This window comes from Athene cunicularia (genome assembly GCF_003259725.1).
Source record: "Athene cunicularia isolate RWA chromosome 18 unlocalized genomic scaffold, athCun1 chr18_part1, whole genome shotgun sequence".
NCBI lineage: Eukaryota > Metazoa > Chordata > Aves > Strigiformes > Strigidae > Athene > Athene cunicularia.
The window spans coordinates 223,369-295,135 of NW_020799123.1; the positions used below are offsets into that span (position 1 = coordinate 223,369).

Sequence of the window (71,767 nt, forward strand, 5' to 3'; positions counted from 1 at the left end):
AGTCACCGCGCCCGGGACGTCCGTGTGTGTCTGTGAAAGGCCCCACGTGAGACACCAGGTGTGTCTGAAGCGTGTGACGGTGTGTGTCTGACAGCCGTGTGTGTGTACCACACCTGTGTGTCTGTGACTGACCGTGGGCAAGACCCGTCCACGCCTGCAGCACCCACCCGTGACCCTGCGCGTGGGGACACTGCGTGTGTGTCTGGAGACACTTGTGCGAATGTGAGACATCTCTGTATGTCTGAGACACCATGTGTACATTTGTGACAACGCGCCTAAGTGTGTGAAATCTGTTTTGCCTAAAAGACATGATGTGACACACCCAAGCATGTATGAACCACATATGTGTGTGTGACACATCCCCATCTCCACAGCCCTCTGTGTGCATGTGTCTGACTGCAGCTGTATGGGACTTGCACGTGTGATACACCTCTCTGCATGTGACACCCTGGTCTGTGTGACACCTGTGTGTATGTGAGATGTACCATGTGTGTGTGACACCCTCATCTGTGTGACACTCATGCATGTGTATGCATGAGACACCACAGGGTGTGTGTTTTGTTTATGAACACACACTCCCGTGTTCACAGCCTGCTCTGGGTGTATGTGCCTGACTCCGCAGCACGTGTGGCTTCTGTGTCTGTGTGTAGGACACATCTGTCTGTGTGCATGCAGGTGTGTATGAATGGGTGGGTGTGTCTCTGTCCAGGTATGCACACCTGACTCACTGCACAGATGTAAAATGCACCTGCCTGTAGGTGTACAGGCACTGGTGGTGGGGGGGGTGTATGAAGCCCAGGCATACCCGTATGTGTGACTTGCTGCAGAGCGGGTTGCCTGACCCACTCGTCGTGCGAGTGTGTGTGTGTGAGCATGTGCATGTATGAGACTCACCCACACAGTGCCTGAGATCTCCGTGTATGCGGGGGTGTACCTGAAAGGTAGGGCACACATACCTGAGTGACTCTCTACTTCGTCTTGGTGTTGTCTGTGGGATACGTACGTCTGTATTTCTGTGTGAGACTCCCACGCTGTGTGTGAGAAATTCGATCTTGTATGAAACTCAACCTTGTGTGAAGATGTATGCATGTTTGCTTGTGCAGGAGACACCTGTGCTCATGTGAAAGACCCACCTGTGAGTGTGACTTGCTGGGGTGCGTGTGAGCACACACCCTGAGGCTGAGCTGTGTGAGCTATGCCCGTGCATTTGCGTATCTGGCTTCCCTGGGATGGGAGAGACTCGCACAGGAGACTGACCTGTATGTGTGCTTATGGGACAACCACGTGGGACCCAGCTGCATGTGTGTGACTGTGTGTTCGTGTGTCAGCTGACTGTGTGCGTGCCTGCATACATCTGTGCACGAGAGACTCACTCCAGAGTGCCTGGAAGAATCGGTGACTGGTGTGATTCACTGCACCACAGGCTCGTATGAGGGTCTCATCCATGTTTGTGCAACCTGGTGCATGGTGATCTGCCCATGTGGGACCTATCAGCAGTACATGAGGCACATGGAGGAGAGGGGCTCACTTCTGTGGGTGCAAGATTCGTGCCAGCATGTGTGTGGAAGGAATGAGGCAAAAGGATCTGCCTGTCAAGTGCCTCGCAGCTGTATCCAAGCCTGCCACCCAGCATCCTTTTGTAGTCAGTCAGCAGAGAAGGGGAGGAAGGGCACAAACCTGCTGCTGTATTCGTGCCCCAGTGAGATGCGTGGGTCATCCTCCCCGCTGCCTGACGGGAGCCAGACGTGCCCAGTGGACCTGTCCACATCTCCTCTGGTGCTCACTCCGTTGATTGCTACGCAGGCACTGTGTGTCTGTGGTGAGCAGGAAAACACGTCTCCTCCCTGTGCATTTGTGAGACCCTTAGGCATGTGCGAGTACTGAACTCAGCGTGCATGTGTTTGAGAACCTTGCTGGTCCGCAGGAGAGGCCTGCTGCAGTATGGAGGTGCATGACTGATTCCAAAATACACAGGCACACATGTCCAACTGCACTTGTCTGTGTGCGTACACATCCTTCGTTTCAACGTATATGTGATAGTCCACTGTAAATGTGTCAAAACCTCACAAAAGTTGAGATCTGTGGCTTGACTCAGCCCAGTGTCTGTATGTCTCTGCAGCAGCAGGCACACAATGCATTTCTCTGCGGTGTGGTGAGACTGTCCACTCGGAGAGGTTTGAAACCAGGGTGCACCTATATAAGGCTCAGTGTATTCATGCATGCTACTGCAGAGAGCCTGAGATTTGTGTCATTGTGTGATTCCCCCTGTGTGCACTGCAAAGTTACCTCCATATTCCAGTCATTAACTCCATTTGGCATATGATTATCGTTATGTGCATGAATTGTGTGTCCCATTCTGCTGTATGGGAGTGCCTGCTTGTATGCTGCACACTTGGGCATGCAGGTGTTCGTGTGGCTGTGACCGGTGCGTGGTGCTCCCTGCCCCTTTGTCACTCCCCCCACTTACGTGTGTACGTGACGGTACCACAGTGCGTGTGCCAGGCGTTCCCCTGTCCATGGCCCTGTGTGTGTGCCCTGCCCCGCGCTTGTGCAACTCATTTCAGAGAGCAGGTACTGGTGTGGGTCCTGTGCTTCAAGGCACATGCATCAAGTTCTGTTCCAGTGGAAAAGAAGCAGGTGCTTCTGCGAGTGACTCCCAAGACTTGCACATTGGTCATGTTTTGCTGTGAGCTCGGTCATTTTCACAGACCGCATCTGATCACTAAATCCTGTATGACCTGTCCTGTTTCTAAGATTCAGACTCCTTTTTCTTCCTTTTTTTTTTTTTTAATGGAGGAAAAGCCACCCATTTTTCCTTTTGATTTGTTCTTGCTTTGCAGTCAGTAGCAGGGAGAAGTTTAGAACAGCTACCACTTTTGTGCTCGTGGTGTATCATCACGTGTGTGTCTCCTGGCCTGGGGCTGCACAGGAGACACGTGGGCTGCCATTTATGTGATACTTTATTATTTTACTCTATTTTTCCTGGAGTTTTACGAATTTGCAATACCTTTTTATTTGAAGTGAGTAATCAGGTAGCCTGACCATAGCCATTCTGAACAATTCAGAGGATGACTTTCAATGTAGCTGCCCTTCGTTTAGACAGGCTAAGCAGCAATCTGAGCTGAGCTCTTTAGGGTTTTTTCTTAGGATTCTTTCAACAACTTTCAGACTACTTTCCACCGTTCTATTTTTGATTCTCTGAATTTGTGGTAAATTGCTTAAAATCATCCCCTTTTAATAAGCATTTAAGCCGATAACTATTGAACTATAATCCATTATGTGCTATTATCACACTAGCTCTGCCTTGCTTGGCAAAAAGCAACAGGTCTGATACCACGGCACACATCCAGGGGCATCTATCAGCAGTATTCTCTAATAATGCTGTTTATAGGTGGAAAGAACTGAAATCAAGACAAAAACCCCTTATTTTTCTTCAGCATATAGAAACCCAGATTTGCCCGTGTTGGAACAGAGATCCATATAGCTTAGAGCCTTCAAGTACAACAATGAATTTTAGTCTAAATTTTACTTTTCTTACTTTTAATGTTGCCAGAGTACTTAAATATTTTTGTTTAGTTTATTCTCTGATATTTATTTCCTCTGTTATTGTTTTGCTTCCAACTTCTACTTTATCTTTATATTTATCTCCCTTTCTGATATTTTTGCAGGCTTCTGTCCTTCTTTGCCTGAACTTTCTTGATGAGAAAGCCTCTAGCAGGGGTTTGTCTTAGGGTAGTCTACTTCTTGAAACAATTACAAACTTCAGCTTTTCATCAGGCAAGCCCAAATGTAAACACTAACTTCACTCTTATTTTGCATTTTCTTTCTGAACTTGTTACTACAACTTCACTTGGGCTGTGTATGAATGTCCAGTCTGTAAACAGAAGGGCTCTGTTCATGTCAGAGGATCCCTTTCAATCACTGGAGGTGCATAACTCTTGAACATTTCCCATAAGTAACCCTCCTTTCATTGTGCAGATAATTACATGGTTGGTTTCTCTTGAGATACATCTGGTCCTTCTCTTCAGCTTTCAAAATGACTTTACTTCCTGCAGAGGGAGCAGCTCTTAGCAAAGGCGTAGACCTATGTTTGCTTCTGCATCATGTATCACCTTTACCATGAAGGATGCTAAATGGTGACATATTTACTATCTACGAGGAAAGCTATCTCTGAGCATAGAACACTTTTTTATCTATCATAGAAATCAGGGCCAGAGTCACTAGATGGAAGAGTGTCCTGGTTCAGCTAGGATAGGGTTAAGTTTCCCCAGCAGAGATGGGGAAGGGATATCCAGCCAGGTTATTCATACCATGCTGGTGTCAGGTCTGGCAGCGCAGAGGAAGCTTTTTCCTTTGTGGCTTTGGTGACGGGGAGCGCACAGCGGGCTGTCAGTATCCATTGTGGTATCTCTCTGTATATCTTTTCTCTTGTTCACTGTTATTGCTGTTTACTGTTGTTATCATTGCTACTGTTGTTGTTCAGATTGTTTATCACACTGCTGTATTAAATTTCTTCTTATTTTAACCCGGGTTTGTGCCCTTGCCCAAGGGTGGGGGAGGGACAATGGCAACGTGGTCTCCGGTCCCAGCAGGGTCTAAACCAACACAAAGAGATAGAAGCCATCCTAGAAACGTGCAGATTTGCAACTTCAAGGGTACCAGGCATTGGAAAGAATTGGTCAGCTTTCAGCCTCAGCCTTGTTTTCTATCATCTGTTCCAGCTCAGCTAAAGCATCTTGGCTGGATGCAGGTGTTCTCTGTCCAGGTCTCAGCAGGTCTGACTGAATGGTCAAAACAATCCCTCTGGCTGTAAGTTCTCTCTGAATTTATTTCCTGAGCCACCACAACTGTCATACTCACTCTGTCATCTGTTCTAGGAGGGTATTCTGAGAAACCAATTTTAAAATTAGTGGAACATGACCATATTCTGTGTTAGGGTAAGACAAATCTCACTTTGAAAGGACCTTTTTCTCCCTGTGTGGTACCAAAGAGTCTAGGGTGAAGACCCCAGTCTTAGACATCTAACTTTTTAACACACCTTAGTGTCACTGAAATGCTATCTGTGAATAAGAACAAAATTCATATAACACTGCAGAGAGCCTCAGTTATGGTTATCCAGTCAGAGAGAATTTAGTCAATGATTATACAGATTGTACCTGGAGCTTCAGATAACACCACTAAAACAACCCCTATACAGATGTGCAGATTACTTGAAGAGGGACCTAACAACATTTTGAGAGTAATAGAAGAAAGTTCACATCTGACAGCTGCAGAAGCAGCACAGTCAATGTTTTGTTTGTTTAAAGCAACATCTGACAATTTGTCTAGCCCATGAAAAAAGCTAAATTATTCCTGTTGTCTTTACTGAAATGATCCTGCAGAGCTCAAAATGAGAAGGGGTTGGCAGAGGTGCATGGGAGAGTTATTTTGTCATGATAGACTGGAGATTCACATGAATATTTGATTTGCCATACCTGTTTGCACAGCAACACCAGGAGATCTCCTGAGGACAGAGTCTAAGAGGAAACCACATGTAGCACTGAATCTTTAAATGACCTTTGAAGTCTAAATGACTCGCATAAATTAGCTCTGTTGTTGGAGAGGAAATGTTCTGAGCCTGTACACAAAAGATGCTTCCAGTTGTTAAAATGCTGTAGCTTTTGATGGAGGGGACCGTTCTCAATGCTTTGAACAGCCAAGACATAAGAACAGATACAGGAGCTCAGAACAAAACTTCACCTAGTCTAAAGTCTTCTTTCTGGCAGCAACTCAAAGAGAATGCATAGGATGGAGTTAAAGAGCAGGATAAGATAGCAGTGCTTCCCTTGAATACTCTCCCATTGTCCACCAAACTGCAGTTTAAGGATTTCCTAAACCAGACATTCTTGAGTATCACACTTGGAAATTTAGACATCCAGGACCTCAGACATTCCAAGGAGAGAACTCAGAGTTATGAGTCATGTTCATATGACCCAATACATGATTCAAACACAAATAAAAACATGCACTTAATGATCAGAAAGGCTTTACCTTTGATTTCTGCCCTTAGCAGTGTTTCCTGTGGCTCTGCTGACCTTAGAACTCCCCTTGTACAAGGTCAGTTCTGAAAATAAGATCAGACATGCAGTGCCTTGCCTGGCTGTGGCCATTGTAAAACTTAGTGATGTTCCAGGGCAGTAAGTTCCAGGTAGTTGTATTTGTTGTAACAGTGCCCAGAGCTGTACCTACTATTTTAGAGTCAGACATAAACAAACGTAGTCTCAGTCTATACATGGACAGTGATACTACATGAACAAACAGCTTGTGATGATTCACCTGGTACTAAACTGGATTTGCCTGCCAGGATAATTCACCTGGAGAGCTGGCTGCTTCCCTTCACTTCCTTTCTTGGAAGCAGGCTGAGAATAACAAACTGTTCCGATAACATCAGCCTACTTCTAGTCGACATATTTCCTATTGAGAGGCAGGGCAGGCCCCACCCTATTACGTGACAGGCACATATTTGGTCATATAAACGTGACTCATAACTCCTGTGCTCCAGCAGCTGGGTACAGAGTTTCAGGAGAGACCTTCCCTCACTCCACCCTGCTGCTGTTCATCTTGGTGCAAACTAAATACACAGGGTATTTCATGGTGGTCAGGATGCTCACAAAGAAAAGGTTAGGTCTGACTGTAGACCACCTCAATGATTCCTAAGCATTTATATTCATTAGAGCAGACACTGTAGCCTTGTCCTCTCTTCTTCCAGCTCTGTAAACATTAGGTCACACAACTGTATTTATTGAATGTTTAACTATTTCATGCTAAACGGAAAAACCATTGAAAGGAAGAAAGGCATTATCTATAAATCATATCATTTCAGTGTCAGTAACAAGCAAGCTGTGACCATTTGGGTCTCAACTTCTAAGTGTTAAACAACAACATAAGACAAATATTTCTTGATCAGACCACAGGTCTGTCTGGTTTATTATCCTGTCTCCAGCAATATACAATAGCAGAAGTCTAGGGAAAAGGACAGGTGCAGAGACATATTTCTGCAGAATATCCTCTTGATTTCCAGCAAATGATAGCTCAGGTCTTCCCCAGCTAGAAGTGGTATCTCGTATTTAATAGTTCATTTCCATTATTTAGGGAAGTGATTTTTTGAACCCATGCAAACTTTCGGCATCCATAACATTCTGTAATAAGGGTTTCCAGTGCAGGCACTGTATTTTGGAACCTGTCCTTTGCCTGTTTCATCTGAGGCAGTGGTGGCCTGCAATCACACGCACAACCCACTGACAGTGACCTTTATACTGTTAGCAGTTGCACTGATGCCCAAACCTGAACCATTGAACTGAAAGTTTCCTGCATGTGGAAATGTGGGCATGAACCTACATGAATCTCCTGCTTTAAGGGTCTTAAGGGACTTGCCCAAGATTGCATGGAAGGGCACTGGAAAAGCAGGAGAACATCCCAAGAGGACTCTGATGAAAGCACCTAATCCTTCCTTCAGACCTCCTTCTCTCTGGATTAGTATCAAGTTTAGTGGTGTGATCTGGAGTTGCCAGATCATCTACAACAGCTTGCTGGGTCCCAGAGCATCTGATCTTTTCTTTTGATCCCATGAAGAACTGGGCTTCTGGCCAGCTAAGAAGAGCAATCCAGCTAGGCAGTCCTCCAGCCAAACTCCCTCTGGGTGTGCTAGTTTGGACATTGATATTTCGCTGACAGCAAGCTTCCCTCTTCAGCATGAATTGCTCATTACTTGAATTCCATCAGGGATTTCTTATGTCATGAAAGAGCAGAGATTCTGCCTGAACACACTGAGCAGGACTGACTGCTTTCTGTGGATAAAGTTGTTGATCTGTGTATATGTGTGTGCCTGTATCTGCAGGACATAGATGTCTCAGTGTTTTCCTCTCAATGGTGTCTCTGTTCTGCAACCATCTGTGTATAAAGCTGCTATTCTCTCGTGAACAATGACTCATACAGGAAAGTCTCTAAGAATTAGGCAAGAGCTATGTTCATCCTGAGTAGTATTGAAGATGAGGATTCAATTCCATAAACTCTTGGAAACTCAGCGTTAGTTTTCCCTTGACAGCTTTAATCTTTAAAATCTGCTGTTACTGACACACATTTACAAACAGGTTGGCAGTGAACTGTCTCTGCAAATGGGCGCTTCAAGTCCACCACTTACTTCTGACAAAGACCCAGCACAGCACTGCCAACCTTGTCCCCACTCCATTTTCCAATGAGGATCCACCTCGTGACTCTTCCACCTCCCACATTCTCCTCAGCCCCCACAGGTGACTCTCTCCAGCACTTTCCTTTTTATTTCCAGGCTACTTTTCATCTCTGCAAACTGCACTGGGTGAGTGGGAAAAAATGGGGTCACTGTTCCTAGCACCCTGCAAGCTACACCTAGACTTGGAGCTGCCCAAAAGACTGTGAAGTTGGCTTAGGGACTATCTGGGGCAGTGACCCACACCGGTATCAAAAAAACATGACAATCTACATATATCTAGCAAGGGTACTTAGGAAATAGCTGAAAGAAAGGAAATATCCAGAATATATTATTAGAAAGTTTCCTGTGGCCAGAATGAGTGCAGAAAGAAAAGTTTCTAAGAATCACTGAGCTTCTCTGACTAGTGGGGAAGGTTCTGCTTGTGGTGCCTTGTCCAACACTGGAGAGAAAAGGTTACAGGGTTCTCATGTTCTTCACTGCCCCAGAGGTAACAGTCTGTGGGGATGCAGATTAAGATGATCAAGAAAGTTAAAAACAAATGGTGACACATCCTAATAATGTAATTGGAAGACAACTCCAGATATGTAGAGCATACCCAGAAAAGACGCACACAACAAATACAATTTTTCAATTGGATTAGAATTTGAATTAGAAATTTTATTTTCAGGTTTTAAAATTTCTCTAGGATGTTAGGTGACAAGCAAGGGTCAGAGATGCTAACACATGAAAGGAAACATGCTTCTGTGAGTTTGAGTGAAGCTGAGTGGCTGGAGTGGAACAGAATCAACAGATAAAATCAGAATCACAGAATCACAGAGTGGTTGAGGTTGGAAGGGAATCCTGGAGTTGATCTCATCCAAAACCCCTGTTCAAGCAGAACCACCTAGAGCAGGTTCCCCAGGACCATGTCGGACTGCTTTCAAATATCTCCAAGGACAGAGATTACAAATCTATTCTGCAAAAATATCATAGGAAAAAGAAGTTGCCACTTCATCCCCGAAATCATCACTTTGAGGACTCACAGGCTGAAGGAGGTGATTCGATGGCTCACTGGGATGGTGCCCGAGACAGAGTCTCATTCCCTTGCTGTCCTTTACAAACCACCACCCTTCCTGCTTGCTGCATGGTCCTGACCTTCCTGTGCCTGGTACCAGTTTTGTGTTCCTCAGCCTTTTCAGTGAATTGATTAGTTTTCAAACAGCACAATGCAACTTTCTTCCTGCTGGATTAGTGAGTTCAACTGAACCAGTGAAAAATGTAGACGGGAAGGCATATCAGAGTTCTTCAGTCCAATCTCCTACTCAAAGTGGGGCTCACTTCAAAGCTAGGTGAAGTTGCTCATGTCCATGTGTATCCCGGAAGTCCCTGAGGATGGAGATTCCACAAACTGTCTAGGCAGGGCTGCAGCACACTCACGGTAAATAATGTATTCCTTTCATTGGAAAATAATTTTCCTGGTTTGCAACATGAGACCACTGCATCTTGTCATTTCACTGTGCACTTGCAGAAAAAGCTTGGATAGATCTTGATTTCCAACCCCCTTTTCATCAGTGTTAGTCTGCTGAACTAGATCCTCCACCCACCTTCGCCAGGCCAAACGCACGTAATTCCCCTCACACCTCCTCATGGCCCACGCTCCAGCTGACCCATACTGGGGAGGGCAGTTCCCCAGACTGAGCCCAGTATTGCAGATGCAGCCTCACCAGTGCCAGGCAGAGGGGAATACCCACACCCCTCCACTGCTGACTGCTTACTGGCTACTTACTAATGCAGTCCCATGACCTGTTAGTGTTATCACTGCAGGGGAGCACTGCTGACACAGGTCCGACTCGTTTTCCATCAGAATCCCAAGGCCTTTTGTGCAGGGCTGCACCCTAGCAGTCAATCCTGTCTGCACTAGTGCATGGAGTTGTTTTGTTCCAGGTTGAAAATATAAAGAGGATTTATGATTTCACAGCATTAGAACAAATGTATGAGGTGAATTAGACTAAATTTATCATGTGATTAGAAACGATCAAACCCTGAGTCCTATTGTGCTTTGTCTGCTAATACAAGCAAGGAGCACCAGTGGGACATGGAGGCCCAGTGTGGTACCTGAGAAACCTTACTTTTCTGCAAAAAGTTTTTAGAGCTGTACAAGGTCTGATGTTGGTCACAGACATAAGCAAAGAGACTGTAATTCTCAGCACAATTTACACTTTTCCTAGCAAAAAGCCCTGCAGGCTTGAAAGAGAATCTTGTAGGCCACTGGAATGAATCCCACTTCCATCCATTCCCCCAGGACCTCAAAGGAGGAGCAGGCACCATGCCTAGAAGGGATGAGCTTTGTGTGTGCATGGTGTGGTTTTAAATCAGCATTTTAATCCTCCTTCTGACTTCACAGATAGGCAAACTAGCAGGAGCTATTCTTAGTATACACTGAGTTATAACACAGCTCCAGCTCTCTTAATAACTGTTTTTACTGTTCTAAAATATGTCCTTTTTTATTTCCTAAGTATATCTCATGCTACCTCTGGTTCAACTAAATGAAAAATAGTACATTTCTTGTTCTTAAAGAAACAAATCTTCTCTTTTGCCCCTCTCCCAGAGCTGTCTTGAGTGAGCAAGGTGACATGTTCTGTGTTTACAAAAGGAAGCCAGTGATGCTAATGTATGGCCTAAATACCTAACAGGCTGCTTTACAGAAATACTCCTGCAGAGATGGGTGATCACACAAAATGATCCTTCCTGCTGCTGGCCAGCATGCCAAGAAAAAGCCAGTGCTGGCTCATGGGTAATGCACATGCATCTGGTCATTCCATTACCTCTCCCTTCCTGGTATACTGGGACAAGCAAAGGACTCAGAGGGCTCTACAGATCTCATGACAACTACAGAGTACATCTAGAAGCTTCTAGGAGTGCAAAGAAAATTTCAGACTAAGGCTTTTCTTTCAGCTTTATAAATATGCTTGCAGCCATCATCTTATTAAAGAAAAAATAGCCTTAAAAACCACTCCTGCAGAACAAAACTCCCATGCAGGAGCTGTTTATCATTATTTCAATTTTTCTTCCTTTATGTGCAGATAAGAGTATTGAGAACAGGTTTGTCCTTAACAAAAGGATAAACCCTGCTAATCTATGGGTTTGTCTGCTTGTATTGTGCTTATCACAGCGCTGTTTGCCGGCTGGGGCAGCCAGGGTCCTAATGTGCACAGCTGTGCAATGAGAACTGCATCGTGGCATGTGAGAGTGTGGGCAGGACTAGCCGGCCTGGGGGGTTGGATGGGATGGCAGCTTAAGTCACAGACTGTGTGTTGGTGACCAGGCCGTCCACATCCATCTTGGACAACAGACAATGCCGTGCTGGAGAACAGGCCAGCTGGAGCCAATGGTGGCAGGTAGCCATGGAGCAGGGGAAAAGAAACGGTGAGATGATCTTTGTCAGGTTGTCAGGCAGTGATGGCAGATCACACCTGATGGGCCAGGAGCAGACAAAACACCAGAGAGCCGTGACCGTCACAAAGGACCCTCAGTGTAAATGGATGGCCAGTCTACTGCCAGCCGTGATGACAGGGTACAAACCACAGGAGAATGCTGACGGAACCGCAAACAGAGCCCAAGTAGAGTTGATGAATGCACAAGAGGAGAAAGGACTGACATGGAAGGAGCATTGAGGGGGTGTAAGCAGCAGGTCCTTGGGTCCTGAGGGGAAGCGGGAGGAGGCAGGAACCTTGGCAGTGGTGGCCACCTGATGCACGGCGATGGCATCTGCGCCTGCAGGCAAATACAGACCGAGGAAAACGGCCGGAGCCCCTGGCTGGCGCTGGGACCACCGGCAAGGCGTGCGTGTCCTACTGACAGCGAACATTTAGACATTTTGCAATGAAAAATCTGCAGCTGTTTACGCGCTCCAGAACATTTTTGCTTTTCAGAAACGGTCCCGTTTTTCATGTAGACAATGACGAGCAGCTCCGGCCAGATCCCGCGCTAAGAGCGGCCCGTCCCGCCGCACACCGGGAGCGCTCTGGGACGGGGGATCTGGGACGATGGCGGCGGCTCCGGATAGGTGCCAGTTTCTGGCCTTCCTTTATGAGAATACTCCAGTGCAAGAGTGGGAAGAGTACAGCTGTGGCTGCCAGGTGTTTGGGCAGAGATCTTTGTGGCACTTGCTGCACAGGAACTTCTCCACAGCCCTTCAACTCACCTGTCCTCCAATATCACGACTTCTGGCTCTCAACTTGTTAACCTGACATTCAGCAATATCAGCTCGTTCTTCAGCCTCTTCCAGCTCATGTTGGGTCTTGCGGCACCGTGAGAGATTAGTGTTTGCCTGTTCTTCCTGAAAGTCGTGCAGTGCCATCAGTGACATGGACTCAAACTGACATTGCCCTGTTAGCATTAACCAGACACCCCTATGGCTGTGCCATGGTAACAGCACCTACTTGTTAGCCTCACAGCTACAGCCCTGTCTTGCCAACGCTGTGCATTTCTATCTACTACTGTCAACAACATGAGCACTCAGCTGGGGACAGAACAATTAGTCCTGCTCAATTCCAGCTGGGAAAATTGGCTATTGTGGCTTCAGAAGTGCAGTAACTCTGGGATAATTACAGCTGTGTCTGCTCTGTTTTGAGCCAAAAGTCTACGAGGTTAGAAATATTCAAAGGCAGTGGCCATAGCTGCCCTATCAAACTGGGCATTCAATTATTTTAGTGAACTTGGGAACCCAGACCTTTTGGAAATCTCCACCCAGGGCCCACAAAGATTTAAGAAGAGTCCCGCACTCACAGCTTCCTCAGCCTGTTTCTTATATGCTTTCACTTTTAACTGTAGCTTGTCCACCAGGTCCTGGAGCCGGAGAATATTTTTCTTATCCTCTTCAGACTGTGGGAAGTGAAGATCAAGTCAGCCTCGAAAGATGGAGTGAGGTGGTGCACATAAGAGGGCAGAGGATTTGAAATACCTGGTAAGTGAGCTCCTTCAGCCTTTGCTCATACTTGCGAGCACCTTTCAGTGACTCTATTCCTCGCTTCTGCTCGGCATCAAGCTCATTTTCTAACTCATTAATCTGAAACACAGTATCATGGTGAAGACAGCAAACTTCCAGGAATGGCTGCTGATCCTGCTGTAGGATACTAGGAACCAGGGCTCTGTGGACTAAGGCTGCAGGGAGAAAGTGGCAGTGCAAGGCAGCTTCCTTCAGCTGCTTGAGCAAGACTAGCAAAAAACTGCTCACCATAGTATATTAATAGTGACATAGTGTGTGAATTCATAGTTATTTATAGAAGGAACTTAGCTGTGCATACCTGGGGCATATATAATCAAAATTAGACTTAAATCTGTCAAAGAGGAAATTGAAACGGGGAAGGGAGGGTTCTGTCAATGTTCACCAGGTAAATGGGGAAAATCTGTCCAGCTCATCATCTGAATAGTCCTTAACAACCTCCCATAGCTCCATACCTCTTCTGCAGTGTATATAAGTCAAACCTGGGCACCAAAGCTTTTATTTCTGTGTGGATATTTCCTTGAAAAGCCAAGAGCATCTAATTCCTCATCAGTTGTGCTGTATTTTGGAAAAGTAACATTTGAAGAGCATAGGAAGTGGGTCAGGCAAATGGTCCATCTAGCTTGCCTCTGGGAGTGGCAGCAGCATATACTATTTAGGGACAGCATGGAAACCTGGCACTATCTACTGCCCTCACACTTGTCCAGGCTCCACAGTCATTAGATTAGAGGTATAAAGTGGCATATCTATGCCTGTTCCCTTAAGTATGTCTGTAAACCTGCCGATTTCTAATCTCGTTTTGAACCTTCTAACAGCTGCATCTACAGCCTCCCATGGCAACAGGGTCCAGATTTTCACTGCCCACTCCGTTAAGTACTTCCTTTTATTTATTTTAAACTGATCTCCAGGTGAAGATGTCCCGATCTGCACCATGTGTCCTTACTTCTCATATTGTGCATTTTGATGAATAACCATTCAGAATACATCTTGGTCTCTGCTATCATGATTCTGTAAACTCTGACAGCATCCTCCTCATCCATCTCCTCTCCAAACAGAAAAGTCTATTTGTCTCTCCTCATAGAACCCCCACCCAGTCAGCTGCCATTCCGTCTATGCATCTTTGTCAGGTCCATCTTCAGTTGCACTGACCAGAACTGCACTTGGTACATTTAATATAGTGACAAGTGATGGTCTGTCTTGTTCTCAGTGGCTTTTCTAACGAAGCCCCAAATTTTTTCTCTTCTCAATTTTTGCTTCTACTGTGCATTGAACAAACCATTTCTGAGGTCTGTCGTGGATGAGACACAGATGTCTGTGCTCAGCCATGATTTCCAGTTCCAAGTTCATCCCCAGATAAGTATGTTTTAAATTATTTTTCCCTAGATAAGTTACCATATGTTTCTACCCTGATGTTCATCGGTCACCATTTTTGCTCACTCAGCTTTTATGAGGTCATTCTCAAGTTCCTCACCCACAGTGCAACATTTGACCGCTTAGTGTAATTCTCATCAAACCTGCTGGAGATACCTGGGGTTGTCCCTGTTGTAACCTTCCCAAGAGGTTCCAGCAACCAAGGGCCCACTCAGGAACATGACCTTAGCCTACCCTAGTCTTCACCATACCCTCGCCTCCAGCTTCTGGAGTTGCTTCTTTCCTCCCTTCAGTGCCAACTGCTCGGCCTCATCCAGACGGTGCTGCAGGTCCTTCACCATCTGTTCCAGATTCCTCTTCATCCTCTCCAGGTGGGCACTGGTGTCCTGCTCCTTCTTCAGCTCTTCGGCCATCATGGCTGCCTGGTTGTAGTGCACAGGTATGTTACAAATATGCCTCCCCATCCCTGGCAGTTCTGTGCTCTCCCTGGGAGCAAGGCCCAGCTTCACGTTGGTGTATGGCTCTCCACTCAGCGCCCGTGGCTGTGCTAAGAGTATGTCATGTAAAGAGGATCACTGTTTCTCATTGTCTGTATTTCTAAAACTGCTCTGCCTCGGAGAACCAGCAGGGTTGATGACAAGAAAAAAATAATTAGGGCATGCAAATAACTCAGTACCAGAGTTTCATTTTTTTAAGAGTCAGTGGAAATTAGGGGCATCTTGAAGTACCACCAGCTAGCACTCTGCATCTCTGGCTCTCAAATGATTTTGAATATTTGGCCATTTGGTGCCTAAGCAGTTTTTGCCAATGAAATGACCCCAAGTATTTCAAACTACAGTGAAAAGCTTGTCCTTGCAGAGAACCCAGGATGGATAGCTGTCACCAATGTGACAGGGCAGAGAGGGCAGAGGGGAACCTGCAGCCCTGCCACTGCCATGCAACCAGAACTAGACACAGCACTTCAGACCCAAGTGTGCCATGACTGGATGCAATAGTGTAACCATTTTCTGTTTCATTTTCATACACCTTTCCTAAGTAGTCCTAAGATTTGTTTCTTCTGATGCTGTGAAACTAGCCTTGTTTAAATGAAACATTTCTATTCCCTCTTTTTATTTCTTACATGTCTAGAATTTATATAGAAGCATGTCTGATTTTAATCTTAATTTCTGCTTTTCTGTGCTTTGTCTAAGCAGGACTTGGTTCAGACTACTCTTTTTCTATTACAATTTTGCCACCATCTGTTCTATCCTGACTATTACATTTATCCTGGAAGCAAAAATGAATGTGGGTATGGGGTAGAGGAGAGAGGATGCCTCTTCAGTACAGACTGCTAGCAGAACATGAGTAGAGGACCTAGACTTGAAGGGATCTTCTGTGACAAGCAGTAGGGCAGAGGTTGTGTGAGACCCATGTGGGAGGGATCGTGTGTCACTGATACGTGCTGTTCCTGTGTTGAAGAATTGGCTCTTCTCCACCTGCTGCTGTTCTAAAGTATAAAAGTGACTGTGGTAGTATAACACAGAAGAAAGGCAGCAAGAGGACTCACATCTGTGATTGCTTTCTTTGCTTTCTCCTCTGCATTTCTGGCTTCCTGAATGCTGTCTTCGACTTCATTCTGTAACTGAGTAATATCCACTTCAAGTCTCTTCTTGGTGTTGAGGAGGCTTGTGTTCTGTTGGGACAGTCCGAAGACAGGTCATTCCTACCCCATTTCATGCCCTCACATGTCTATTGTAAAGGAGATACCAAATACCTGCGAGTGGAGAAGCTGCACTCGCTCACTGGCATCCATCAGCTCCTGCTCAGAAACTTTCCGGGCTCGCTCTGTCTGCTCCATGGCAGCTCGCATCTCCTCCATTTCTGTGGTCATCAGATTGTTCCTACGCTCTGCCGTAGCAAGCTGCTCCTTCAGGTCATCATTCTCTCTCAAAGCGTCATCCAAATGGAGCTGGGAATCCTTTGAAGGTGAAAGCACCATGAGATTCAGAGGCAAGCAGAGGGAGTGGCAAAGGCCTGTAGGACAGTAGCTTTTGTGGTCCCTACCTTGAGTTGCCCTTGCACGGCTTTGAGGTGATTCTGTGTCTCTGCTACCTGACAGTTGGCACGGCTCAGCTGTATTTCCACATCATTTAGATCTCCCTCCATCTTCTTTTTCAGCCTCAAAGCATCATTTCTGCTTCTGATCTCAGCATCCAGCATGGTCTGCATAGACTCTAATACCCTCTGGTGATTCCTCTTCAGCTGCTGAATTTCCTCATCTTTCTCTGCACTTGTTCTATCAACATCTGACTTCAGTTGGTTTAGCTCCAGCTGAACACGTAAGATTTTTCCCTCTTCATGTTCTAAAGAGCCCTGTCAGGATTGAAAAATATCAGTGTCCATTACTGGGAAATACCCGTGCAGAACTTTGACCCTTTATGGCCAGTAAGGCAGATATGTTTGCCTTACTATGGACCTTTAGAAAAGTCCTAGCACTGAAATAGCTGACTTCTGTTCCCACACAAGAATTATTATACCTCAGCTGGATAATAATCAGTAATTTAGGAATAAGGCTCCTTAGGAAAATGCCTCTAATATCACAAGGTCTGGGCACTGAGGGCTATGTTGACACTGTAGAGATAACAAAACAGTGAAAACATAAAATAGGACAGCCAAGGCTCATGCTCAGAAGCAGCTTGCCTTCTTTTGTATCTCTGTGCTGAATTTTGCTTAAGGGCTCTGTATTTAGTCCTACCCCAGTGACTGTGAAGGCATGTTGCCCTTCCATACAACCTTTTTCCTCTGATAGTCATATCATCTAGCTTCAGATGTCTAGGAGTTAAAAGCCTGAGACTGGACCTTTACAATCAGTGGACAAAAATAAACACATCCAGAGAATGAAACGGTTGATGTAACCTTGGCATGCTTTTTAAGAACAGCCCTTCCAGAGATGCCTATTTCTCCATTTTGATTCTAGAATAAGCCTATGGTGACTAATTCAGGATTAGACTGTTGACGTTTAGATGCGTAAATTAGAGCAGATGGATTTGCATGGCCACTATAACTCTTGCTCCTACTGCCCACCCTTCTAGTGAAATCTAAAGATTAGAGATGTGTCAGCTGTTTTTTACTTCTTTTTCTACCTAATGGGAGTTACAGAGAAAATAAGGTGAGGCTATTCTTGGTGGTGGACAGCAATAAGACAAAAGCCAAGAGTCAAGAGTTGATACGAGGGAAATCCTGACTGCGTATAAGAATAAAAATGTTTTCCCGTGAGAATGATGCCACACTGGAAAAGGTTGTCCAGCAATACTATAAAATCTACATCCCTGAAAATTATAACGACTAATTAGACAAGGCTTTGAGCAACCTAACATAACTCTGAAGTTAAGCCTGCTTTGAGCAGACAGTTGGACTAAGGACCTCCAGAGAGCCTTTCCAAACTAAGTTAATTCTGTGTCTCTGTGTTTGAGCTATGCCCTAGGTATACCATGGGCAGCTCTGTGAAATGGCCTCAGAGATATTTTGTGGAGAATCAGATATGGTTATACAGAAGTAATAAATGCTTTTCCAAGTGACAATCAGGGCAGATAGGAAAAAAAAGGCAAGAACCCAGACAAGAGGGAACTGAAGGAGCTGCAATCTGGCATGGACTGGGCAAAGAGTAAGTAAGATTTAAAGTTATGAAGAGCTAAGGAATAGCCAAAGAAAGTAAGACAGAGAAATCCTGGAATTGTGGGACCTGGTATGCAGCTTGCATCAGCAAAGCACGTCAGTGTACCGGTGGCACCTCAAGATTCAGCTGATTCACAGCAACCTCTCTATCTTCATCAGAATTCATGTCCTGTGGACTGACTCCTCTTTGAATGTCTTACTAACTCCCAGTCATTGGAAGTGGAGGAACTGAAAAAATATTATTTTAATTCTCATCAGCATTCAGCTTTCTTTGAACAGGTGGTGACATCAAGAGGGCTTTTAAGTATGGATTAGACATGCTCTGAAAACATCCTTGATGAATTTGACTAGAAAACAAAAATTGTCAGAGTTTTGAAATACAAAATACCTTTCTTCAGCCTTCCACAGGAGAAAATTCAAACAAGTGGTGCAAAATGAGCTCAATTTTAGTCTGAGACTGAGGTTTTTTGTGCATGATCCCACAATAAGGAATGCCACACTGGTATGGGAGAGGAGCAGTCCCTAGGCTATTCGGTCTGTTTGTGCTCTCATAGTGCACCTTTGTGACAGTATCAGGATAAGCAGAAATATATAATTTCAAATTTTCTCCATTCATGATCTCTCTAAAAACAAGCCCCCTTACTGAGGACACTTGCCTCTGCTTCTTCTAATGATGCTTGTAGGTCATACTTTTCTCTCTCAATTTGCTTCTTTGCTTTCTCCAGTCCATGATTAACTTTTCCAGATTCAGCAATCTGTTCAGTCAGATCAGAAATTTCCTCTGCAACACAGAGAACACAAAACTCATTTTAGATGATGTTGTCAATGGCACCTACAATTGCTGTTTAGCAGTGGGAGTGACAAAAGACATAATAATGTAACGTGATGCATCAGTTAGGAGAAATAGTAGGCCGTGTCTCATGTGCAGTCTTTATTTCTGACTACCTGCTATTTCCAGTTCAGTGTGCAGTTTGAAAATGAGAGGGACCAAATGAAGTGAGCTCAGAGAATGATGTCAAATTCCGCTGGATAGTAAAATTATGTCTCCAGAGAGAGTCCTGTTTGATTTCTCTCTTTATCCTCAGATACTCCCCAGGGATCATTCTGCTCACAAAATGGAACTGAGTTGTGATTATACAGTTAGTTTGCTTATTAAATGCCAATCTGTTGTACCACAGCTGCATGGTCCTTCAATAGTCAGGAGATAGACAACAGCACTCCAGATTTTTTCTAATGGTAATGACTGAAGTAATCTGAAAAAAAAAATAGTATCTGGTTTCATCATCATTTCTGTCCATTCAGTTAATTGGATCCCTATACATGAGTGGGATTATGATGGTGTGAAGAAGTAGAAGGTGGGAATACCATGAGGAAATAGCATTCTGTAAAGAGCAGTTAGGCATATGCTTACAGGTGACTTTGTGATCAGCTGAAGAGGAAAGAAAGTTGCCTAACCTGAGCTTTGTGGGAAAGTCATAGAGAACAAAACTCTGGGAAGAAGCAGAGCTCTGGTAGCCCAGAAACATGGAAGTATTTTAGGAGTCATGGTGGATCCCTGCTGATAGAGATCTGAACTTACGCCGGAGGTTCTTGTTCTCCCGTCTGACAGTCTCAGCCTGGTCAAGCATTTCTTCATAGGCATTCTTCATCCGGAAGATTTCAGTGCTAAGAGAACGAGACTCCTTCTGGGCAGCTTCTAGTTCAGCCTGACTCTCCTGGTACTTCTGTTTCCATTCAACCAGGAGCTGGAATGACAGGAGCATAAGAATGACCCATTCTGCAACACTCTTGTCTCTGCACATTTACAGGACAAGAACCCGAGAGGTATGGCCTGCCTTAAAATCTTTTGCTCTGGGCTATTCTCTGCCTGTGACAATCGATTCAATGTGATACATTGGGTGGAAGCCCCAAACTCTCAGGCAATAGTTTGGTTTGACACCAGCCCGGACACAACGTGGTTAGTCCAAATGAGACTGTGTGAGCCTTTTTATCATTGCAGGAGACAGTGGTCTTGCATTCAGCCCACCAAGAAAGATCACGTTTTACCGATTGTCTTCTGAGTTTGATACCAGTGACCCACAGGGCATCTTTTTTAGTACATTCACCTATTTCAGTCACACAAGGCTGGGCCAAGGCACAGGGCTATGCAACGCGATTTGGTCAAATGGTGTTGATTCTTTTAAGTGTTACTAAAGGCAGTGGAAGCTGAGGCTCTGACTAACCCAAATGCAGGGCTGGCAGACTAGCACCAGGTGAAAGTCAGAGCTTGTTAGCTTCCATGTGAGTACTTACTCAGTCTGCTTGATCAAAGACTACATATGGATCCTTTCAGTCACCCTTGCAAAGACTTCATGCTTTTTGAAGCTATCAGAAATCTGTTATTTGCTGTGGTCATTTGGGGTCACTCCCACTGTGACATTATCATTACTATATGTTCTGTTACGTGCTCCTTACCATCGATTTGCTTTGGATAAAAATTAATTTATCTTACTGTGAGTGCAGAACTTTCATGATTTCAGAATTTGGCCTGGCCTATCTAATGGTGTTCAGATCTGGCAGGCTCTTTGAATGAACCTTGTCGAAATTCTTCTGCTTTTTATCAAATGCTGCACAGGCTGCGTTTGACCTTTCCATGTCAATCATGAGGTCATCCACTTCCCCCTGCAGCCTCTGCTTTGTCTTCTCCAGTGAAGCACACTTTGAGTTGACAGCCTCAATCTGCTCCTCCGACTCATGCAGGTGCTGAGCAAGCTTCTTTCTGTAAGATGAGACAATCATTGCTGAGAGAAGGAAAATTCTGACTTTCTCAGAAAAAGGACAGGAAGGGAATTTGTAATGGGAGAGGTGGTCAGAGAGAGCAATGTTGTGAACAGAGAACATCAGTAGGAGCCTGGGATGACACAGCATGCTGGAGTGGTGCATAGGCAAGGAGAATACTTACCCAAGGGGTAGACTGTACCAATGTGAAGAGGAACCAGAAACACGCTTTCAATATTGCCAGTGTTAAGAATAAGATTTTTCAACTACTATGATTAACTGCATCGTTAATGCACTGGAATTCTCATTTCTGTAGACACTCCCAAGCCTCTACTCCTTCTCCTCCTTCAGACCTCTATTCACTCCCCTTTTCACTCCTAACACATTACAAAACACATTGCTCTGCATATTCCCACTACAAGCATATTCTGTTTTCCTCCAGTTCCTTCTTACATTTATACTTAAATATCCTTCTACTTGCTCCAGACCATCCTTCCACGTACTTGGCCTCCTCCAGCTCCTCTGTGCGCTGGATAGCATCCGTCTCGTATTTGGTTCTCCACTGGGCCACCTCGCTGTTGGCCTTGGACAGGGCACGCTGCAGCTCCCCCTTGGCTTCCTGCTCCTCCTCGTATTGTTCCCGCAGCAAGTCACAGTCATGGCGAGCTGACTGCAAGGCGTGGGCCAGGGCGTTCTTGGCCTGGGTAGTTAAATTTATAAAATTAGCAAAATATTAATAATTTGTGACTGGATTTTTTTACTGTATTTTGATAAAACCTCCACATCTCACAGCCCATGTGCAACAGTTGCTAGAGTAAGAGAAGGAGCAAAGTGAATAACATTAGGTACTCTGAGTTTCAGACATGATGTTGTTAAACAAGATCAGGCACTTGTCCAGTCTGTCTGGCATGCTGCCTCTCAAACACATCTGCACCAAGTGCTTCAGGCACAGACACAAGAAATCCAGCAACAGACAAGGTGGGAATTATCTGTCAAGAAGTTTCCCTGTAAGATTTTCAGGCAGAGTTTGGTGTTTATCTGAAGGTGGAAGAGTCTTTAAACTGTTTTGTCATATCTAACCCTGGGTACACTCCTGCTCTCTGTCCTTTTTTTTTTGGCTGCTACTGTTTTCTTTGCCCCAGTGATTTCCTGTAGCAGTAATGTATGCACAGAAAGCTATTTTCATTCATTTCTCTCATGTTTTTGAACTTCAGAAAGCATGATGAGAAGGACTTAAACTGTCTTCCTTATTTAATTTCTAATCTCTCTTCTCTGTGTTATACTCCAAGGAAAAGTTCAAAAGTTTCACTTTTCTGATGTCTCCACATTTCTCTCAGAAATCTTACTGGTTTAGCCCATTGGTTTATTTTACAATTTGTTGGTCCAAATTAAAACATCACCTTATTTTCTTCCTCTAGTTGCCTCTTCAGCTCTTCAGTCTGCTGAGTGAAAGCATATTTGCCTCGAGTCAATTGAGAAATCAAGGACTCCTTCTCCTCCAGTTGCCCAGTAAGTTCATCTAATGAGAAAATGTTTATTTTTTTAGACAGGGATGCAAGACATAAAACATATGAATGGAAAGTGGTTACAAGATAAAATGTGGTAAAATGAAGGGAGAGTAGCCATTTCATTCCCACCAGTAGGAAAAGGGTATCAAAGAGAAATGTTCTGGTAACATCAAAGGAATGTGCATGAACTGACCACAAACTCATACCTTCATTTTGATTGACAGTACTTCTTTTAGTTTGGTTTTATGTTTCCTTGGGTGGAGTTTCTATGACTGCCACCAGAAGGAAATTGTACAGTCTGAGTTTTGTTCAGATCACCCAGTGATTAATATATTACAAAATACACAGGCATTCAGAAAACATATTTTAGTACTTGTCACAGGGCTATTGCATTTCATCTAAGGACACACCATTCTCAGTCTGTAGACGTGCTTTATGTGTGTTCAGATCATTAATTAGTCGAATATGTTCATCGTCTTTGGTTCTGACTTCACTGTACTGGTCTTCAAGAGCTCGGCACATCTTTTCCAGGTTGCTCTGTTAAGAGATAGAAAGCATATCCTTCAGCATTGTTCAGAACAGTGGTAGCAATGATATGATGATTTGTGTTTCTTCCTGGACAACAACCTTGGCTTTGGAGACAGACTCCATGTTACTGGCCAAGTCGTCAATCTCCATCTTCAGCTCACTCTTCTCCTTCTCCAGCTTCTGCTTCACGCGTTGCAGGTTGTCGATCTGCTCCCCAAGTTCAGCTGTGCTGTCCGCGTGCTTCTTCCGCAGGGCGGCAGCCGTGGCTTCGTGCTGCAGCGTGGCCTCTTCGAGGTCACGGCGCATCTTCTGAAATTCTGCCTCACGCTTCTTGTTCATCTCGATCTGAGCTGCTGTAGCCCCTCCTGCTTCTTCCAGGTGCTTGCTGATCTCCTCTAGCTCCCTCGAGAGGTCAACTAGCTGCTTTTCAGTTTTTGCACGACTTGCACGTTCAGCTTCAATTTCTTCCTCCAGTTCCTCTATTCGAGCCTGTGAAAGTTAATCGGTTAAATGAGGACTTCTGAATAGAGAGATTTGAAATTATCATGAAGGAATAAAGACCATTCACATCCATTTATGTCAGCATAGAAAGTGAAGCACCACTAGAACCTTCACTGAATTGTGTTTTAGGATGTACAGTATTCAGTTTTTGAACAGCACTGAATGTAAAATCTGGTATTTAATTTTATGTTAGCACTCAGAATGGTTTTCTTGTCTTACAAACAATATAGTATTGCACTTTTCTGAAGAAATATGGTCGTGTCACTGGCACATGTAAAGGGATGTGAGTTTCTTTTAGAAATTTTCCAAATGTCAGGCCAAAAGAAAGCAGTGTCTTCTCTCCATCAGCAAATAAGTTGGAAGGAACTTTGAGATGAGCAACCACAGGATAATAGCACTTGAAGAGAACTGTCTTCCTGGTGCTGCATTTAGAAGGTGATCCCTGACCTGATCATGACAGATTATGTCACATTCTATTGTTTTCTTAGAAAAGTCATTCTCAGTGGCTTCAACTACTGTCTTAACTCAGTACCCAATGCATTTTCAAAGCCTGCCACAAGCTCCACTTAAGAAATTTCTTACACAGTTATGTATAATTAGAGGCCAGAGTTTCTCTAAATGTGCCCTGAGATGGGAACAGAGCCCAGAGTCCATGTTAATTGTTTTATTCATGTGTAGCAAAATATTTTTATAGAACAGGCTAAAAATAAATATCAATTAATTCTAAGGAACTCATACTTGGCTATTAAAAATATCAGTAACTCTTAGACTTTACCTGAAGCTCCTTAATTTTCTTTTGCAGCTGAGAAATTTGAGCTAACTCATCTTCACTTTTACTTTGCAACTGGCTGATTTCAAAATCCTTTCTGTTAAAGAACAGGAATGCAAATTCAATATGGTTAAGATAAAATCTGAATTTTAGAATTCAGAGCATAAGAAGTCAGTGCAATACTTTTTTAGTCTGTCATCCATCTGTTGCTTATCTTTTTCCAGATCCATGATGGAATCCTGAGACATTTTCAGGTCTCCCTCCAGTTTTCTCTTTGCTCTCTCAAGGTCCATTCGTAGTTTCTTCTCTTGTTCCAGAGATCCTTCAAGCTAAAACACATAAAACATACTTAAACACATATATTGTACTTTGGAAGTAACTATTCTTGATATAAAAATATAACTAGAGATGGAAATTGATGGATAGAGAAGACAATCAGATCCTCTATATACACCTGTGCTACAATCTCACTGCAGTCAGAGCTGCCATTTTATTTTGGTTTAGATATTAAACTGTCCACAGCTTGGCTATGCATAATTGAAATTCAAGTTTTTGAAAAATACAGAAATTAAATTTCTCCAGTGGCTGCAGTTCCTAGCATATGGACTTTTAAGTGTTGACAAATTCCTGGTGTTCATATCTTCCTGGAGTATGTCCACACTGCACAGTAAGAGACCACGAATAACTCTGCAGCAAACTTGAAACTGCCAGATATCCTACTCTAGCTAATTAAAATGGGGCACAAAAGTCTATAATGCTGAAATACCCAATGGTGAACATAGTTTAAATAGACAGGGAAAGATGAAAGATATACTGGATTCCACAGTACCCTGACAACTGGCAATAATTTATTAGCTGAAAGCTGGCTTGGCTGCTTTAAGTGTTGCTTATACTCCCAACTACAGATTTCTAGTCTCTTCTAATCTGTCACAGCATACACCTACACAACGCAAAAACCTTTTCTTACATCATCTACTTCCTGCTCCAGTTTGGTCTTGGTTTTGGTGAGTGTGCTGACTTTGTCCTCCTCAACTTGCAAGTCATCCAGTGTCTGCTGGTGGGCTTCCTGGAGGGTCTTTTTCTCCTTAGTCAGTTTAGAAATATTTTCATCCAGAGCTGCCATCTCATCAGTAAGATTCTTAACCTGTTAGACAGCCAGCATCCATACTGTGAGGAAGTGCCCTGAAAAATGACAGGCTGAGAACACAGTGAGTTCATCCTTGCAAAGTCTTATATGGATGTAGCCAAAATTCTCTCCACAGAAGGTCTATATTGTTCATGATGAGGGTAGCAACAAGTGTTATGCCTGACAGTCACACCGCTTTGGTCCTGCAATGGTAGGAATTCTTGCTTCAGTTATTTTTGACTACCAGCCCTATCCTGCTGAATTCTGTAGTGGAACATGTGTAGATCTTCTCTTGCCTCTCCAAGATTTTCCCACTGGGATTTACAAAAGGCCTCTGAGTTGCTTTTGCTCAAAAAATTTATTTCCTGCATGTGATACATGTGCTAGGCAAACAGCTATAGATTCTCAGCAAGTGAGGTTCTTTAAAAAGATATTATTAAGTGCCAAGCATCGTCAAAGATATGTTTTCTGTAAAAGTGAAAGGAACACAATAACATGACAAAGACCCTTATGCCCTTGGAACAGGTGATTATGAGTTTAGGGCAGGAGCTTCTAACTGGGCTGCTGGACATCCCAGCTCTGCTAGCTTTATCTTGGGAACTTACTCCTTGTACTTCAGTGAAAACCAGAAACCTTATCTCAAAGACATCAGGCGCTGTGCATTAACCTCCCTGATCCTTGCTTCTCATTTGTCTCATTGGGATGGGAAAGTCTGACAGTAGGGATAAGGAAAGTCCACTCTGCTAAGTGCTTTAGCTATATGGCTCTGATATCTTGACAAGATAGTCCCTCATCCTAATATGCAGCACCAGCTAGATTTCCTCTAAGCATTAGTATGGAAATGTCCAACATAACTGCAATTGCAGACTTAGGATCCAGTATTGTTCTCGGTGATGGCCATGAAGAGAACCTCAAGTTTGTAATTATATCTCTGCTAATATTGTTTCCACAGCAAGACAGAACACTGTCATCACAGATGTGGGCTTTTAAATTCTAACACATATATCTCAGTTCTGTCTCTGATAGTTGAGATGATGTACATGAAGAGACCTGTGCTTTTACTGGGATCCAAATGAGTTAATGACCACACCATATAGACCCTCCTTGCTACACCGACAGTCTGAACCTAAGAAGTCAAGAACTCTCATTGTATTGTCAAGTCTCCTAGCTGAGACCTGGGTTTCTTAAATCTAAGACAACTATAAGAAAACATTAGACATCTGCAAAATCAGTTCCCAATGCATATGAGAAAGGACCAGAATAGCCATTTGTGCTGAGCTACTCACAAGCATACATAATCCTCCATTATCCACAGGACACACAAATATACTGGTTCCTTATGACTGCAAATAGCCAAATATGATAATTCTCTATCAAGAAACATACAACCTCTTAACTCCTTTTGAAGTGTCACAGAAAATATATTTTTCCTAAGAGAAAATTATATTTTTAACAAAAAATGGCAATACTTCTCCCCTATGCCTTGGTCATATATCACTTTCATTCAGAGCACTTAAGAATGACCACAGCTTTCCACAAAATGGAAAAATGTCTGGGGAAGAATAATTCCCTGATTTCTCTGTTACCTTATTCTCTGTTGCATGCTTTTCCTTTTCCACTTTGACCAGAGTCAGTTCAAGATCATCAATATCTTTCTTCAGCTCAAAGCATTCATCTTCAAGTTTCCTCTTCTTTGCTGTCAGTTCAGCATTTGTCTCCTCTTCATCCTCTATTCTTTCACTGAGTTCTTTAATTTTAGCTTCCAGCTGGATTTTGCTTTTGATGAGTCCTTCACATCTCTCTTCAGCATCAGCTAGACTTTCACTCTCCTGTCAAAACATATTGAAGGCACATTATATTTATTGTAAAAATTACAAAAGGCAACATATGTTGTTCAAGCGCCATCTCCAGGAAATTGATTACATTAGTCAGGGAAGAATTTCCTATGCAAATCACAGTAATGCACACGATTCAATCGTGAGGGAATTGTCCTGCTCAGTCATGGCTAGGAAAGTAGACCATAATCCCGTGGTAGAGACCCTTCATTTCAGCTGGTCAGATGGTTTGACTGCCATACCATGCAACAGACTCACAGGGTTCATCATAACAAGGAGCCTTCAAAGAATCAGTGAGATAAATAGGTGGGTAGCAAACTGGATTTCATGGATGCATGATTTTAGATGTGGATTTGTAGAACACACAGCATTTAAAAGTTATCTTTCATAGATTGTTGGATAATTCTATCTTTAATAAACTCTTTCAACTCTAATGACACAGGTCAGACCATCTCTCCCCAAACTTCTCTCACGTTATTCACATGAGGCTACCCTTGCTCCCATCATTCTCTAACCTATCCCTCAGCCAAGGTAGGGTCAAACTCGACCTGGATTGTAGCCTGTAACTTTTACTGTAACTAACATTTTGTGACACATGGTTAACAGATAAAATTTTGTCTAAAATAATGCTACTATGATAAATTCTAGGCAGAATACTAGAAAAGGTATCTCTTGCCTCCCAGAAGAGCTATGGCTGAAAGCCATCACTGCAGTAACAGAAGATAGTATGATTAATTCTCTCAGATTCTGACTGAAACCCATAGCACACTGAAAATCATAGAATCATAGAACAATTTAGGTTGGAAGAGACCTTAAAGATCACCCGGTTCCAACCCCTCTGCCTGGGCAGGGCCACCTTCCACTAGAGCAGGCTGCTCAAAGCCCTGTCCAACCTGGCCTTGAACCCTTCCAGGGAGGGGGCAGCCACAGCTTCTATGGACCTCCTTCCAGTGCCTCACCACCCTCACAGGGAAGAATTTCTTCCTGACATCTAATCTAAATCTCCCCTCTTTCAGTTTAAAACCATTACCCCTCATTCTATCCCTGCACTTCCTCATCAGGAGTCCCTCCCCAATTTTTTGTAGCCCCCTTTAAGTCTGGGACCTCCACTCTAAGGTCTCCCCGGAGCCTTCTCTTCTCCAGAGGAACACCTTGAACTCTCTCAGCCGGTCTTCACAGGGTGGTGCTTCAGCCCCCCGAGCATCTTCGCGGACCTCCTCTGGACCTGCTTGAGCAGGTCTATGTCCTTCTGATACTGGTGCCTCCAGAGCTGGACCCAGCACTGCAGGGGAAGTCTCATGAGAGCGGAGCAGAGGGGGAGAATCCCCCCCCCCCCCCCCCCCCTTGGTTTTCTGGGCTGTGAGTGCACATTGCTGGTTCACAGTTTTCCATCCACTAATACCCCCAAGTCCTTCTCCTTGGGGCTGCTCTCCAGCTACTCCTCGCCCAGCCTGGATTTGTGCTTGGGGTTTCCCCAACCCATGTGCAGGACCTTGCACTTGGCCTTCTTGAACTTCATGAGGTTTGCACGTCCCACCTCTCCAGCCTGTCCAGGTCCCTCTGGTTGACACACCTCCAGCGTGTCAACCGCACCACACAGCTTGGTGTTGGCAAACTCGCTGAGTGTGCACTCAATCCCCCTGCTCATGTCACCAACAAAGATGTTGAACAGCACTTATCCCAATATCAACCGCTGAGTAAGAGCACTAGTTACTGGTCTCCACTTGGACATTGAGCTGTTGACCTCAACTCTTTGAATGTGACTGTTGAGCCAATCTCTTGGCATCAAGTGGCGAATCCGTCAAATCCATGTCTCTCCAATTGAGACACAAAGATGTTGTGTGGGACAGTGCCAAAAGCTTTGCACAAGTCCAGGTAGATGATGTCAGTTGTTCTTCCCTTATCTACCAATGCTGTGACCCCGTTGTAGAAGGCCACCAGATTTGTCAGTCACAATTTGCCCTTAGTGAAGCCAGGTTGTCTTCACTAATCACATCCTTCTTTCCTATGTGCCCTGGCATAATTTCCAGGAGGTTCCACTCCTTGCCAGGAACAGAGGTGAGACTGACTAGCCTGTAGTTCCCCAGGTCTTCCTCTTTTCAGTTTTTAAAAATGGGGGTTATATTTCACCTTTTCCAGTCAGTGGGAACTTTGCCAGACTGCCACGACTTCTCAAATGTGATGGATAGTGGCTGAGCTAGTTCATCTGCCAGTTCCCTCAGGACCTGGGGATCCATCTTATCAGGTCCCATGGACTTGTGCACCTTCAGGCTCCTTAGATGGTCTCGAACCTGGTTTTCTCCTGCAGTAGGTGGTTATTCTTTCTCCTAGTGTCCACTTTCGCCTTCTGCAACTTGGTTGGTGTGGCTGGAGTCCTTACTGGTAAAGACTGAAGCAAAAAAGTTGAGTGTCTTGGCCTTCTCCATATCTTGGATAACAAGATCTCCAGTTTCCTTCCAGAGAAGGCCCACATCTTCCCTAGTCTTTCTTTTATCACCAACATACTTATAGAAGCTTATCTTGTTTCCCTTGACATCCCTGGACAGATTTAATTCTATCAGGGATTTAGATTTCTGAAACAGTTCCCTGGCTGCTTGGACAGTTTCTCTGTATTCCTCCCAAGCTACCCATCCTCACTTCCTTTCTGTGACAGTCTGTCCAGGAGCTCCTTGTCCATGCATGCAGGCCTCCCAGCATTTTTGCCTGACTTCCTCTTTGTTGGGATGCATTGCTTCTGGGCTGGGAGGAGGTGATCCCTGAATATTAACCAGGTCTCTTAGGCCCCTTTTCCCTCCAGGGCTTTATCCCATGGTACTCTACCAAGCAGGTCCTTGAAGAGCCCAAAGTCTGCTCTCCTCAAGTGAGATGGCTAGTGAGTGCATCTTCAGAGGACAAACTTGGAGAAGATGGTGCTTGAGGAATCCTTCAAGCAGGGTTGATAGAAATTTCCCCAGGAAAATTGGACTTGGCAAGAAGACAGGAAGGACTCTTCCAGTACTGAAACAGTGAGAAACTGTGATTCAAGAAAGAGTCAGACAACACACCTGAGGGCAATGAGCATACTTTAGGAGTTCTATGTTCTAAAATCTGAAATCTGAGTGCTTTGAAAGGCACCCTAACCTGGAAGTTAGTTAACCTAGTTAACCCTGGGTTTCTTGGGTTTTTTGGCTTACCATCAGTGAAGGGGTTAAAGTGAAGCCCCAAATGATTGTAAACTAGGTGGGTTCTGGAGAACAGAGCATTAAGTAACAAGAAGTGTACAAAGAAACTCAGAAAACTAGGTGAGATTAAGTTGAAGTTCTGAAGAATTCAGGTAATGAATCTCATCTTCAGCATGCAGAGTTACAGCTGATGCTTGAAACAATACAGGACTCCTGTTGAAACCCAAGTGGTTTGAAAGCACATGGAAAGTGACAGGTCCACTTGCACCACACTGCCCTTGGCTATGTAGTATCTTATTACCTTTTAAAACCTGACAGTATTCCTGTCTTGTGTGATTTCAGTCTCTGCTCAGCAGTATTCCAGAGAAAAGTCTTTCTCAGTCTTTCTTGCAGTTTCAGTCCTGTCTCTGACAGAAAAAAGCCCCTGCCCTGGCTCCATATTATAATAGTCAGCAGATGTGGAAACAGCCTGTATTTCATCCAGAATCAGATACCATTGTTAGGAGCACATTATATATACCGTGGAACATCTGATTCTTCCACTGGTGATTGCCTAATAGTGAAGTGGGTTTACATGGGAGCCCAGTCAGAACTTCCCTGTATTCCTACTTGTGGTAATGTTTTACATGTGCTTTGTACTTGCTTTGCTTAGGTGTAAATTACAAGACCACATACAAAGCAGTGGAGAATCTGGCCCTGTTATATGTCTGTTTGTGAAGGACAATGGAAAAGAGAAGGGAAATAGCAGCAGAATAAGAGGAAGTGGGGTAAATCTGAAAATGGAGGTTACTCACAGATTGAACCTGAAGCTGCAAGTAGTTTTTCTCTTGCACCAGGGTCACCATTTTCTCCTCCAGCTCCTTCCTCTTTGCCTCAGACTTTGCAAGCTCTTCCTTGGTTTTCTCAAACTCCTGTTTCATATTGGCCATCTCCTTCTCAGATTCTGCACTCTTCAGCAAGGGCTTGATCTTGAAGAACAGCTTCATCCAGGGCCAGTGCTTCACATTCATGAATGCACGGATGTTGTACTGGATGATATAAATGGATTCTCTGAAAACACATCAAAACACAGTTTTTGAGACTGGTGAGACCTGGGTTGGAAACAGACTCTTACTATTGGTCATACAGCATCAATGTTTTCCTCAGTGAACTTTTGCATAAGACTTTTTTCCTCCCTTGCTTTTCATAAAGAGTCATTTCTAGGCCCTTGATTGCAAAATGGCTGGTTCAGTAGCATGAACAATAACTATGTCTGGATATAAGAGGGAGAAATAAACCAAAACAGTCAAAGTTCTCTGGCATGTTGCCTGGGAATCTCTGAGACCTTCCTCAGTCTCAAAGAAACTGCAAGTGCTCAGGTGAATACCAGAGTGAAAACTGACATTCTTGAAGTACTGCTGCTGAGATTACAAATCTGGGAGTTACTGTGAATTGTGAAAATGGCAGCTTGATGCATTTTGGGTCACTCAAAATAGCAAATACCATATTAGAATTTAAGACAGAAGCTGAAAATGAAAATGAAATCTTTTTATGGAATGCAAAAGGATGTTGTTGATGCCTGTAGTTCAAGGGGAGATTAGACAGTTCTTTGCAGAGAAATCCAGCAAGAATATTTAATTCTTAGAAACTATCCCTGTCTCAGGAAGCCCCTAAACTAGATATTGCAGAGTGTTACAAATAAAAGCATCTGGTTGACAGAGCATCCTATACATTTTTTCAAACCTTGCTTCCCCTAAAGCTTTCACTTGTCAACAACATTCGAGAAAGTTTGCTTGGCTTGCCCAGTACTGCCACTCCTACACTCTAAATTTTGCATGATTCATCCCATCTGAGAAGGGAGAGAGCTGAAATAGGAAGGGAGTTTTCTGGGATGGTCAAAAGTATGGAGTACCTTCTTTGTACAGGCTACAACTGTTCATCTTAGATGATGGGGCCCATGAAAGAAAATTAATGAGAAGGAGTGATTGTATGCCATTGCTTGCGGCGGGTGGAGGAAGCAAGCAGCCGATTCAATGTGAATGATAGAGCAAGCTTCAACTTTATTGAAAGAAATCACACCCTATAAAAGCACTCTACAATACACTACTTGCAACTCTATTGGATACATCTAAGAAACCACATCACAATATCTCAGCCATCGGGTACATCCAAAAGGTCACACCATAACATCCCAGCCCCTTGTGGCATTTCTGGTATGCATAAACATCTCTCTTGCCCCGAACCTGTTTCCCCCCGAGGGCTGTTCTTCTCTCACCCCCAAGGTCATAATGCGCCCCAACCTATCTCCCCATCCTCACAACAGTCCCCGCCAGCATCACCGAGCCCTGAATCTCCTTCCCTACCAGCACAACTGTACCCTGGGTTTTTTCCTCTGTTTACCTCAGGTGTCTGTGACCGACTTCTGCAGGCAGCTATGGCCAACCAGCTCCTGCAGAGACCCATGGCCTTGCTCTCTGCAAGTTGTTCTGCAACAATTGCTTACAAAACCAGTGGGATCCAATGAAATCATCACATAATATGTTCAAAACAGACAAACCTTAGAACTTGTTCAGTTGGCTATCTCTGTCACAGAGTTCTGTAAAGGTTGAAAATGGTAAGAGAATTCCTGCAGAAAAAGTTTACTGTTAAATACTAAATATCATGGTCCAGCTGCATGACCCAATTGATAATTAGCCCTTGCTAGAATTTGGGAGGCTATAATGAGGAAACTATTAGTTCATGCTTTCTCTGTTTTTCCTAGTCTTTCTAAGGACAGTTTCTGCTAGTCTTGCTGAGAACAGTTTTTTGCCTGAGACAGTATACTGCACTGCTGGACTTTTGTCCTGACGCAGTAAGATTGTTAGTATTTTCTTATATTACCTTCTTGCATTCATCTTTTTAAATTCAGTTCTCATGAGGTACCCTCTGCATATAGCTTGTATATGGGTGATGAGGCTCACAAGCTTCTCATCTCTCATCTCTTCTAGGAGTCCTAGGAGACCTGCCTTGAAGAACACCTAGAACATAAAAGAGGGTCAAATAGTTTGAGGCTTAGGCAGATACAGAACCTTTGGCAGCTGATGCAGGGTAGTACAAGGCACTTTTGGAAAAATGCCTACAGAGTAAACTTTTAACAGCTAGAGACATTTTATGTCAGTATTCATATTGTCAGAGTTGCTGTGATTCATAAGTCACTCTATGTATGATCTAATCACATTATTGCAGTGGTTTTGATGCCTGCTCCAGCATAGGTTGTGGAAGATCTATCTTATAAATAGTTATTAAAACAAAGAGTTACTTTGCAACTTAGTACTATACCCTACTGTCTCTTTGCTATATTCTACCCTTCTAAATTAGGCTGAAGATTTGCTTTGTAAACTGATTTAGAGATGGCTTGAGAAGCATACATGATTGTGTCTGTTCAGTAGTGTAGGCAATGGGTTTTTGTCCAGAGATAGTGCTGCCTTGGTTTTGCCGATCAGAGAATCAGTGTCCCACCTGACACGGCTTTGGATATGGAACACAGACTTGTTTGTGTGCTTAAATCCCCTGAAAAGTCTGACTGTTCAAATGTGACTGAGCCTGTCTATGATGCACTGATATGAATCAGTTCAGCTGGGAGGAGGAAGGGACAGTACTAGTCTTAGTTGCAGCCACGTTGGGCCATTCTGGTAGTGTGGTGTTCGCAGGGCTGTCAGTGCTACCCCTCATACATACCCCCAGAACTAGAACAATTTTCTGTATTCCTTCTTGTTCATGGTGTACTTCATCTATAATCATAGTGAAGGCTGATTTCATATGCAAGAAATACTTTCAATGAACAAAATTTTTTGCCATTAATTATATCCACTCTTCCACAAGGGCTTTACCTTGGTATGGCCAAATCTGTATTGATTGTGGTCAACATCAATGGAGGAAAGAAGCTTTTCTGAAGCCTTTTTGCTGTCAATGAATTGGCCTTCTGGAATAGCTGAGGCATTAAGAATCTTGTACCTGTGGTAAGACAGGTTGCAAGGACTGGTTGCAAACAGAGTGAGGAAAATAGGATCCATTGTATTTGATAAAATATACAAAGCTGAGGTATCTGAAAGCAGCTGAACATGCCATCTGAAATCTAGACAGTCTTGGCTGAAGAGAATGTGATGACAAGGGAACACGTCTACTCTTCAGAGGAATCTGTTGGCTGTGTAACACAGTATGCTGTTACATATAAAATTAATGAGCATGCCTGTGAGTGTCTGCAGGCCCAGAAATTAGGAAGAACATAGTGAGAACATGTCAATCTCTTCTCATGTAGTTTCATTGATCAGAGGAATGCTACTCAAATTAAAGTTGAATTAAGACCACTAACAAAATCAGCTATATTCCAAAGGGAATACAGATCTTGCACAGCTCAAAGTCTCTAAAAATCATACCACTGAATCCTTGAACTTGGACTAAAAATGGCGTGATATTATTCTTTAAATGCTAAGAGAAGTCTTAGCATTTTGCAAGGTAATTTAATGATTAAGGTAAACCTGTGTCATGGACAATAACAGTGAATCATTCTAAAGGAGTTTCTTCAGATACATCAGTGAAGATGTGTGAATGTACACTGGAGCACTTCTTATCCTCAAGTCTACCTTGAAAGAATATTACATAAATAAAGACAGCGGTAAAGGTGCAGTGAATTTAATCTCTATTTTAGGCTTCTACTGTATCTCGCTCTGAACTTCAGAATGTTTCCTTTGAACTATAAAGCACTTTGTGGTTCTGAACCATGGCCATTGTGGATAGATTCCTTGACCTGTTACATCAAATTATGATTTGACAATTGAGACCAGCTAATGCCTTGCCCCCAGGTTTCAGGGCATTTTTCAGAGAGGTCTTGGGTCCTTTTAACACCAGCTCAGAATGGAACATGCTACTATTACATTTAATTATAACAGGACCCAGTTCTGATTCAGCACTTCGTAGCAACTGAGCTCACATGAACCATTTTAATTGTCTCCGTTTTAAAGATGAGGAAAACAAAGTACAGGACGCAATCCAGTGACAGCCATGGATTTTTGAATGCTTAGTCAGCGCATTGTAAGGAGGCTGCACTGATATGTATTGTTTTTGTATCTATACTCTGGGAGACTTACAAAGAGCAGTATATAATGCCACTTAATTCATTACACTACAAACATTTTGCATCTCTGAATCATTGGGCATTGACTACAGTTTGGAAATGGTACTGGTTCTGATGAATCAAGAAATCTCTGGTCTGATCAAAGAGGGAAAGACTGGAGTGACCTAAGACAGTATTAATGACTTGATTCCTTCAAATTCCACTATTCTAGTCTGATTCAGAGGGTGTCTCTCCATCATGTTACCAGACTTGTAACCTGATTTGTGGTTTTACTGAGGCCTTATCATAACAGACAGTAATAACTGAAAACCTACCGTTGTTTAAAGTCTGCATAAAGGATTCTGCTTGGAAACCCCTTCCTGCAAATTCGGATGCCTTCTAGAACCCCATTGCACCTCAGCTGCTGCATCACCAAATAATGGTCCATTTCACCTTAAATGAAATACATCCATCATGACTCTCCTTTTCTTCCAAAGAATCTCCCTATGTATTAACATTCTAGAATGGCTTCTTTTTTTTTTTTTTTAATATAAAATTCAGTCACTTCTTGTTTAAGGATGCAGGAACTGAAGACAGAACACACCTTCAATTCATATAAGTTACAGAGAGCTGCTTTAGTGATCTGAGCTTCACTAAGAATCCTAGGGCTGCAGTGCTTGTGAATTACCAGTGGCCAACAGACATAAGGCCACATTACTCAAAAATGGCAGGAGAGTACTTTAGGACATGAGCCGAAAAATGTTACACAGCATCAGCATCCTCATTAGATACAGGTAGAGGTGGCACAATGCAGAGTGTAGTACCATGTAGACAATGAACTTATCACATAATGTAAGATTTTACCTTGGATCTGCCATGCAACTTTTGACTATACTCAAACTTGATTAGATTTGATAGTTAAATAGCTTCCAACACAGGAGCAGATGAGCAGGTCACTTAAAGCTCTCAGTGTGTCTGTAGAGGACAGTTGATTAAAATTTCCAGAACGATCTTTCTCCTAAAATATCTATTAGATATAACAATCAACTCTATTTCTGTCTTATTCCCAAGTATTACAAACAAAGTACAACTTGCATAATAAAACCTTCTTGGAATCACTTTGTCATGCAGAAATTTCCATCGGCTGCTAGAGTCATTAATGAGTACAGAATGGTCCATACCCTTAAATTTATCTTTTCAGTGAAATCAATGAAGGTATACCCAAAGGAATTGTTAGAAAAGTCAAACATAAGCAGCCTAAAACCAGCTAAAAATCAGATGTCCAGTTTATCTTCCTTCAATTGTCCATCCTTAATTTCACTGACAAAAACTACTTTTTTTAAAAGTCAAAAGTCAAGTTTCCTTCTGAGTCACCCCTGTCAAAACAACCAACAGAACATTAAAATGACAGCCATATCTGGCAAAATAATTCATTCAAATACGCTTTTCTATTTTAGTAGGTTTCCTTATCCCCCCCTTACACCTTCTCAACTGTCAAGGCCCCAGTGAGATTCCTCTTTCTTCACTTTAGGATATGAAGTGTGGATACTTCCATTTGGGCTTCATTTATAGTCAGTGGAGTAAAACAGTTTCTTCTAGGATGTGATTCATCTCATCCTAAGATAGATGTATAAAAGGGCCAGATGAATCATACCTTAAAATGCGAGCTTCTCTCCACAGAATATAAAAGGAGTTTAGAATAGCTGAAATGTGAATGTCATACATAAATGTGTTGCTTAAATCCTGCTTGTGGTCTTCAGGGTTACACAGACATAAACAAGAAAGGTAAGAAACATTCTGAAATTTGTCTTTTGTCCTGAGCAGATTAAACAGATCCTAAGCTCCTGTTGCCTGGTACTTCTGTTGTATCCACTATATTCTACTGGTTTCTACCTTGTCATTCAACCAGTATCAGACCTCATAATTTGACTCCTAAAACCAATATAGGCAAGTCTCCCCAACTACTCTCATTTAATGGCCACATGAAAATACTCCCAAACTTAACTGATCTCAGAGACTAAATTCTTTGTGAGAGTTTAATATTTAATTAAAGGAAAAAAAAGTAACTCTGTATCAAAATGCTTTCCAAGTGCTAGCAGCACCCAGCAGCTTGTGCAGGGAATTCTACAAATGATACATGATTTCTTTGACAGTTCTCCAGCTCAGTGAATCAGATCCTACCACTGAACATTTAGAAATTGGTAAGTGGACTTGGGCTGAACCCAACAATTCTGAATGACACAGTGGTCCTTAGAACTAGGCATTTATTAGGGATTTTTTAATGCTGTTACCCACAATAGACAATTTCATCAGCTGTAATCAATCCCATCCTTATTGTCTTCAGCTCTGTACACTCATTAAAGTGAAGATGGGTAACTGTTGTGGACCGTGTAATGCTCAGAATTTTGCAGTCATGGTAAACAATACAAGAAGGTTTACTTGGGCACTGTCCCACAGGCCAACCCCCACAGGAACTTCACATACAAAGGGAGCTGTTCTGGAAGAAGTTGGTTGAAAGCTAAGCAGGCCAATTCCCGTCAGTCCAGTTTCTTCAGAGTATAGTGATATGGGCTTACCAGGTGTCTTGTTCTCATTAGGAATCAGGCAACGCACGAAGTGAGGATGGGTACTTCTCAGGTTAGTCATCAATTTGTTTAGATTTTCCTGTGATAGAATAAAACATGGGTTTGAGCTCTGAGCTACAAAGCTTTCTGCATTCTTCAAATGTCAAGGTTTTATAGAATCACAGAATGGTTTGGATTGGAAGGGGCCTTTGAAGATCATCAAGTCCCACCTCCCTGCCATGGGCAGGGACAGCTTGCACTAGCACAGGTTGCCCAAAGCCCCATCCAACCTGGCCTTCCAATGACACGACATCCACAGCTTTTCTGGGCAACCTGTCCCAGTGTCTCACCACTCTCATTGTAAAAAAATTTCTTCCTTATATCCAATCTAAACCTACCATCTTTCAGTTTAAAACCTTTGCCCCTTGTCCTGTCATGGGCCCTGGCAAAACAGTATTTCTCCATCTTTCTGATAAACCCCCTTTACCTATTGAAAGGCCTCAATAAGGTGTCCCTGGAGCTTTTCTTCCCCAGCCTGAACAACCCCAACTCTCTGAGGTGTTCCAGCCCTTGGATCATTTTTGTGGAACCATGGCTTATTTAAAAGGAAATTCACATACCCTGAACACAGCAGACACCGTCTGGAAAGAGCTACCCTTCTTCTTAGAACCTTTCTTGCCACCACCACTATCACCTTGGAAGAAGTATATAGAAGGAGAACAATTAGAGTAAACAGTATGTTTTGTAGGCTTCACCTTCATTTCTTTGGTCATGGACCAGTAACATAATTACTTTTTAATTTAAATACTGACCCACTGCTACATGAGAATTTTAGTGAACTGCTGCTAGCTGCTTGTTGATCAGTGTATGGTATATTAGTCTCTGATGCATGATTTAGGTTGTACCATAATGTATACGGCTCTGGTGGTATGGAACACTATGGCCTGACTTAAGTTCCATAAGAGTGTACTCAGTGCTACAGGTTACATTACTTTTCCCAGAATCATAGAATCATCTAGGTTGGAAAAGACCTTGAAGATCATCTAGCCCAACCATTATTTTACTTATAGCCTCTTTTATTTGTGAGGGTTTGTTTGGGGTTTTTTTGTTTGTTTGTTTGTTTGTTTTAAATCAGGTGAAAGGCCACAAGAATGTGGCTCAGCAGTGGACATTCATCTCCAGTGCAGTGGAGATTTCTTTAGAAAAACCTTCTCATCCAATGTTCTGAGTTATGGCAGCCCCAAGGCAGGAAGCAAATCAGGAATACAAGTCCAAGCAGCTCAGTGCATTTTCATATTTGCTGCACTGTTGAAGTCAATTAAATCAAGACTTAAATGGAGTCTTTCTGCGCTGAACTTCACACCTTATCCAAAATATTATCCCCACAACCTTTTCTTCTCACCTTCCTTATATGATACCTGCAAGGACCACCCCCAGTACCATCCCCAGTATTTCCTAGGAGCTCACTCAGACACACTGTTATGTCAGCCAGACTGAACTGCAGGGAAGTCCCCATGCAGTACTCTCTTGAACCTCGAAGTCTGCTGTCCGTATGCCCGATGGCCGAGCTGAATACAACTGTATACTGCCTCTTCTTTTTGCCCAGCATCCAGGCTGTGAGAATATTGTTTTTTTTTCTAGAACTCTGTGTGGCCATTTTTGGTATGGCAGACCTATTGACTGTCTGGCTTGGTGGTCTTCAGCCACAAAGAAGGGCAAGAGATTGGACTGCTTTCTGATGTTCTTAGAGGACTTCTAAATTATATTATCTCTCTCATTTTCCTTTGCAACTTCCAGAACTTACTTTCAAGAAACAAAAGTCTGTCCCCAAAGACTATAAAGTGCTTGAACTTTGCCTGTATATTTGACACCTGTCTAGAGGATAAGTAAGCATGCACACAATTCGCAACACAGTAAGTCAGGAAACATACATCTCCTGTCACTTTGTTTTGGACTTGCTGAGTTTTACTTTTCTACACCACATGAAAATGGTGTTTTCAGCAGTTCCGCATGTTGGTATCATCTTATTTTTGACATATCTGGGTGCACACAAGAACAAGGTCGCATTAGGGGAAGATAGAGAGTCTAGAGTATACCACAGAGAGGAGTAGCAAAAGTAGACTTTAGCTGATTCTTGCCTTATAGATCATCAATGAGAAAGTACTTACTTGTTTCTGCACCAGTATAGTTAGAGAAAAGGAAGGACAGCAGCTTCAGGGATGATTTCTGGTACAGCCCCACAACAGTTTCATTCAAGGGATCCTTGTTTTTCTCAAGCCAGCCAGAGATGTTGTAGTCCACTGTGCCAGCATAGTGCACCAGGGAGAAGTGGGCCTCAGCCTTGCCTTTGCCAGGCTTGGGCTTCTGGAAGTTGCTGGACTTGCCCAGATGTTGGTCATAGAGCTTGTTCTTGAAAGAGGTGTCAGTTGCCTTGGGGAACATGCACTCTTCTTCCAGGATGGAGAAGATGCCCATGGGCTGGAAGAAATATGAAAGCATGAAAAAAGTAAGTGGTATGGAGAGGAAAAGTAAATAAAATGTCAACTTGCATATGATTTGTGGCTTGTTTCAGTGACTAATTTGTACTGCACAAGTTCTTAATATGTTACTAGTTCCTATAATAGGCAAACTAATGAACATGAAAGGCTATACATAAATATATATATGTATTATAATAAATTGTTTCAATCATCTTTATCCTGCATCATTAGGAAGTAGGTTTCAGCATCCTATTTGCAGGACTGATGCTGTTGAGTGTGCCTGTTACAAGCCATCAGGTTATAATTGTCAACATGAACCTAATTTGATGTGCATGGATAACTAATATCTAACAATTCCTGTTCTGTCTCCAGTGAATGTGCATGATGGATCAATTTTTTCTCACCTTATATTGAGTTTAAATGGCAATAATCTGGCACTTTAGAATACCCATAGGCTTTTAATTTGTCTCAGAATTGTATTTAAAATTGGAAGTATTTCGACAGGGAGATGAAGGCACATTCTCAGTGACATCAGAGCTTTTATCTGAGCTATATTAGATATCTTCTGATAGTGCAGATAAGCTCTGATTTTGCTGGAGACACTGATGTGACCTGCACTTCATTGGCCTAAAGAGAGTTCTAGGAGTTCCTTCTTTGTAAAAAAAAAAAAAAAAAAAAAGAAAAAAAGTAAAAAAAAAAAAGTAATTAGATGCTTACATCTGACTTCAGCTAGATAGCTGCTAGAGCTTGAATTAGGCATTTTCCAGAGCAGCAGCAACCACAGGAGGTGGATGTTGGGCAGGAATGCTGTGGTGGTTTGAATTAAGATTTTGCTCTGTAGGTGTGGCTGCTGTGTGAGATCTCTGGGGTTAGCATTCACCTTGCCTAAGTGTAGGTGTCTGTAAAGCAGAATCTAGATCTGAGTTAGCTGTTCAGATTGCTCTTCTATAATGGAAGCATTATAAAGACATTTTGCAGAATCACTAAAAGAACATACTACATAAGGAGATGATTTGCATCTTAGAAGTGTCTAATTCTTTCCTGTCATTACAAAAGAAACTACAGTGTAAGATACAGGTGTTATATGGTGTTCTGATTGCTGTCTCTCTAATACTCTGTATTGCATAGATAAGGGACACAAAATGTGTGGACACTGAACAGCAAGTGTGGATTTTGGGTGTTACATATAGCGATAAGCAACAGGCACTATCTGTGAATGGGAGCACTGCCTGTAGATGCTTCTGTGTGGTGGGATGTGTGGGAGGTTAGCAAGAAATGTGAGGCTCATGTGTGCAAAGGCATAACCTATGGGTATGAATATTAAGCAGTGAACATGCATGTTGGGTGGCTGAATCAATCACTGTGCACTGGGCATGAATGACAGGGCTGGGAGCAGATACCTGTATGATCCTGAGAAGGAAGATATTTGGGTATGTGCATATTGAATTTGAACATGATGTGCAAGTGCTGTGCATAACCACTGGATACTGGCTTGTAATGCAGCAATGAGGGGTTAATTCCCATTAAGGTCCCCAGTGCAGTAGCTGTGGGCAGTGACAGAGGGGCCAGAAGGGGTCGTGTTGCTAGAACCAAGAACTTGATTCTAGCCATTACTGCAAGGAGGAAGACTTGAATCACCTTACTGTTAAAGGCACCAAATTAACTTTGTGTACCCCCTCTCCCTTCCACCATGTTGTTCAGAAAACCATTGTTTGTTCAGCCTGTCATTTCAAAAGCTTTAGTTTTATAAAGTGCCTCTTCTTATGTGAGAGGGTCATTCAACAGTAATGTGTCAGTTTACTAAGAATGATCAGACTGAAATAAATGACCATGAAATAAATGTGCTCTCCTAAAATGAAAAGATTTCCTCTACCTTCTCAATGAGCTCAATGCAGGCAGCCAGGTCCATCCCAAAGTCAATGAACTCCCATTCAATTCCCTCCTTCTTGTACTCCTCCTGCTCCAGCACGAACATGTGGTGGTTGAAGAACTGTTGCAGTTTCTCATTGGTGAAGTTGATGCACAGCTGCTCCAGGCTGTTGAACTGCAAATTCAAAATATCAAAAAAATCCCAGTTAGTTTGGAAAAGTCATCAGTGGGCAAGCATCCCTACTGTAGCTCACATCAAAAATTTCAAAACCAGCAATGTCCAGGACACCAATGAAGTACTGTCTGGGCTGCTTCGTATCCAGCTGCTGGTTGATTCGTATAACCATCCACAGGAACATCTTCTCATAGACTGATTTAGCCAAGGCACCCACTGAATTGTATACCTGTAAGAAACACAGCCATGGCAGTAATAAAAGTTGATTTAGCTTTAAAGTCAAAAGACCTGTCTGAACAAAATGAAAAGTTGATCAGCTGTCTAGGTACCTGTTGGACATTTTGTCCTTTAGTTACATATTCATTCCCGACTTTCACTCTGGGATAGCATAAAGCCTTGAGCAAATCAGCAGAATTCAGACCCATCAGGTAGCCAGCTTTGTCAGCCACTAGGATCAGAATCAGCAAATGAGTTCAAAAGAGACAAAGAAAATGTCCTAATCCTCTAGGATGCTTCTGTTACAAGGAGCCTACTTTTGGTGATACTCAAATACCCCTATTGTCAAGGGCAGCTCCTCTCCAGTGCCATGGAGGCTGTTTAACCCCCAGCACAGGCAGTGTCTCAGCTGCAGCACACTTCTGTTCCACGCCTGGGGGGCTGCAGCAGTGCTTTATCTTTATGTCTTTCTGTTTCCTTGTGGGATGTAAATTAAATAATTGACTTTGTGGAACTTGTAACAAACTTAAAAGCTTTAGTTTCTGAAAGGGAAAATCATCCTCAAAGTGTTGGGCACTGTATGAGATGGGGTTGCTCACTTGTCTTCAGGTGCAGTTCACGAATGAACTCTGCAGTTGACGTTACCTTCTGTGCCGTCCGGCTCTGCCTGCTCCTCCCGCTGCTTCTGCTTGAACTTCATGTTCCCATAGTGCATGATGGCCCCCGTCAGCTTGTATATCCCCACCTTCTCATCGGGACTGAAGCCCAGGATGTCCACGGCACTCTGCGGAGGCAACCAGCAAGTGAGGGAAGGCCAGAGAAGCACAGGGGGTGAAGCACAAGGTGCCGTTAACAGGCAGGTGTGCCGTGATGGGAGGGTGGGGTTTTTTGCTCTGCCTCCCCACCTGCACCGAGCAGGAGCAGCACTGGCCCAGCCCCACAGCCCGGTGGGGCAGCATGGCCGGCACTTGACTCTGGGCCAGCCAGGCCTCCTGGCCGCCACTGTGCCGAGTGTGGGGCAACCCCGCCGGTGTTCCACTGAACTCACATCTGTTGCCAGCAGCTCCTCGCTGTCGTCAATACTGGCAACAGTGACTTCTCCTTGGCTCACGTAGGGGAAGTCGTAGGGGTTGGTGGAGATGAGGAGGAGATCTGCAGGTGTACAGGGCACCTTTGGTGGCACCAGGGCAGGTCACAGTGAAAAGAGAAAAAGCACTTGCTGAGCCAAGCCCAGCACTGCTGGCACTCACCAATGAGCTCGGGCTTCTTGTTAGACATTATCTGATAAAAAATATGATAGCTCCTTTCACTTGCCAGCTGGAAAGTCACTCTGGATTTCTCCAGAAGATCTAACCAAAAGAGAGATGCTCTTAGTCGCCCCATAAACTTTTTATAAACACACACATTCTGCATGCACTGACTTGCTCCAACTCACAGGTTTCAATATCTGCAGAAGCCAACTTGCCAGTTGTTCCAAAGTGAATCCGGATGAATTTTCCCTATCAAGCAGTACAGATCAACACATCGGTTATAGCGATCAATGAATGACAGACATGTGTCCCAACAAATCTGAAAAGAACTCACAAAGCGGGAGGAGTTGTCGTTCCTCACTGTCTTGGCATTGCCAAAGGCCTCCAGCAGTGGGTTGGCCTGAATGATCTGATCCTCCAGAGTTCCCTAGTTAGAGGAGAAAAAGCTTCTTGTCAAACACTACTGGTTAATAACAAATATTGCAAACAGATTCCTTTTACACTTCATATGTGAGTTTGACCTAAAATTTGGAAGTTTTTAAACACTCTCCAGCCACCACCCATTAATATTGCCATTGGTTTCAAAAGGAAGAGTGCTGAAAGACAGACCTGTATTTTGTTTCCTTCTTGTACCTGCTATCATATATTTGGTATCATATATAGAGTCACTACAGTGGAGCTCAGAGTGTTTGAAATCTGTATGAGAATGCTTCACATTCCCATTAACAAAGGCCATGACAGCTAATGAAAATGTGAAAATTCTGGGATTTTTTCTGGAGGTTACTCAAGCCCAGGACACACAGAGAGAGGTACAGCCTTTAGTAGGAAGCACCTGCAAGGGAGAATGTTAAGTTTTGCAATTGCATTCTTTAAACCAGCAGCTTTTCAGAATGCAGAAATACATCTCCAGACATACTTCAAAAAGAGGAGTGGGACATGGACAAAGCCTGAGACTTATCAAACTTTAAAAAAGCAGAGAACAGAAACTCTGGGTGTTTTTTCTGCATGAATGCAGAAGGAATTGATTGACATGTAAAGTTTTGATACTGCATTGTATCACTCTTGTTAACTGCAAAAATATGGGAAGAAAGGAGCTTCTGTGACGTTAATCCTCTCCTTTTTTTTGTGCAACACAGTCCAGGAAGTAGAATCAACACACTCTTTTCTGGAATGATAAAGCTTTTCTCAAGGCTTCTAGCAAAGTCATGATTAATCCCTATGTAGTCAGGGCATGAAAGTGTTGCCGGGGATAATTTCCAAGATAGAAGTGGAAAACAAAGGATGAGGGAAAAGAAAATAATGTTTTATCCAGCTGAAAGATAAGTGGCACAGCTCAATTTGCTGCGTCTTTGTACGTGGTGTTCAGCAGAGCCTTTAACATCGTGCCGTGGACAGGGAGTGCCATTCCCAACACTGTCTGCAGATGGCACAACGGGTTTAAATTAGTTACTAGTCTGCCTTGAAGATGGACCTTATAAAATTAAGGCAACGCAGTACCATATGAGGCTGTCTTTATATGGTTTTTTAAACAAAAAAAAAAACCAACCCCCTAGAGTAATGCCCTCTCACGTGTATCTTTTAACTTTCTAAATTCCTCGTTTAAGAGAAGAGATGTGTGTGTCAGTGCAGCTATCTACACCAACACCAAACCTCTGTGACCAGGGAACTCACAGGGGAGCATCATGCATGGAGAACAGCGGGAAGAAGCCATGGCAATTCTTTACACAAGTTCATTCTGGGGTTCTGTCTACAGGCTGGATGACAGAGTGCTGGAGGCTGAACAGTATTCTGGGGAAATGCTGTTACATGCTTCCCTTATTCATATACTCTTGGTCAAATACTCAGATTTCATCCTGCATCTTAGATAGGATGCTGGGCTAGATAGAACTATAACCTGAGTGTTTTATTTAATGTTCTTATGAAGAAGCACATACTACTGTTACAGAGATTGTGAATACTAAAAAGATGGAGTATTCTGTGAATAAACTCAGAGAAGGGTAGAACGGGTTATTGTCCATCTGAGAGCCAGATGATTTTCCTTACATCAAATGTGGTCAGTACATGATTCAGCTGTCTCAAAGTTTTTTCTGAGATCTGTCCCAGCATAGTGAGCAGCTGGTGAAAGCTGAGCCCAGGAGATTCTGAAATGGTGCTGATGGAAAGAGTACTTGTGATGAACTACTCTTGGCCATAGCAACCCATCAATCATAGACACCTGTCTGAGAGTGTGAAAAGAATATTCAGCCTTGGAATCTCCTTAGGTTCCCCTGTACCCTTGGGTACTCAAATAACATGCTGACACGTGTCACCCACTTTGATGCACATACCATGTCACAGACTGTGGTGACACCCATTTGTGCCACAAGGATGTTTGTTGCTTGCTCTGTGCTAGGGAATGAAGCCCACGCCTTGCAAATTCACCAGTGGGCTCAGATTGCAGCAGCTGTGCTGCTCAGCAGAAAGGGGCATCAGGGCATGTGCTTTTTTTCTCTGGAAGGATCCTTTCTGAGGTTACTTTCTAACTGTCAGGCAAGTGGTTCCAGCTGTCACATGTCCCAGATCTGTCCCTTATGCTGCCCCTCCGGACTGTTATGCTGACCACAGGCAGGAGAACAAGCCAGTGGAAACTACTACATGGTGCAGCTGAAATGACTCAACTTTAGTACAGCCACGCTGGAGTCCAGAGTTCCTGCACTTCCCTTGTCAGTAGGAATGAATCAAGGAACAGGAATGGCACAGTCATGTCCAGTGGTAACTGAATGCTCCCTTTACACTTGAAGCCACTCAGGTGCTGTGGATGTGGCCAGTCTCAGGATACCAATAGACAGATACATAGACAGTCAGCACAGCTGTCTTAATTATCTTCCTCTCCCTGGTGAAAACTTCCCCTGTGTAAATGAAGACTGGGGAGAAACTGGGCCTTGGGCCTTTCCTACATTAAGAAAATGTTTCTTTAAGTAGAGTTCCACTAGTGTTCAGAGGGATGGAGGCCAGGCAGCAGGGGTAAACGAGCATAGGTGTGCTTGGGCTGTACATCCTGACTGTCTCCTCAGTTGCACTACACTTGCTACCCTTCCACAGTCCTGCAACCCTAAAATACCCATTGATAGTTTCTGCTCTGCAGGCAGAGTCTTGGTCAAACATTAGAAGGGGGAGCCAATGATATACCTGCATTTTGCCAGGCTGTTGGTCTTTCTTCTTTTCACCAGTAACTGCAATTGTTGCAAAGTACTGAATGACACGCTTTGTATTCACAGTCTTCCCTGCACCAGATTCCCCACTGTTAAATTGAAAATATTAATTGTTATAATGAACAGGAAACATTTTTTCTTCTCTGTCAGCTTCGTCACACATACCAAAATATACTCACGTGATAAGGATTGACTGATTGTTACGATCTGAAAGCAAAGTCACAGAAAGAGACATTGAAATGAGATGTGGAGGGCTTCTGTTCCTCAGACATAACTAAATCACCTAAAGGGAAAGAACTATACTGAACTGTACTTATCCATTTGTAACCAGATAAGGTAAATTCTGCATTAGTCTGCATGTGGATTTTTTTGTGTGTACAGAGGGATGGAGCAGCCCAAAATCTAACTCCAGTGAGTGGTTCTTTATAAGACTTCCCACTTACTATTTTTTTGTCTTTTATGTATAAACCTTAGTTTAAATATTGTTCAATCAGAATCTGATTCTCTGCTGTGTTCCTTCTTTACTGTTCCTTTAAATTCCTTACTAGGAGAGTGGGCACAAAATGATATGGCTAGCTACCATCTTTCATTATCTGACAGCACAGAGGCCATTAAGATGCCGCAGGCAGTCTAATCTTGAGTTGTTCTGTAGGACTATGGAAACTGTTGCTATCAGACATTGAGTAGAACAGCACTTAAGATGCCTGAACTGTCAAGTGTTCCTTGACCAAGCAGCCAGCCCTGTGTATATCAGAGTTTCCTCATTCTTGCCAAATGACTCACCATTTAACATGAACTGATAGGCATTGTCAGAGATGGAGAAGATGTGTGGAGGGGCCTCCTGGCGCTTCTTGCCTCGGTAGCCAGTCACCACCTCCGGGTTGTACACCGGCAGCCACTTGTAGGGGTTGACAGTGACGCAGAAGAGACCCGAGTAGGTCTGTGAGGAAGGGAGACAGCACGTTGGCTTCCACCTACCCTGGCAGAGCAGTTCCTCCTCGCTGCCCGGGGGAAGACTGCTGCTGGTACTTACGTAGATCATCCAGGCTGCGTAACGCTCTTTGAGGTTGTACAGCACAGCGGGTTCGTGGAGGTGGGTCATCATGGCCATGTCCTCGATTTTATCATACTTGGGAGGGTTCATGGGGAAGACTTCATCATCCTTTACAGTCACAGTCTGACAAAATCAGAAGAGAACAACAGAAGAAATCTAAGCCAGGAAGCTGCCTGAACTGGATGATCATGTATGAGTAACAGTTGGTATCACTTACTGTATCATCATATGTTTTAACCGTGACTTTGCCACCTTCTCTACTCTGAATGGTACCTTTCACATACATTTCCTTTTCATCCACTACAAAACAGGCTGCCTTAGCATCAAATGGACGATTCTGGGCTTCGATTCTCTCCTTCTCAGACTTCCGTAAGTAGGGAGCAGCTTCTCCAAAGACTGCCATCTCTGCATCTGTGCTCATGTCTGGAGCTGCTATGGAGGAATTCAGAAAAGTTTCAGAGACCCTGTGCCTTTGTAATTTATATTTATCCAGAAAGTAGTCATGTTCAATGACTAAAAGAAAGGACTAATCAGTGTCAGGCACTTAACTTCTGACTCAGTTTTAAGTACCCACTGAAGTCCTAATAAAGTTCCTTTTGTAGACAGAGGTATGTTGTCTTTGAAGAAACCCCTGTTAAATAGGATGCCTGTGTGGCCAAGTGAGGGCAGAGAGAATATCAAGCTAGAAGTCTTTAAAAGACTCTTCTGCTGTAACTTCACCTGCTGTTCACACAGCTGCACAGCCACATACTTCTGAAGGCCACGTACACATACCCACTTAGATTGTTTCATTAGGCATCTAAAAATTTAGACACCAGTAAGATCTGTAAATTAAGCAGATTGGTTCTTACACATAATTTCCAAGTAGAGGTAGTCCTGGCACCCCTCTGTTTTCTGTTTACAAGTTTCTGTCTATACCAAGCACTGGAACAAATTATGAGGGTCAATCATCACCTAGCTAAAGCCAAACCAGTTTATCATATGAACCAAATATAAAAAATCTTTTCAGATTGATGCAAAATTAGCTAATAAGGGAATATCATGTTTTCTGAAGGGAATAATTAGCAGCATAATAATATCTAGGTAACAAGTACATTTCAAATAGTTTCAATTACAAAGTACCATTTAGCTTTAACATATTATATAGAGTAATATGGGTTATGAAACATTAGAAGACAATATACCAATATGTACCAGGCATTCAGTTAGGGATTTGTCTAGTAGAAATATTTCAGAAAACTGCTTTATGCTCAGTTTAATTTTACATTTTTAGCAATATCTAGTAAAAAATCTTCAATACAAATAGCTTACTACAGTCAGAAGGCTTGGAGTGGATAATTAAAAAGCATCTGGAAATAACACAAGCAGAAATAATGTAGGCAGGAACTAGCATAAACAGAATGTTCTTCCCCAGACAAACTAATATGCAGGATAGGAAAAAAAAAAATAATTCTAAACTCCTGCTACTTCATGGGCTGTCTGATGCACTGTGGTACTAAAAAAAGATTAAGGGACAGAACTGAACAACTCAGCTGTATATTTCCAAGGCATCACAGTACTGAAACAATCAACACGGAGGGGTTTTATGTACAAGAAAATGATGAAAAGAGCCTGAAGGTATTTTCAGTCTTGCTTTTGGACACATTGCTGTGGAAATGCTGATCTCTCTCAGCAAAACCTATCTGCTATGGGATATGGGATATGCACCTTGAAGGACTTTGAGGGACTGCATCTCTCAAGAGCCTTTAATACCCAGGAATTTCAAAGCACAGAATCCAGAACCTTTAACTTTCTTTGAAAGTATTATTCTGTGTATATATAGCTCATCATTTTTGCCTACGTGATCCTGCTTCTTTAGTGGCTCACGGGGAGCAACATGAGAGAATATATTTCACAGTGACCATGAAAAGGTTAAGCAGAGCATCAGAAAATGCCAGTAGGTTATCAGAAAATTTCTTGAGGGGCATAGTCTGTTAAACTACTGAATGTCTTTGATAGGAAATAGTGTAAAATTTAGATCTTTACACATTCATGACTAGAGAAGAAGGCATTCTCTGGGAGAATAACCTGTACTTCCAACCCTTTCAGCTTCAATTTCAGTGAGCATTTTTTGGTATTAAAATGGAAGGCACATGTATGGAGGGTTCCATCTGTTGCTCTGATGAACTCCCCCAGTCACTCAATCACTAACCTTTCTGAGAAAACCTAAAAAGGAATGGTGCGTATTAAGTTCTCTGTGAAGGTGACTCTTTGTACATAAACAGATCTGTCTATCACAGTAGACAAGATTGTCCTGAACTTTGTTCTAGTTTCAGGACCTGTGTGATAAGCGAAGTCAACATATAATGTTCTAGACTTTACTCCAGAGGAAACTAACTTAAGACAGGATAAGTTTAGATTCTTCTTGAACTCTTTGAGCCTCCGCTCTGAACACAGCCTCAGTTTCAGGCTTCCAGCAGTTATGCACATGGCAGGGAGTAAATTTTGTCTGTAAACCCCCAAATCTGAGGTTACACCACAAAAAGACATGACTCACTGTCTCTCATATCCTCTTGGCTAAACTTGAGTACCCGTCACTTTTCTTTCCCAATAAATGGAGTATTTCCTACAAAGAAATGTGAATATGCTCATGTTGATTAAAACAGCATATATCCTTCTCAATGAACCTGGTTCATTAGCATGGTCCCTTACTACCTGCCCTTGCCATTGCCTGGGCGACCTTCACTCATTGCTTAGGATCAGTTAGCAAAACTACATGTTATTTGTTAAACCCTTACCTTAAGAGAGCCCAGGAGGAAAGCTGCTTTCAGTATCTGTGTAGTATCTGTTAAAGAACGGACAGAGAGTTAAATCAACACCAGTCCATTATCTTGAGCATATTCTCTATCAAATATTTATACACCCTGTGTAGTGTCTCCCAACAGCTGAGCCTTACAACTCCTGAACTAGAGCCAAATCCCACAGAAAATCTTGTGTTCCTCCTGACATTACTGTGGTCTGCTGAAAAGAAACCTGTTATCTAGGAAAAGATCCTACATATATTTTCCCAAGCAATTTCAACTGCCTTCAGAGTTAGTTTTTCTGTGCCTTTCATAGTACTTGGAAGTAGCAAAGGTTGTAGAAGGCCCCTCCAAGGAATGGTATGGCTCTTCTGCTTCTGCTTGTGCCACCACACTGGAGTGGTTTGAGTCATATAACCTTGACATTGCACATAAAGCATGACCTGGAATGTTAGAGGTGGGGAATGAGAAGAAAAAGCCCCTACATATTCCATCTCTTTGCAGAGCTCTGGAGATGTCATGGTCAGAGTATGAAGCAAGCAGATGGGACTTACCGTGAGATGCTGAGGTAACAAAGGTTGCCTTCAGCTGTGGCTCTTTATATGTAAACTCCTGCCCACACAGCATTCAAGCACTCTATTTTTGGTCAATAATAATTTACTCTTTAGTTGTAAACGTGTTGAAGCTCTGATCTCTCTGCTAATTACTCAGAGATAGGATTGGTTTAAGGTTGTATGGAGTCAGCTGCACTGACCTGTTCTTCTCACATTGCTCTGTGCCAGGATGGAGGATGGATGAACTGAAAGACATCTCTGATAATACCAAATAAGGCAACACTTGGCTCATGACTTCAAGAGCTTGCTCTAACCAACAAGATAGGGTCCTTTCTAACCATCCACAATTATTTCTTTACAGATTATCATTTTAACAGATCCTATCCTCTCTGTCTATCTACACATGCTGATAGAGAAGGAGGAAGACTTAGTGAAGCAGAATTTTTCTCTCATTGATTTTCTTTATACCACTGTATAGGGTGCTGTCAAGCCTGAAACCAACCTCAAGCTTGGGACAGAGTAAGACAACTGTCAGCTTATGGACTACAAGACAGACTTGCAGTCCTGGCCTGTAGGTTTACAATACCTGAGGCCTGCAGGCATACTCAAGGTCTCAGCTTAAGAGAAGGAGACTGGCTTCTGTGCCACTTACTTATCCTGCAGGGGATGTAATGGAGCAGGCTGAAAGTTGAACCAGAATAACTTTAGCTTGCTCTGTAAGGGTATGTGGAAGAAGAGTGTCTGTTCCTTTAAGAGTATCTGTTTAAGGACCACTTTTTATACCACAGGGGACAGTAAGAAAGGGAGGAAGCCATGAACAAGTACATACCAGGACATTCACCTGACTGACAAATGGTAAGAGAGGAGGTGATGGGAACCAAATCCAGTCAGTCATATTAACTGATGAAGTCATGTGAGAGTGTGAAAATGTTTATTCCAGCAAGGTTACTACATCAGGGGCCTTGTTAGTTGGGAACTACAGTAAAAAGGGGAACCAGAAACAGTATATACAGAGACACAGACCTAACAAAACAAACGTGGAGACAACAAGAAGAAACAAACCTTGCCAATGACTTGATGGGCTATCCAGAAACTACAGGCACCACTTCCAGGAATATCAACCTAGACTTCACGACAGACAAAATAGAGAATCAGGGGAGATCCCAGCCAGGGTTGGGGTGGGTACAGGAACTGACAGAGCTGTACAAATCCATGAAAGGGTGCAGGGGAAGGGGGAGCAGGGAGGGACAGAGAAGGGGGTAAACAGAAAACGGGCTAGTCATATGTAAAATGGAGCCAATCAGTGGGCTTGTCTGACTGAGCCCCACACCTGATCACTGCAGTCTGTCCTGTCTTCTTACATCTTTTAAAATCTTTTTCTTAACTATCTCTTTGTGTAATCTCACTCTCTATTCTGTGTATGCATGTGCATGTGTGGACTAAATGCTAAATAGTAATGAGTTCCTCTGTGTGTGTATGTGTGTGTGAGTAGAAATTGGTGCCACCTACTAGAGTCAGGCTGGGGGCATCCCTGCCCTGTGGTATCAGCTGCTGGAGCCAGTGGGGTCTCAGCATCAGCTACTGGAGCGAGTGAGGGTCTTTAACTTCCAGCCACTTGGGTGGGGATGGTGTGTGTTCCTAAAACTAGCTACTGGGGAACATTGGAGTGAGTGAGGTGAGTGAGGAGCTCAGTACTAGTGGCTGGAGTGAAGAATTAACAGCCTGTGTGCCTGGTGCTGGCTACTGGCCAGGAGCTGAGCATCTGTGTCTTCCCCAGTTCTGGTGAGCATGGTGTGTGCATGTGCATTCACCAGCAAAAATTAAGCTGGACCAGCCAGTCAGTAGGGGAGCCTTGTGTCCAGTCTGGGGTATCAGGCAGGTGGGGTGTCTGTGCTGGTATGTTCAGGGGCACTTATAAGTATGGGGTGCCCATGGGATGAGGGTGTGAGTGCTGCATGTTTGTGAGCATCAAGCTGGACCAGCCGCAAGTAGGTAACTGTGGGATTGGTCAGAGGGTTGGGGTCTGACCAGGGTGGGGACATAAGGGCTGTGCTGGACTCAAGGGAGAATCAAATGGACATGTGCTTGTGAACCTGGTGAGTGTGTGTGTGTGCCTGCACTAGTGACCTCCTGTCTGCCAGTCCTAGAGAAGGAGGGTACGTGTCTGTCTGCTTGTCTGATGTGGGTCCTGCTGATGGCACCCTGTGTGGATGCTGTTGGTGGCAGCACCTTGGCTGTGGCAGTCTCTGTGTGTCTCTGTGGCACTCTACTGTGTCAGTATCCTTTTTGTGTGCGTGTCTCTGTCTGTGTGTGTGTGTCTAGGACATGTGCTCAGCTTTGCTACTGGTGAGCCCACAATAGGGAAAATGGCAGCTGTGTCCCTCAGCCCGGAGAGAGAACCCAGGTCCCTGGGCAGAGGCTGAGGTCCAGTGGCCAGGCAGGGTTGCTGAGCTGGAGTGGCTGGAGGAGGTGCCCATGCATTCTCACATCTAGCATACTCCATTACAGAAGTGCAATAGTTTTGGGAGGAGATGTGGAAGACTTAAGTTTTTCACACAAGCATTTACTGCAGCCGTGCTGGATACCAGCTCCTTGTGTTAGGAGTGTGTAGGTGGAGATCTCATCACAAAAAACCTCTAGTGGGCATGGTGACAGCTTTTGAGTTGAGGATGTGCTACCTGCCAAGTCATGAATGTAGAGGAGGAAATTCCCCTGTCAGGAATGGAGGAATGTCCCCAGATAAACACTATGTGACCCTCAGAGGTGGCTGCCCACAACTGATACTTTGTCACTGCTGGGGGAACTTCCCACTTCACCACCTGCACCAGTAAGGTACCACCGGTGGGAACTCATCATCATCCTTCCACTGCACCCTTGACCTCTTGTACCACTATAACCATTTGTCACTGCAGCACACATTATTGGACGAGTGTTATCACCCCTGTCATCCCCCTCAGTGAGGATGTCTCACTGAGGCAGAATGTGAAAGTATGAATGTTTGGGTTTATGTGTTGTCATTGGAGTTTTGGTTCATATATAGAATAAAAACCCACAATCATCTTTTGCACAGACTACCTATCCATACTACATTTTCCAAAGCCAGTCCACCTTTGGACTTTCTGTTTGATGGTAGTCATTAGTAAGCCATGTGTGAAAGAAGTGGTTACTAGTGTGATGAGAGCACAGCCAACTCATATTTGAGGTGACACTGGCAGCATACTATGAACTCCGTCATAAAGTTTGCTTGCTTTTTATCCCCTATTCTCTCTGCTTAAACTATTGATTCCCAAGTCTCTGTGCTCTTGCCATTTCTGCAACAGCCTAATCACTCTCTTGAGACTTCTTGGTGTCATCTTTGACCTGCTGGGGCTAGCAATGGTGGTGGCAACTGGGTATTATCTATGAAGGTGGTGTTTAGTAGAAGTAATTAAATAACTTGTCTTCCAAGTGTAGATGTCTAAGTGGTATTATGTTTGGCACATAAATGTTGACGCATAGAAATTAAAATCACCATTTTCTAAGAGTTTTGAATGGGGGATGGGATGTAGTTGAGAGTAATTGTTGTCAAATACAGGGATGTCTAAATCGGTGTCAGATGGCTACTTTTAGTCGCATGAATTTTATCCCATATTTCTGTTCTTATTTTCTTTGTCTCAGTATATGAGCTATTAAACAGAGAAAACACAAAATTACCTTACACACCAAAGTAGGTGGGACTGAAAACTCCTAAGACCAGACATTTTCTTCCTCCCACCTTCTTCTCCTTCAGTAAGACACCTAGATATAATTCCTTCCTCTGCCATGGGCCACTTCAATCCATAAAACCTTTAGACAGAAACAGAACTGCCATATTTTGGTTTTCAAACCCATGGTGCTGTCCTCAGCCATGGCCATGACAGGAAAGAATATAAGAATATCTAGTGCTACTAAAATGACTGCAAGGGTCAGTGAGAAATGCTACCCCAAAAGAGAACCTCTAGAATGAAGGAGAAGCAATAATCTTCCAGCATGGCTGTGAATTCACAGGTTATTAGGGGAGGCCCTAGGCTCATGAGAAGCAAAAGACTGCAGGTGGTGCAGATGATGAGTTTCAGGAATACTAGCAAACCGTCTCCAGGCTGTTCATATCTCCCCCAGACAAAAGGAACTACCCTATGGGTGATGACAGTCCCAGATTCACAATTGCTGCCAGCCGATACAAAGAAATTTCAACCAGTACCTCTTTTATTTTCACAAAAATTAATCCCCTTTTCTTAACAGGTAATGATGTCTGAGAGTGTGTCCCTTATGAAACCCCAAATATTTGTAAAGCAGCCTTGTATTATGCCTCTGAAATACTGAAAACAGAACAACATTGCTTCAGCCAAACTAGAATGGTGGAAACAGGTCCATATGATCTTCCGGGCACATTGTGTCTTATCTATCTTGTCTCAGGTATAGTCTTTGCTGAAAACCTTCATAAGGAGCAGGGAAACTGGAAGAGTGCCTCAAGGAGGGAGAGAAGAAGCCAGAGCGCAGAAGCGTTTGTCCAAAATGGCCACAAGAGGGTAAGCTATGATTTAGAGACATTGTCGGCTACAGTGCCTGAAGACTACTCTGCGAAGTTCAGCAACAGAAAGGCATAGGGCGTACATTCTTTTGTGGCCCCAGAAAATGGCCGGCAGCCCCATTATTCTTGTGAGGAACTGTGTGACAGGAGTGGTTTGCAGAGCATAAGCAGGGGTTCCCAGCATTTCTCAGTATCTCTTGTGATGTAGGCTTGTTGTTCGGGTCCTGCAGGAACTCTGATCTGATGCTGAGAGGATGTGGGATGGGAATGTATGTTTTGGGGGTACCCACTTTACACAGGATATTAGAAAGCAATAAAAAAACACAACAGCAGTCTGAGGAGGAACATTATCTTCTAGATATGACAGACAGATCCACAGTGGCTGCTTCTTTTTGTCTTCCAGAGCATATAGCTGTCCTTTAAGAGGGCGCCCAAAGGCTTCCTGGATATATGTGGACATCAGTGTTGCTCCCAAAGGAGAGTGTCCTCTGTTCATAACCATCTGATAGGCCCTGCGACTTTCCTGTGACTACAGTGCCGTTACACTGACAGAACAAGAGTATACAAAGACAAGGAAAGTGGGTATATGTGTTCTTGAGCACGCTGACTTTTTGGGGCATGCCGGTAAGGCACTGAGGAGCTAAATGACTCAGGGGTCTCAATGTCTACCTTGATTCCCATTGTACGAGTGGGGGAATAATGTCTCATTTGGGCAAGTGAAATATAAAAGACTCTTCTGGCCAAGTAAAAATTTCCACTTCTAGTTAGATAAACCAAACCTTCAAAGTTTATTTAAGTTGAAAAAACAATCAACCAAGCGGGTTGCATGTAGAAACTCAGAAAACATCATGTACCAGGAAGATTTGTTGAAAGTACATTTTAAGTCAATTCAGGCAAACATACCAGGGAAGTTCTAGAAGTACTTTATATATGCAGATACAGATATGATATTGATGTGAGTCTATTGTCTGTCTTGACTAATGTGTTGTTGTTCATACTACTTTTTTTTTTCATGTGATATATGCAGATGTGAATTTATCAAAAACAGAAGTATGGCTGGAGTCTTTTACAGCAATTTGTCCGTCAAAAAAAGTACCACATACTTATTGTGCTAGTTTCTAAGCACATGTTGTATCAGCTGATTCATCTGCACAGTTTCTGTAAATTCTGCTATTCATGGAATTCTGTAATTTCTGCTGTTTACATAGGTTGATTAATCAAGGCATCATCACACACACATCATGAGTTCTCATAATTCTGTTTTTGTCAAACAATATATAAAATGTAAATGTAAGCCTGTCTTGGTAGATGAAAGGTTAGATACCATGCAAAGCACAACTTGCAAAATTTCTGCATTTGATTATCTTAAAATTCTTTGCTCTTTTGGGAGAATGTTTAAAAGAATGTTTGTTTTCTCTGATCCTGTGATTCCTGCAGGATTCTTCAGTTCCCTGCATTTAGTACAGGGTGCAACACCACACATGTTCATAGCACCAAATAGTTTTAATCCTATTAAGTGACCCAGTATCTTTTCCTTTGGATGCACATGAAGAGATCATTTTCCTTCTACAAGTGGCCAATGAAGTAAGCCTGCATATACTAGTTCGTAACTTGCTATATCTGCAACTGTCTGACAATGTTGGGACAGATAGACATTTTGGTCTTAACTAGTGTAGCTATTCTCATGTTTCATGCCCAACTCCCTTTTCCTAGACCTCTAAGCAGATTCATATTTGCTCCTCATACCATCCACCTTTCAGACTTTTTATCACTTCGTCTTAACAGGTTATTGTGCTGCTGTTATAGCAGTACACAGGAAGACTGAAAGGGTAAGAGAGGCCACTAACTTCTTGTTGTCCCCCATCAATTTAAACTGAAAATAAAATTTTCTCTGCCTTCATATAGGATTCTTCGATTACATCTTCAGTGATGCAAAGTTGCCTGGCCTGATCATTAATCTGCACTACTAATTCTATAAATTTGGACTGTATCCTTAACTGTTCATGCAGGTCTCTGAAACCCACAGTTACTCTATCACATACATTGTTAGTGTTCATTATGGGATAAAGCCCGTTCCCTGTGCTTTAAATTATGTCTTTAAATTATGTTGTGTGGGACTGGTTCTGAAGAAAAGGAGGAAAAGAAACACCATCCACAAGATGCAGACTGTGACATGACTTACTGCAATTTAATGCCGTGGTAACCACACAGTTTCATTAGGTAATGTCCCATTTATTGGAAGCTTTTTGGCATACAGTCTCTTATTCCATGGGCAAAAGAGTGAGAATTCCTCCATAGGTCTTCTCAGATTAGACAGATTGATTTTTAGGCTGAAATGATCTGTGATGGCAGAATAAATGCACATTCGTGGAAAAATGTGTCTTCAAATATGTTTTTGAACTCAGCAAGGGTTCCTGCATTTAATAGAAACAAATGTACTGAGCTTTGAAAATATGTACTAAAAGTTCATCTTCTAAGCCTGACTTTAAATGATGCTCTTTTCTAATGTAAGTTGAAAGATAATTTATGTAAATGGAAAAGAAGGTTAATCCAAACTGGTCAAAAGTGTATGATACTGCATGCTGATTTTCTGCATCACTGCACATGACTTTGACACTGCAACAAGGCCTAATAGAACTAATGATAATCCTTGAGGGATTCCTTTCTAAAAATATATTTGAAAGGTTTTTTCACAGCTGTCAACTACCCCCAGTCTAGAAGAGCTTCTCTAATACCAGAACATAGGCACTGAAGATGCATTTCAGCTAACTACTGAACACTGCAAAATGGTCAATGGTCAATGATATATATTGTGTATTTTGGGGGAAAGGTGATCTCTATCCTGAATTGATTGTTCGTTTTTTGTTTTTTGTTTTTTTGTTTTTTTTTTTTTTTTCCCCAGCACAAAGCAGTGGTATGATCATATCTTCAAGCTGTTTCAGCAGTTGTAAAGTTGACAGCAATCAATATTCTGTGCAAGTTACTGACAAGAACTATTTATTACCCTGTGGACTGTGGGGCTATTTCACCTTAAATGACAGGTCTATTTCCTTCTGCCCTTCCTGAGGCAACCAAACTAGAAAGCAATTAATTACCAGGCCTTCATTTGTACCTTGGCATTGTGAAGGCAACAAATCACGTTTTTTCCCAAACAATTCTGGCAGTAAAAGCAGAAGTATAGGCAGGAGCATTGAAATAATACAGATTGCTTGCTTGCACTTAGAGCTGGTCTCACACCTGTACTCTGTCCTTGAACAAGAGCAAAGTATGTTGTTTATTTGGGATCTTACCTAGTAGCAGCAGAGAGAAAAAGGATGGCTTGACTTCCCTGCCAGAATTGTTCAGCTAATAAAATGATGATGATTGCACATTCTGCCTGTTGCCAAATAGACAAAATTAATAGTAAGAAGTGGCCAAGGCCAGATAGAATTTACACAAGATTTCCAAAATGATGTGGGGATGTAACAGCTGAACTATTGGCTGTGGTGTGTGAGCTCTTATTAAAACTAACTTGCTTTTGGAGATCTGGAAGTTGTTTCATAGAATGCTAATTTTTAAAAAGAGTTTCAGGGAAGTGTGGCCCAGTGAACCTAGTGCCTGTATTGAGGAAAGAGTAGAAGCTAATAATGGGTACAATTTGAGGACACACTGGTAAATATAACATACTGAGAAAAATAGTGTTTGTAAAGGGAAGTAATATTCCACAAACCTAGTAGAGAATGCAAATAAGTGGATAGGTGGGAGAACCAGCTGGTATTGCCTTAATGAAGATCTAAAAGCCATGTGAGAAGGTGTATCACCTTTCTTAAAGAAGCTAAGTGTGTGTCTGTGTTGTTATATGAGATAGTTTTGAGAAGTGATCCTGGACAAGGATAGGCTGATAATCATTGCTGCAGACATATGAGTGCCCCTGGGGATGGTCTTTAAGTGTCCAAAGTGGCTTAATCTGAAGCAAATCTCAGGAGCAGCTTGGGGAAAGCTCACTCCAGCAGCTCTATTTATATATATATATGTTGCATTAGAGCCCAGTACAGCCCTCCAGCACTGCCTGAGTGGGCTTTGTGTCCTCACATTCGTTATGTAACCTCACACCCCTCCTAAGTAATGTCCCATATCCCCTTGCTATCCTTCTCTGTAGAGCCTGCTAGCAGGTTATGAAACAGCTATCGTTATTTTATGTCATTAATGTACTGAGTAATGATTACCAGGGTATCAGAAGGATCTTGCCTAGTGCTAAGGACTCCGCCACTTTTTGTAAATATCTTCTGCGTCTGGGATTTCAACAGTGTGCTTTGCTTGAGCTGTTTCCTATTCAAAGCAAGCAGTAAATACAGAATGTAGAAGTCGCCTTCTGACACAGTCAAGATTGCTTTTCTGTGTTGCACTCCTGTTGCCCACACCAGCTTCACCTTCCTCCTGCAGTCTGGAGAGCAGTAAGCTGCAGAGCTGCACCGGTCATGGGGCTACCCCAGGGCTCTGCCCTTCTGGTGGCTGCTCAGCAATCTAGTCCAAAGATGCTCTCCAAGGCATCTTTGTGGACCCGGGCTGAATCCAGCTCCTTCAAGCACTGCTACTCTCCTTGCTATGAAAATATCTGAAAGGATGGATATAGGAAACAGGGGCATTTGTGAAATGTGCTGCAATTCTCTAGTTTTAAAACAGGCAAACAAAACTCTGTATTGTCCTTTTCTTCCATATTTAACAGGGAAGACCCTGAACCAACTCTTCTTAGCTCTCTTCCCCTTTTTGCCAGCTGAAGCTATTTGAAGGAACTCTTATGAAAGCAATTCAGCAAACCCAGGATTTTAGAGAAAAATGTAACATGCTGGATCTGAGAGAACTGAGTGGCAAGACTGCTGCAACTCCATGCCCTCAGGTCCAACCATTGTCAAGGCTGCAGATGCATTCCCAGCAGGCACATGCACACAGAACACCTGTCCATCACACAGCTACACTCTGCACATTATTGATAGTGTTCACAAATGCACTATCCCCGTGTTTACAGTGCTTACAGCTACAAGTTTCATTTCAAAGGAAGAATTAGAAAGGTGGGGTGTAGAGACAAAAGAGGTAGGGAAAGGGCAAAAAGCACAGAATCCTTAATAGTAAAGTGAGGCTGAAATTTGCACGTCTCATCCCTCCTAAAGTCTCATAGTGTTCCTGCACGATTTGGAGCCCTATTACCAGATTTTGTAAAACGAGAAACTCCTTCATAAATTGAGGACACTCGTTTGCAATTGTCAATACCTCTTCGTAATTCAACTTCCAACTAGCGGTTTGCAGACAACCTGGCCTTAACTTTCTGCTCTCTACCTGCTTCGTTGTCTATATAGTTAGGACTTAGTTTATGGTTGCTAGAAGTTTTTCAAAAGAAAGTATCTCTACTCACAAAGACGATTTATACATCAGTCTTCACATAAGCAATACTGTGTATTTCACAGTCCATCACCTCGTTAGACCAGGAGTTTCCCTCACAATATTCCAAAGGTTTGGTAAATAATTCTAACAGAATACATTTGCAAAAAGATCAGTTCCCTCCCCATATTAGGAATATTGAATCTGCTATTTTTGGAATACTCACAGGCCAACTGGCTCCTGCCAAATACACCAGATGTTAAAGGAAAACATACCATGCTGGATCCGATAGCCTGAGACAGACAAAGCTGCTGCAGTTCTGTGCCTCCAGATCCACCCACCCTGGGACATACCCCCTGTAGCAACATGGAAAATGTTTTCCCAGGAGACAAAACAGGCAGAGAGCAAATGTATATGCTGTATATATGTGTTTACTTACATAAATACATCTATATGTATATAAGTCTATCTATGCATACATATATACATACATAGACAGAGATCTATGTGACTGGTCCTACAGATCACAAACAGAGTGTTTACACAAACACAGACAGTGCCAGTGCCCTCATCCTGCCCCCCTCTCTGGCTGAGCAGGTTGGGGGTCTACTAGGGAGAATATAAACAAATATGTACAAGGTGGATACCTCCAGCAGCTGGGTTCAGACCCTTGGTGTGGCCAATAGCTGCCCCTAGATCACAGTCTCGCCAGTTGCTGGCACCTGGATATACAGGGCCCTGAGGCCACAGCTCCATTCCTGTTGCTGGTACTGTCTGTCTCCCACACACATGCAGCTGACAGGGACACCCTTGATCCCATAGCTGGCCCCTGCCACGCTCCCACCCCTCAAGACACAAGTGCTGTCACACCCAGGGTTGGCCCTTGGAGCCCACTCACCCTTTGCTGCCAGGCCATCTCACCTGCTCATCAGCTGGTCTGGCTTGATCTTCACTAGCAATTATACTTGCTCTCACACCTGCACTTGGTCCAGATGTTGCATCATGGACACATGGGCCCTCCAGCCTGCTGTCTGACTCCAGGTTCTGCACTCACACCCCACACACACTAAGTAGGGAGCCCTCACCCAGGATAGAGCTAGAAAGGAGTTTGATAGCAAGACAGGAAAGACTGCAGTGATCAAGCACAGAGCATGGCCAGCAAGTATACTGACCAGCCACTATTTACTTGCCATTGTCCCTTTTTATCTTCTTACTCCTTTATTTTCCAGTGTTTGTTCCTGGCCAGATCACCAACCCCTCCTCTCCCACACCTTTTGTTCCTCCCTTAAACATCCCTGTGTGATCCTGACTGCTCTTCCCCTGCATCCCACAATGCGTCCCACACACCCCAGCAGCAGCCCTCCTCAGTTTGAAAGGAGAGCTGCTCCCTGTGGCTTATGGCAGTAGGTTTCATACTTGGATCTTGGGCCCTGTGGGAGCCCTGGGAGGGGTCGACAAAGGTGCCTGTTCCTCGGGGGTCCCCACTGCACCCTGAGTTGGAGGAATAGTGCCTTTGATAGCTCCTATGACAGACATGGGAGTAGCTGGGCAGGACTTCTCCTCCTGCCATTGTGTCTGTGTTGTTTTTTGGTTTTCAGACAAGTTTTTATCACATAGTGTAACACAGGTGTCCTGGTTCAGCCAGGATAAAGTTTTCCCCAGCAGAGAGAGAGGTGGAAGGGATCTCCAGCTGGGTTATTCATACCATACTGACGTCATGTCCAGGGGTGGAGCCTTTTTACTTTTGCTTCTGGTTTTGGTTTTTGCCATACACATGGTGGGTTTGCTCCTTGACCATTTAGCGGTATTTCTCTGTATATCTTTTGTCTTGTTCACTGTTATTGCTGTTTATTGTTGTGACTATTGATACTGTTGTTGTTCAGATTGTTCTATCACTCTGTTGTATTAAATTTCTTGTTATTTTAGCCAGGGTCTGTGCCTCACTTGCAGCCTGACCGGCGCGGGTGGGGGAGGGGCAACGGCAACGTGCTCTCTCATCCCAGTAAGGATTAAACCTTGCACAAGAGGCTACTCAGATGCCTCTATGCTAGCTGTGCTTTCTGTGTGGGAACAATGTGGCATCTTCAAAGGAGGTGGAAGAGAGACCCTAAGAAGCACACACAGATCTTTCATGAGGTTTTGGGATTTATTCCTGTGACTGTCCTGCTCCAAGGAGTTGCTGGTATCAGCTATTGCAGAGGTGGGATCAGCTCCTCAGTCAACCTGTCTCTGCAACCTATCGCACCAGCGGGGAAGAACCCCAGCTGCAGCCCCATGTCTGAAAAGAAGTCAGCCATGCAGAGACAATGTAATGGCTGAATCAGACTGAAGCCTTATTGTCTTCTCTCTGTAAAACCGTGAATAAGATGGAGCCTTTTCCACTTACTGCTTTTGCTCTCCTTCAGACTTAGCTGAGGCATGATGGTTGTGAGTGAAATATTGTTAATATAAAATGTTGTTGAAAATGTTTTCCCTGGCCAGAGATGCTTTTCCATATTGCTGTTGTGTTATAAGACTTAGCAGCAGCAAGACACTGCTTAGCAATGGGCATAGTATGGTACTGCAATAGTGTCTTCAGGGGGTATTGGAGAGTATCCCCCTGTCAGAGTGCCTCTAGTGCACAGAAGGCAGAACCAGGCTGATAGGGGTGTAGAAGCTTGGTGGTGCTTCTCTGTGAACACAGAGTGTGAGCAAGCATGGAAAAGGGATGAGTGCAGGTCTGGTAACACACAGCTATGGTGTGATCACTTGGACTTGGGGCAGACAGGGATGGGGTAAGTCACAGATGCATTTTGAGGGAAAACAGGAAGATTCAAACGGTGTTTTTACTGATGTTAGCATAAAGTCTGAGGCCTCATCAATATGTTGTTGTGCCATTTGTGAATGTTGAGATGCCAGATAGGCTAGTGTGTTGGTTTAAGCCCTGCCAGGTCCGGAAAGCACGTTGCTGTTGCCCCTCCCCCACCTGCAGCTGGTTAGGCTGGCAGTGAGGCACAAACCCAGATTAAAATAAGAAGAAATTTAATACAACAGAGTGATAAATAATCTGAATAACAACAGTAGCAATGATAACAACAATAAATAGCAATAACAATGAACAAGACAAACGATATACAGAGAAATACCACTAAATGGTCACAGAAACAGGTTCCCACCACCGAGCCCGCCAAAGAGCCCAGTAAAAAGTTTCCGCTGCTGGACCTGACGCCAGCATGGTATGAGTAACCTGGCTGGAGATCCCTTCCCCCTCTCTCTCTGCTGGGGAAACCTAACCCTGTCCTAGTTCAACCAGGACAGCTAGGTGAGAGCCTTCACATTTTTTTCTGTTGCCAGTGGTGTCACTTGAATGGCCCAATAGAGTACAGAACCTGAAGAGACCAGATATATTGCAACCGTTCTGGTTGGCATAGCGCACCAGTGTCTGCGGTGTCTGCAAGGTGTGGCATGCTAGCAAAGAGAGGGAGTAGCTGTTGTCCAGCCTCTTCTTTGGGGTTTGACTTCTCACAGTCAGCCCGTTAGACACAGCTGAAGCATACATATGACCTCCACAGCCGGAGGAGGTTTGCTGTACTTTCCACAGCATTGCACAGCCCTGTGATCACACCAGCTGATGTCCATGGGTGTTGTCTGTCCCACAGGAATAATATTATCAGCTGCTGCCAGTGGGCTTACAAACTCCCCCTCATGGCTGAGCTGCCCTGTTTGGTTGATAAAATGGACGTGTCAACCTTGGTTTCTGTAATGAACTGATACACATCCCAGAGTCTGGAGAGATTTTGCAGCCCATGTTTTGTAATCCAGGGTTTCATCCTGTGCATACACTGCAAAATAGATAGGAAACAGCCTGTGCAAAAGCAAACTCCTGTCTTTATACTGCAAGGCAAGCAAAGCTGTTTTCAGAGAAGGTAGTTACTGTCTGTAAAGTTTGTGTTCAGAGACAGTAACTACACTCTAGTTAGAAGTCCACACACTTCCTGAAAGAAAAAGATGGTCACCCTGCATCAGAGGCAGGAAAAAAAACATTATGAAAAGTAGGAAGCAGGGCTCCCCCAAACCTAAACAGTTCTTTGGCAGGTAAGGGGGTTTCTGAGCAGGAAGTCCTTCTACAGCTTTTGTTTCTGTGGCATACATGAAAACAGGTCTATCTACATAGTATAAAGGCTGCATGCAGATTTATCATGTTTTTTCTTCATCTGAAAGGAACTTGATAGCAAGACTTTTCACAGTAGCTATCAATCTCAGAGTCTTCATTTCTCAGGTGTCTGACCAGTGACTCTGCAAATGGGTTTGGAGATGTGATGACACTCAGCTAGGACTGCAGTCAGAGGAAGCTGTCTTGTAAAGCTGCAAAATGCTTATCAAAGTCTTGAAATAGGATGCTAAAAATAGTGACTGCTTTTGACCTTGATTATGTCTCAGTGATGAAACAGTAACATACATCTTCATGTTACTGTGTTGCTGCTGAAAAAATAGCTTTGGAAACATTATATATATATATGCCTGTCTGTGTGTGTGTGTGCATATTTATGTATGTATGTACACAGATATATGTATGTATGCACACATAGATATATATGATGCATAAATTGCATACAGTAAATACATTAATATGTAATGTTTCACACATGTATCTTATAACCTTGGAAAGCCTTTGAGGAATTTATTATTTCCATCTTCAACCTGGGCTTGAATAATACTCATTAAACACAAAACAAAGGGGAAAAATTCCTGAATACCTCCCAGTCACTGAATACTGTTTCATAAGAATCAGAACTATGGAAAACAACTAAAGTTTATATAACCTATTACATAACCAAAGTGACTGTGGTAGACTGACCACCAATCATAATTCTGACTTCAGAATTCATAATTCACTATAGAATTCATAAAACTTAATAACTTTATTTTTTTTAAGAGGAAACTGGAGGGTTGTGAGTGTCTGGCAAACCATTTAGAACGATGATCAGTTCTGAGACCTGTAATATTGTTCAGTCTAACCTGTGTTCACTGAGAAGCATAGTGGCTGTAAGATTTGTCAGAGACAGTGATGTCTCAATGCCAAATGGCAGATGCATGGTGGGCTAGATCACTCCTCTCAGAAGAAACCAAATGAAAAAACTAAAACCAGAAGTCTACTGTAAGGAAAGCAACTACATTGTGTTGTTTATCATAGCCTTCTGCTCTGGACTTCTTCAAAACACAGCAGATAGATAGCACCACAGACTTGAGGAGAGGGAAGAGATGAGGAAGAAAGTTTTAGGGTATGGCCCAACTCAAAATGAAAATAATTGAATTTCCTTGGTGCTTGGAGATTCTGATGAGTCACCAGGTTCATCATACCAATGAAAAAAGGAGTCAGACAGGCCCATTGTAACACTAGTTAATTGCCAAATATTTAGTAGTGCTAATGGGTCTATCAAATGTAGCCATCCTTTTCCTAGATGACTATTTTCTCTATTATCCTACTGTCCTGGTTCAACTAGGATAGGAACAAGTTTCTCCAGCAGATACAGAGGGTGAAAGGATCTCCAGCCGGGCAGGACCCATCGCGTCGGCTTTGTTGCCTGACCACTTAGCAGTATTTTTCTGTGTATCATTTGTCTTGTTCACTGTTATAGCTGTTTATTTTTCTTGTCATTGCTACTGTTGTTGTTCAGATTGTTTATCACACTGTTGTATTAAATTTCTTCTTATTTTAACCTGGGTTTCTGCCCCACTTCCAGCCCGACCAGCTGCGGGTGGGGGACGAGCAACGGCAACGTGCTCTCCGGTACCGTCAGGGCTTAAACCAGCACAGCCTTAATTGGCGCACCAACGTGGGACTGATATAAGAATAAAAAGGGACAGAACCTGACCAGAGCAATCTGTTTGGTGTAATTTTCTGTTTGTATTTGTTTGATAAGAAATTGTTTGCAATGCTGGCCCACTTGCTTGCCTGCTTGCAGTGCTGGACATGCTAGAGCTCCAGTATGAACTGGAGTTAAAGGCAGCCAAGTGGTACGCCACGACTGACATTGCTAACGTGTTCTTCTCCATTCTGATAGCGCCAGAGTGCAGGCCACAGTTTGTGTTCACTTGGAGAGGCATCCAGTACACCTGTAATCGATTGCCCCAGGGGTGGGACCACAGCTCCACCATTTGCCATGGACTGGTCCATACTGCACTGGAGAAGGGTGGGGCTCCAGAACACCTGCAGTATATTGATGACATCATTGTATGGGGGAACACAGCCGAGGAAGTCTCTGAGAAAGGGAAGAAGATGATTGAAATCCTCCTGAAGGCTGGCTTTGCCATTAAGCAAAAGAAAGTTAAGGGGCCTGCAAGGGAAATTCAATTCCTAGGGATAAAATGGCAAGATGGGCGTTGCCACATCCCAATGGAGGTGATAAACAAGATCACAGCCATGGCCCCACCAACCTCTAAAAAGGAGACTCAGTCTTTCCTGGGCACTATGGGGTTCTGGAGGATGCACATCCCGCACTACATCCTGATTGTGAGCCCACTCTACCACGTAACCCGTAAGAAGAACGATTTTGAATGGGGCCCTGAGCAACAACAATCCTTTGAACAAATTAAGCGGGAGATTGCCCAAGCAGTAGCCCTCGGGCCAGTCCAGGAAGGGCAGGAGGTTAAGAACATGCTCTACACCGCAGCCGGGGAGAATGGCCCTACCTGGAGCCTCTGGCAGAGAGCACCTGGGGAGACCCGAGGCCGACCTCTGGGCTTTTGGAGCCGGGGATACAAAGGCTCTGAAGCTAATTACACACCAACTGAGAAGGAGATACTGGCAGCGTACGAAGGAGTTCGGGCTGCCTCAGAAGCGGTCGGCACTGAAACACAGCTCCTCCTGGCACCCCGACTGCCGGTGCTGGGGTGGATCTTCAAAGGAAAGTCCTCCTCCACACATCATGCAACCGATGCCACGTGGAGTAAATGGGTTGCATTGATAACACAATGGGCTCGAATAGGGAACCCCAGCCGCCCAGGGATACTAGAGGTGATTACGAACTGGCCAGAGAGCAAAGATTCTGTGATGTCACCAGAACAGGAGGTGACACGTGCTAAGGAGGCCCCACCATATAACGAGCTGCCGGATGAGAAGCGATATGCCCTGTTCACTGCTGGGTCTTGTCGCATTGTGATGAAACATCGACGCTGGAAGGCTGCTGTATGGAGTCCCACACGACGCGTCACTGAAGCTGCTGAGGGACAGAGTCAATCGAGCCAGTTTGCGGAGGTGAAAGCCGTCCAGCTTGCTTTGGCTATTGCTGAGCAGGAAAAGTGGCCGAGGGTCTACCTCTACACCGACTCGTGGGCAGGGGTGAACACCCTGTGGAAATGGCTGCAGCAATGGAAGCAGAACAACTGGCAACGTAAGGGTAAAACTTTCTGGGCTGCTGAAGTATGGCAGGACATTGCAGCGCGTGTGGAAAACCTTGTTGTGAAGGTGCGCCATGTGGATGCCCATGTACCCAAGAGTCGGGCCACTGATGAACATCGACACAACCAGCAGGCAGACCAAGCTGCTAAGATTAGTGTGGCTCAGGTGGACTTGGACTGGCAGCGCAAAGGTGAACTGTTCATAGCTCGGTGGGCCCATAAGACCTCGGGCCACCAAGGTAGAGATGCAACATACAGGTGGGCTCGAGATCAAGGGGTGGACCTTACTATTGACACCATTGCAGAGATCATCCATGGATGTGAGATGTGTGCTGCAATCAAACATGCCAAGTGGGTGAAGACCCAGCGAAATGGAGAGTGATGGCTGAAATATAGATATGGAGAGGCCTGGCAGATCGACTGCATCACACTGCCACAGACCCGCCACAGGAAGCGCCACGTGCTCACAATGGTGGAAGTAACCACTGGATGGATGGAAGCCTACCCAGCACCTCACGCCAGCGCTCGGAACACCATCTTGGGCCTTGAAACCCAAGTCCTGTGGCGACACGGCACCCCAGAGAGAATTGAGTCAGACAACGGGACCCACTTCTGAAACAACCTCATAAATGCCTGGGCAGAAGAACACGGCATCGAGTGGGTCTACCATATCCCCGACCACAGACCAGCCTCTGGGAAGATGGAGCGCTACAATGGACTGTTAAAACCCACATTGAAAGCACTGGGAGGTGGGTCCTGCAGAGACTGGGACATGCATCTAGCAAAGGCCACCTGGCTCGTCAACACAAGAGGATCTGTCAGTCGAGCTGGCCCGGCTCAGTCAAAACCTCCCCATGCTGTAGATGGGGATAAAGTCCCTGTGGTGCGCATGAGGAATATATTGGGAAAAATGGTCTGTTTAAGTCCTGCACCAGGCACAGGTAAAGGCAAACCCATCCACGGGATTGCTTTTGCCCAAGGACCTGGGTGCACCTGGTGGGTGATGCAGGACAATGGCAAGGTCCGATGTGTACCACAGAGGGACTTGATTCTGGGTGAGAACATGCCGTGAACTATGCTGTGCCTGTGTGATTTATTACTTTGTTATTGTTAACTGCTAAATGGCAGCTGGACATGACGCAGATGGTATCGAATAAAGGGGTGGATTATGTCCTGGTTCAGCTAGGATAGGGTTAGGTTTCCCCAGCAGAGAGAGAGGGGGAAGGGATCTCCATCCGGGTTATTCATACCATGCTGATGTCACGTCCAGGGGCGGAAACTTTACCTTTGTCTTTGGCTTTTGGTGGCGGGACCCATTGCATCGGCTTGGTTCCCTGACCATTTCCGGTATTTCTCTGTATATTGTTTGTCCTGTTCACTGTTATTGCTGTTTATTGTTGTTATCATTGCTACTGTTGTTGTTCAGATTGTTTATCACACTGCTGTATTACATTTCTTCTTATTTCAACCCGGGTTTGTGCCTCACTTCCAGCCCATCCTGCTGAGGGTGGGGGAGGGGCAACGGCAACGTGCTCTCTGGTCCCTGCAGGGCTTAAACCAACACACCTACAGAGGCCATTTTGAAAATTTTCTTTGTAGATAATGTAGATCAGTACATCTTCAACAGGAATGGTTGCCTTGGCTTCTCAAATTATCTAATTTCCATGTGGAATATGACGCAATCATGAGAAGGTCTCAGTGGCTTGAATCCCTTCAGATTGTGGAAGGAAAAGTGCTCTAGAGGTTAGATTATGACAGAGAAAGTGACACCTATTTCTCTCTTTCCAAATAGGTGACCATGGCTTCTCAGTTGTATGCTGATATCTACGAAGTATGAAATCCCACAATTTGAGTGAAGCCAAACTAAGCAAATTATCTGGATTACCCTGGAGAGTATGTAGGAGTTAAGTGACTGCCTGACCAGTTTAGAAGATTCAGGGGACTTTTGGGAACAGACTATAAACAATAAACAATGAACACTGACCATGAGGTAGCTGGTTGAGCTGCCCTTGGAATGCTGGTTTGCACATCACATCCATGAATGAAAGTTTAAAAGTAGCTCTCAGTTTTATATGTCCTCTAAACTATGTTTCTAAGTGGTTTGAAGGACTGAAGGGGTTTAAACTGAAAAAAGATCTAGTAAATAAGACACATGATTTAGTAGAACAACCAATGATTAGACCGGATTACAGGAAGATGCCATAAATTCTTATTATTTGGACAGAACCTTTGAATTAAAACCTATTGTATTCCTAAAGCAGAAGTTTCAAGGGATAATTAAATTCTGTTGCAAAGAAATAATGGTTTTCTCCCTTAAGGAAGTCTTAGATAAAATTCCAGAATTTTAGAGAATGAAGACAGATATCTGATTAGACCACTTTAACAGTGGCTGAAACACTTTAAAAATACCCAGAGCAAGATTTTTAATTGAATGAATTTAAATAAGGAAAAATATAAACCTTATTGAGAATTCAAAGTAATGATTAAAATACAACAGTGCACTTCTCATTATTTCCATGGGAAAATCTCTACTATTTTTATTATCTAGGCATTAATTATCTAGAGGTTGATGACGCACTAATCAGTGATTACAAAATCTAAATGATAGAATTTCACATTTTGTGCAATTCTCTTTCACTTTACACTACTGAAGGCATTTACTCTTCACTTTCTGCCTTCTTGCCAATTTCGCGGCTCTTTGCTCGGAGCTTGTTGACCTGGGACTCTGCAATGTCAGCCCGCTCCTCGGCTTCCTCCAGCTCGTGCTGGATCTTGCGGAATTTGGAGAGGTTGACATTGGACAGCTCCTCCTGGGAATAGGAATAGAGATAAAATAGGTTTTAAAATGCACTGCACTG

General features: G+C 43.5%; 2 protein-coding genes across 5 annotated transcripts in view; both read right to left on the reverse strand.

Annotated features, from left to right (window-relative positions):
• Positions 1 to 12,401: 12,401 nt before the first annotated feature.
• LOC113486757 (myosin-13) lies at positions 12,402 to 48,712 on the reverse strand. Of its 4 annotated transcripts, none has more exons than XM_026860982.1 (39): positions 48,509 to 48,712; positions 48,271 to 48,414; positions 48,021 to 48,177; positions 47,417 to 47,444; positions 47,215 to 47,326; positions 44,381 to 44,473; positions 44,232 to 44,295; positions 44,047 to 44,145; positions 43,845 to 43,948; positions 43,442 to 43,580; positions 42,910 to 43,028; positions 42,660 to 42,809; positions 42,410 to 42,580; positions 40,221 to 40,534; positions 38,812 to 38,819; positions 38,677 to 38,750; positions 38,069 to 38,156; positions 35,828 to 35,945; positions 34,270 to 34,393; positions 33,281 to 33,417; positions 31,216 to 31,471; positions 27,012 to 27,254; positions 25,267 to 25,443; positions 24,483 to 24,628; positions 24,306 to 24,396; positions 23,129 to 23,518; positions 22,912 to 23,038; positions 22,394 to 22,512; positions 21,497 to 21,693; positions 20,811 to 20,994; positions 19,816 to 19,981; positions 18,893 to 19,017; positions 16,626 to 16,934; positions 16,336 to 16,539; positions 16,129 to 16,254; positions 14,834 to 15,004; positions 13,170 to 13,274; positions 12,995 to 13,090; positions 12,402 to 12,545 (listed from the first exon to the last, which is right to left on the reverse strand). In XM_026860982.1, the coding sequence occupies exons 1-39, from the start codon at positions 48,710 to 48,712 to the stop codon at positions 12,402 to 12,404; spliced, it is 5,823 nt and encodes a 1,940-aa protein (XP_026716783.1). The 4 variants fall into 4 exon arrangements, with proteins under 4 accessions (XP_026716783.1, XP_026716784.1, XP_026716781.1 ...); XM_026860983.1 differs by lacking the exon at positions 38,812 to 38,819 and adding an exon at positions 38,995 to 39,000 and having other exon boundaries at positions 38,677 to 38,743; XM_026860980.1 differs by lacking the exon at positions 38,812 to 38,819 and having other exon boundaries at positions 40,225 to 40,534.
• Positions 48,713 to 71,417: 22,705 nt separating this feature from the next.
• Positions 71,418 to 71,767, reverse strand: part of LOC113486776 (myosin-1B-like) — a 17,181-nt gene continuing 16,831 nt past the window's right edge. The window contains exon 27 of the mRNA XM_026861020.1: positions 71,418 to 71,719. Within this exon, the coding sequence (XP_026716821.1) occupies positions 71,567 to 71,719 (153 nt within the window). The 3' untranslated portion in view covers positions 71,418 to 71,566. The remainder of the gene's footprint in view (positions 71,720 to 71,767) is intronic.

Bases quoted from the DNA above. Each gene is read 5' to 3' on its own strand.
- LOC113486757 (XM_026860982.1), bottom strand. From the start codon at position 48,712: ATGAGCACAGATGCAGAGATGGCAGTCTTTGGAGAAGCTGCTCCCTAC. The intron at 48,415-48,508 runs GTAAGTGATACC...TGATTTTGTCAG, and splicing joins TTAAAACATATGATGATACA to ACTGTGACTGTAAAGGATGA. The intron at 44,146-44,231 runs GTGAGTTGGAGC...TCTTTTGGTTAG, and splicing joins TTCTGCAGATATTGAAACCT to ATCTTCTGGAGAAATCCAGA.